This window comes from Camelus dromedarius, chromosome 11 (assembly GCF_036321535.1).
Source record: "Camelus dromedarius isolate mCamDro1 chromosome 11, mCamDro1.pat, whole genome shotgun sequence".
NCBI classification, from domain to species: Eukaryota; Metazoa; Chordata; class Mammalia; order Artiodactyla; family Camelidae; genus Camelus; species Camelus dromedarius.
In genome coordinates this window covers 55,474,552-55,537,957 of record NC_087446.1, presented here as the reverse complement: position 1 = coordinate 55,537,957, position 63,406 = coordinate 55,474,552, and the positions used below count along the sequence as shown (strand labels likewise).

At 51.2% G+C, this 63,406-nt stretch overlaps 4 protein-coding genes across 4 annotated transcripts in view; 2 read left to right on the top strand and 2 right to left on the bottom strand.

Moving 5' to 3' along the window:
- LOC105094594 (keratin, type II cuticular Hb5) overlaps positions 1–6,449 on the top strand; it is a 6,916-nt gene extending 467 nt beyond the window's left edge. The window contains exons 1-9 of the mRNA XM_010986662.3: positions 1–4; positions 1,652–1,860; positions 2,428–2,488; positions 2,631–2,726; positions 3,389–3,553; positions 3,818–3,943; positions 4,360–4,580; positions 5,334–5,365; positions 5,825–6,449. The exon at positions 1–4 is cut by the window's left edge and continues 467 nt beyond it. Of these exons, the coding sequence (XP_010984964.2) occupies positions 1–4; positions 1,652–1,860; positions 2,428–2,488; positions 2,631–2,726; positions 3,389–3,553; positions 3,818–3,943; positions 4,360–4,580; positions 5,334–5,365; positions 5,825–6,018 (1,108 nt within the window). The 3' untranslated portion in view covers positions 6,019–6,449. The remainder of the gene's footprint in view (positions 5–1,651; positions 1,861–2,427; positions 2,489–2,630; positions 2,727–3,388; positions 3,554–3,817; positions 3,944–4,359; positions 4,581–5,333; positions 5,366–5,824) is intronic.
- A 3,970-nt stretch (positions 6,450–10,419) lies between these two features.
- Positions 10,420–25,189, bottom strand: LOC105094597 (keratin, type II cuticular Hb5). The gene is made up of 9 exons (XM_031462506.2): positions 24,715–25,189; positions 21,727–21,935; positions 20,191–20,251; positions 19,210–19,305; positions 18,297–18,461; positions 17,932–18,057; positions 14,473–14,693; positions 11,925–11,956; positions 10,420–11,236 (listed from the first exon to the last, which is right to left on the bottom strand). The coding sequence occupies exons 1-9, from the start codon at positions 25,135–25,137 to the stop codon at positions 11,085–11,087; spliced, it is 1,485 nt and encodes a 494-aa protein (XP_031318366.2). The 5' UTR covers positions 25,138–25,189; the 3' UTR covers positions 10,420–11,084.
- Positions 25,190–37,344: 12,155 nt separating this feature from the next.
- LOC105094595 (keratin, type II microfibrillar, component 7C) lies at positions 37,345–44,082 on the top strand. Its single transcript, XM_031462508.2, has 9 exons — positions 37,345–37,799; positions 39,236–39,444; positions 40,508–40,568; positions 40,690–40,785; positions 41,321–41,485; positions 41,752–41,877; positions 42,153–42,373; positions 43,058–43,089; positions 43,563–44,082. Exons 1-9 carry the CDS (start codon positions 37,416–37,418, stop codon positions 43,748–43,750), a joined length of 1,482 nt encoding a protein of 493 aa, XP_031318368.1. The 5' UTR covers positions 37,345–37,415; the 3' UTR covers positions 43,751–44,082.
- Positions 44,083–49,820: 5,738 nt separating this feature from the next.
- LOC116156338 (keratin, type II cuticular Hb6) lies at positions 49,821–56,572 on the bottom strand. The gene is made up of 9 exons (XM_064491017.1): positions 56,146–56,572; positions 55,552–55,760; positions 54,684–54,744; positions 53,824–53,919; positions 53,432–53,596; positions 53,041–53,166; positions 52,568–52,788; positions 50,672–50,703; positions 49,821–50,534 (listed from the first exon to the last, which is right to left on the bottom strand). Exons 1-9 carry the CDS (start codon positions 56,512–56,514, stop codon positions 50,353–50,355), a joined length of 1,461 nt encoding a protein of 486 aa, XP_064347087.1. The 5' UTR covers positions 56,515–56,572; the 3' UTR covers positions 49,821–50,352.
- Positions 56,573–63,406: the final 6,834 nt, after the last annotated feature.

The window sequence follows — 63,406 nt, the reverse complement described above, 5'->3', positions numbered from 1 at the left end:
CAAGGTCAGTGAGGCCTGAGATGTCCAGAGTCTGCCCCAGTCCTGCTCTCTGGGGAGGGTCCCATTGGGTAGGAGAGCCAGCATGGCAGCCAGCAGCCGGAGAGAGATGCAGATCAATATGGGCCGAAGGATTCGTCTTCTTGTTTAATCCTGCAAAGTGCAGAGAAAATCCCGTGTGGTCCAGAAATTGAGCCTGTGGTTCAGTCTGTGTGTGCTTCCTGAGACAACATGAGAACAGCAGAGCTGTGGAACAGCTCTGGGTACTGGGAGAATGGGAGATGGTGGGGAGAGGGAAAGGCATGTGCTGGGCAGATGGCTGCTCAGAGCCGTCCTGCCTCCCCATCCCGGCTCTGCCCCTCAGCATTGCGAGACCGCAGGCCTGCTGCTTGTCTGCATGACAAAACCCACCTCGCATGTTAGGTGTGAGGATTAATGGGTACATAAGCGCACAGTGCTGGCATATAGTAAGTGCGTGACAAATGTTAGCTGTTAGCATTCTTTTCCAAAGACAGTAGTGGGAGAGGAGGTGACAGTTAACCAGGCTGGGCAGCCTCCTTCATGGATGCACAACTAGGAATGAGGAAGGGGATACTGCCAGGCTGGCGGAAGGAGACCCGCCCGCGCAGAGTGTGAGAAACCTCGCACTGCTGTGCGGCTGCCTCCCCAAAAGGCCACCTGTGCCCGTCCCTCCATGTCGGCCCCTCCTGTGTCCAGGAGGCCTCATCCCGGCAGAGGAGATAGGACTACGCTCTGTAGTCAGGGATCAGGGGAGACGGGGCGACCGGGGGACCTTCCTATTACCACTTCCTCTTTAGTGATCTCAGTTAATCCTCAAATGAGCCAATGGGTTAGGTATCATCATCTCCATTTTTTGAATAACAAATTGAAGCTGTGAGTTTAGTGTGCTGCTTAGATAGACTATGTTGGTGGGCGGGCAGGCAAAGGAGCCTCAAGGGACATCAGATCCTGACTCCATCACTTACTACTTACGAGATAACGAGCTAGTCATTTCACAGCTTGGGGTCTCCTGTTTCCCCATCTGTACCATGGGAGAAATATTAACTCCCTGCAGAAGGATGAAATTGATTGATAGCATAGACATAGACAAAGGGGTGTGTGTGTATGTGCGCGCACATGTGTGTGTCTTAGCACAAGCCCTGGCAGCACCCGGTAAATATTCAATAAATGTTTGTTGCATAAATGAATAAATGAAGAGCAACTGGTAATTAAAGTCACAGTTAAATTGGTTGAACACTTACTGTGTCAGAAACTGTTCTACGCACCTTACATGTAGTAACTTGTTCGATCTTTGCAACTTTAAGGAAGGTACTATTATCATCCCCGTTTTGGAAATTAGAAAACCAATTACCCAGAGGTCAGACAGTTTGCTGTTTACAGTGGTAGATCCGGGACTTGAATCAGAACTTTGACTTACAGCAGGGGCTGGGGGACACCTTCCCTCACACTTACACTGCCTCCCTGAGGGACTGAGAGCAAGGCCCCCTGAGTCACAGACACTCCGTGGCTCAGCCCTTGGCTGGCCCTGAGTATTCATGGCTGTTCAGGCAGCATCAGGGCAGAGAGAGCTCTGGGGAGCCCGGCACCTCCCCGGTCTCCTCCTGAGTTCTCTTCCTCCCGACCTGGGTGGCAGGTGCGCTTCCTGGAGCAGCAGAACAAGCTGCTGGAGACCAAGTGGCAGTTCTACCAAAATCAGCGCTGCTGTGAGAGCAACCTGGAGCCGCTGTTCAACGGCTACATCGAGACCCTGAGACGGGAGGCTGAGTGCGTAGAGGCTGACAGTGGGAGGCTGGCCTCAGAGCTCAACCATGTGCAGGAGGTGCTGGAGGGCTACAAGAAGAAGTGAGTGCGGCAAGACCCAGGGATAGCAGGGGAAGGTGGGAAGGCTCCACCCACATTCCTTCATTAAGATTCCTGCCTGTCAACTGAGAGCTGCCTGGGACCCAAGGGGATGTCCAGTAGGGGCCTCAGTTTCTTAAGATTCTTTGGCTCCACCTCTAACCCCTGGAGACCTGAGGGTCTTAGAGCTGTTTTGAGAGGAGTTAGGAAATCCAGTGGGGTTCTACAGCTCTCTTGTTCCTCCTCTTCCCAGCTCACCTTCATGACACGGGCTCCGCGTCCTCCCGGCCCGTGGCACTAGGTCTCTGGATCTAGGAGGCACAGATGACTTTAGACTTGGGGGATGGATTGTGGATTCCCTGATCTCATCCCAGAGGCAGCAGGACTAGGGTAGAATAAACCAGGATGGGGACAGGGCTGGCCATTGAACAAGTCACAGAATAGACCAAGAAACAGACAGGAGAACGTTTACAGAGTTAATTCCTTTTAACCCTGAAAGAGTTTGTCTCAGAGCTGGGATGGTGGCCAAGCCCTGAGCCCTCAGCTCCAGCCCCTCTCCCCTACAACCAGGTATGAAGAGGAGGTGGCTCTGAGGGCAACAGCAGAGAACGAGTTCGTGGTTCTAAAGAAGGTGAGGGGGCTGGTCTCGGGGCTGGGAGGGAGGGGTGCCCTCCGCACAACCTTCAGTGGGGCACAGTCACCCCCAGACCCAGAGGCACCTTCCCCGGGCCTCCTCCCACACGCACACCCCCTTCTCTCTGTTCCACCACCAGGACGTGGACTGTGCCTACTTGCGGAAGTCAGACCTGGAGGCCAACGTGGAGGCCCTGGTGGAGGAGTCCAGCTTCCTGAAGCGCCTCTATGATGAGGTCGGGGGCCCCTGCCAGCCAGCCAGGAAGGGGGGTAGGGGAGGCATGGAGATGGGGGGAGGGCAGACTGGGGTTGTGTGCATGTCTGCCCCCAGGTGATGTAAGCATGAAAAGAACATGCACACATATGCCAAAGGGGCGTGTTGTGTGGCTGTCACAGACACGTGTGCGTTAAGTGCCGAGGACTGTGGCGTGTGCGTGTGCGTGTGCCTGTGGCGGGGCTTCTCTGTGCCTGTGAGCCTCTGTGGGGCAGAGTGTGTGCCTGTGTGCTGGTCTTTGTGCACTCTGGTCTCTACATAGATGTGAAAGTGTATATGTCAGGGAGGGGGGGCCAGGGTGCATTTCCAGTTAGAAAAGGGTCTTAATTTAGGGACAGATCACTAGTCCCGGCATTCAGACCCCAGCTTCCCTGCTGAATGACTTTCAACCAGGCTTTCATCACATGCTGGGCCTCAGTTTCCCCATTTGTTGTCAGGGGCTGTCCCCAGCTGACCTCCAGGGCCCCTTCCAGCTTTATCGTAACTGTGTATCAATGAAGGGGAACAGGAGTCATGTACTGCGCATGAGCAGTGCCCCTCCAGGGAGTGGACACTGCCCTCAGGGTGGAGCACATGGCCCAGACCAGGCGCCAGAACCAAATGCATTGGCTGTTGGCCCCCCAGGAGCTCCAAGTCCTCCAAGCCCACATCTCAGACACCTCAGTCATTGTCAAGATGGACAACAGCCGGGACTTGAACATGGACTGTATCGTCGCCGAGATCAAGGCTCAGTATGATGATGTTGCCAGCCGCAGCCGGGCCGAGGCTGAGTCCTGGTACCGCAGCAAGGTGAGTAGCCCAGGACACCTGCCTCCTAGACTTGGCAGTGGGAAGGATGTGAGGTGTATATCGGAAAAGGTTTCTTTTGTTTGGGGATTGTGATCTTTAGGGATGGTGAGAAAAGAACAGACAGATTCAATTTGAGTGGCAGAGTGGGGCTGCCATGTATGGTTGCACAGGCTGAGCACTGCACAACCTGCAAATCATCTGAGATGTCCTGAAGGGGCAGGACGTCCCATTCTGAGCCTCAGAAGCATCTCTGCTTCCCCCTAGTGTGAGGAGATGAAGGCCACAGTGATCCGACATGGGGAGACCCTGCGCCGCACCAAGGAGGAGATCAATGAGCTGAACCGCATGATCCAGAGGCTGACGGCCGAGATTGAAAATGCCAAGTGCCAGGTAGGGGGTTCCAGGAGGGCCTGAATGCCTAGCACAGGCACACTCCAGCACCAGGTCTTTTGCCCCCAGGAGAGCAAAGGCCTGGCCTTAAACAAGCCGTACAGTTTCTCCGTGAGGAAGCAGGGGCCCAGGGAGAGGGCAGGGGCTGTGGCACCTCACACGGTCCTGGAGCTGGGGTGAGCCACATTACTGATGTCCCCCTCCCTGGCCACCCTGCAACCGCCATCAAGGAGAGATGATGAAAAGCACCCATCTCCTCCCTTCTGTTTATAGTCCCAGTAACTCCCTGGCCATAGGTGGTTAACCTGCCTTCTCTCTGGGATCCTCCTCTCCCTGCCCCAGCCCCATCAGCTTAGGTGGGCCAAGCTGTGCCTTCTCTCTCTCTAATCCTCATCCTCACATCTCCTTCTCCACAGCGGGCCAAGCTGGAGGCTGCCGTGGCCGAGGCAGAACAGCAAGGTGAGGCAGCCCTGAATGATGCCCGCTGCAAGCTGGCTGAGCTGGAGGGCGCCCTGCAAAAGGCCAAGCAGGACATGGCCTGCCTGCTCAAGGAGTACCAGGAGGTGATGAACTCCAAGCTGGGCCTGGACATCGAGATCGCCACCTACAGGCGCCTGCTGGAGGGCGAGGAACACAGGTGGGGCTAAGGAAGACTTTGAGGGACCTAGAAGGAGGCCCTGGTCCTCTGGGAGTGAATTTCCCTGAGCCCAAGTGTGAGCTGCATCTCTGCCCACTGCCAGTACAGCTCAAGCTTCATAATAATAATTTCCTGAATGCTTATTATGTGCTAGGGCTGTGCTAAGTGCTCGTTTTAAATCCTTACAATCCAGCAAGGTAGGTATCACTTTTCCCATCCAAAGATAAGGAAATAAAGCCCAGTGTTCAGTGACTTTCTTGTGGCCATTCAGTTAATAAGCACAAGAGCTGGGACCTGCACCCAAGACATGTACCTCTAAAATCCATTCTCTTCAAATAGCTTCCTACAGGAGGCTGCACCTTGGCCAGCCCGCAGAGGCACATGCATTATAAGGACAATTCACTCCATGTGCATGGCGCTCTTCATTGGCACTAAGCCATTGCACACACACTGCTGCATTCATTTGACTCTCCTTTCTGGGATCCTGATTGCTCTGACCAAGGTGGGCTGGAACACTCAAACTGAGGCAGCAAGTGGAGTTCCTAATCTCATCCACCTCTATCATAAGGTATTGTCTCCATGGTCAGAAGGCTAAGAAAGTGAGCATCTAATGCAGACTCTGAGGGAGCATTTCCTGCCTCTTAGGGGTTAGATCTGTAGACCGCTGGTCTGTCTGCTCTGTGCCCAAGCAACCATCTCCCTCAAGGAATTCAGCTCAGTGCCCAGAATTAACAGAGGTTTCTTTCTCCCTAGGCTGTGCGAAGGTGTGGGCTCCGTGAATGTCTGTAAGTACCTGCTTGAAAACCCCCTAGAAAAATGACTTTGTTGATGGGAAAATCTGAACCTGACAGCCTAACCCACTGAAGCTGGAATGTTCCTGGTCTGGGAGAGGGCCTTCCATCCCCCTACCCTACTCCACCCCAACTCCTGCTCCTGGAAGCATTGAGAAGGCACGATTGAGCGCGCCCTCCACTGGTGGCGATGTGAACTGCAGGCCAGAAAAAATGGGGAAAGGCAGCTTCGCCCCCCCCTGGATGGGCGGACAGGGGGTTCCTTGCTTCCTTCTCGCCCCAGTTGTTTAGAGGGGTTGAGATGCTGAGAGGAACAGGGCCTGAGTTATGAACTACTAAACCCCTTGGAGGAGGAGGAAGCTCCTGCAGTGCAGAAGCCCCTTAGGGCCTGTCCCGGGGTTGGGGACATCACGGCAGGCCACTCAGCTCTCTCTGTCCCCTCTCTTCCCACAGGTGTCAGCAGCTCCCGCGGCGGAGTCACCTGTGGGGGCCTCACGTATAGCACCACCCCGGGCCGCCAGATTGCCTCTGGCCCGGTGGCCACAGGGGGCAGCGTCACAGTGATGGCGCCCGACTCCTGCGCCCCCTGTCAGCCCCGCGTCTCCAGCTTCAGCTGTGGGAGCAGCAGGTCCGTCCGCTTTGCGTAGAGTCTGGGTGCCACCTGCGTCCCCCCCCCCCCCCCCCAGCATGAAATGCTGTGTGAATGGAAAATGTGTGCTTGCTTCCAGAATCTTCCACGGGTTCCCACAGAGGGAAAGACCCTCAGCCGATCTCCGCCACCTTCTCATTTTAGGGAGTTGTTTTTCTGGTTCTCCTCTGGGCTTCAGTTAGAGAGTCATTCCCAGCCCTTTCACATTTCAAATAAAACTGCATGGTTGCTCCAGATGGCCCCCTGCCGGTGCAGAAGGGATTTGTCCGATGCAGAGCTGCTGGGTTGGAGGTTAGGCCACTCCCTGGGTCTCCCTCTTGTTATGGCTGTCTGTGGGTGTCTCGCCTTCTGGGTTGTCTCAATCTGTGTTTCAGTAAATGCTGCTGCAATGCAAAGATATGTGGTCTTGTGAACGATGGTGTCTCCTCCCTTCCAACGTGTCTGACACTGAGCACCCCCTTACAGTGTTTCCCCAACCCTCCAATGATTCCACCTCTTCCCATCCACTTCCATAACCTGATTCCAGCTCAGTCTCCCAAAGTCCACTCAAGCCTGGACCACAGCTCCAGATCCCCACATGACCTCTTTCTCCTCATCCCCACCCCACACACCCTTAGCAGCCAGAATCTCAAGCTCATCACTCCCATCCCCTGCCGCCTGATTCAAGCCAGTTCCCAGCATAATGCGTGTGCTCCTTATGCCAAATGCAGGCTCCTCTTTCCCCACCTGCTCTTTAGCCCTGTGCAACCCCTCCACCCGGTGTTGATCTTCCCAGATGCAGGCTCCACCCCATGGAGCCAAGTCCGTCCTCTGAGACTGCCCAGCATCATCCCACATGGACACACAGGCCATCCCACACCCCTCCTCCAATTTGCCTGGGCTCAGTGCTCCCTCTGCTCCCCGCTCCCTACCTTCCCTCCCACATGCACACATCCCCCTCTCCCTGCCCCATGGTGTCTCAAACCCTGAGGATCCTTGATTCTATCTTTGTAGCTTGGAGCCAGGGATGTGGTTGGGTGTGTATGGAGCCTGGATCAAACTGGAAGTTCCTAGAGGGCAGGAAGTGTCTCCTGGCTCTGACCCTCAACTAAGTCCCAGGTTGGGGCTCCAGAACTTGTCAGGCCTGGGATGGTTGGATGAACTCAGGCAGCTGGTGGAGCAGGAGGTATAGACATCAGCTCCCTTGGATGCACCTCCATTTCCCCATTAGGAGAACAGGTAGGCTGTGAGGATTCCAGGCAGATGGCCCCCTGACAGCCTCCTCTGCTGCCCCATCCCCTGGAGAAGTTAAGGTCTTAGTGCATTCTGATGAATCCTCACTTCAGGCCCAAAGGGCTGTAACTCCACTGGAGGCTGCCAGCCTCTCCTGAGTACTCAGGCTGCTGGCTGACACCAGACAGACCTTCTTCAAGTGTCTTGCCCCTCCCCTTCTCCTCCCACCTCTCAGGGCCTTGAGCGCATAGTCATGATCACAATAGGCAAGCGTTCAGTTTAGGGTGCATCATTCAGACACGGGAAAGGCTAACTCTCAGGGACTGAGAAGGCAGGAGATCAAAATTTGAGCATCAACTCTGCCATGTCTCAGTGAGACGTTGGGCAAGTGACCTTCGTGCTCTGGGCATCAGCCTGGGGACCTGTGAGACGAGACTTCCAGCCCTGCCACCTCCCATGGTACTAGGTTGCTAGAATGAGTCTGTGCTTGGTGAAAACACCTTGATGTTACCAAGGGTCTGGGCCAAGTGTAACTAAAATGCCAAATCGGATACCAGAAAACACAACACCATGCGTTGAAAAGTCAAACCACCAGGAGCTGGAAGGCATCAAGAAACTTTTTAATAAGTAATAATTCATGATTTGTATGCAAAAAGCAGTCAACCAACTCAGCCAGCTCGAGGCGCCATCAGCTTGTCAACATGAAACTATTCCCCCAGCCCTCCTTGCAGCCAACAGCAAAAATGCAGAGCAATTTTTGGTTCAAAGGATTTTGGGACTCCCATGGTCTTCTGCCGAAAAAAGAGCTATGCTCTGCGGAAAGCAAAGGGTACACTCCAAGATATCTGGGGATTAAAGTTTTTATTAGAAAAAAAATTTTTTTAAGGAGAAGTCAAGTGATCTGAAATCGGGAGGTCAGGAACAAGCCAAAAGAGCAAGAGTCTCAAATAATAAATGAGGCCCATGTGGGTGGGTCCAGAGCTCTTTCCCGGGCGCCCTTTACCTTTGAAATTCCACAAACTCAGCTAAGACCTCCATCAGAGAAAATCAGACCTTCTTCCATATTCTAGTCTTATGCAGACATTCAATGTTCCTCCCCAAATACACAGGATCTCCAAAGGATGAAAACAGATAGATTATAGTCCTTTCAAAAAATCAGGCATGCTTGGGCTTTGGAGTCTTCTCTGTTCCTCTCCAAGGCCACAAGCCCTCCTCCATCACGTCTCAAATCCCCTCTGTTTTGGAGCATCCGCACAAATACTCACTCCCAGGCCACTCCCTCTCCCAGTGCTGTTGTTGCCAACTGTCCCCTGCTTCAGTCTTTGAGATCTCAGGAAATACAAACTGAAGCCGTTACCCACCCAAGCTGAGCATAGTGAGAAATGCAGATTTACCACATGATCAAGGAAATCACCAACTGCATCCTTTTTTGAAATGGACATGGACATGGGGGAACCACCCCTTGTCTGCATACTCTGCTGTTACTCCCTTGGTGCTAGGGGACAGCACAGTGGTAGCCAGGGAAAGGAGTGGGAGGAGGCAGGACTCAGAGGATGAGCCTTTGAGTTAAAAATGGAGGAAACGCCCCCCAAGGCACAAATGTGCATTTCACACCCTCCCACCACCACCATCAGAAAGGAAAGGCAGACCCTCCCCCATTTTCACACCCCCTGACCCCATCCCGGGGTAGCAGGTGCCTGGTGGGACTCCTTCCCCTCTCAGAGCAGATCTGATGCCCTTGGAACCTGATTTTCTCCCTGCTCAAACTTGGCGGTATCCAGACTGAGATGTGCCCAGGATACAGCCCCTGTGGGACCCTTAATGACCAGAAGGCAGAGAAAGACTAGGAGGGCACTATACTCAGAAAGATCTCTGGCCTCCCAGAGTCCCAGGGGGACACATTTTGAAGGCATCAGAAGGCCTGCATTACCAAAGAGAACTACTCAAAGTGTTTTTTTGTCTTGAGATCAAATATGTATTCTTGTGGCAAAATATCTTCTACCCAATTTTTAAAGATTTTTAAAAATTTTTTAAATTTTAAAAAAGATTTTTCAACTTCTTTTTAATTCCAAATAACATAAGGTGGGAAGAGTAGAGCTCTTCTTGTAAAATAAGTGAAAGAAAGTTGTCCACCAGAAACCCCTCGCTCCCCCTCATCACATCTGGGCAAGGGGGGGGCGCCCTTGCATCTGAGGGGACTTTGAACTGACTTCCCTGGTGGGACTTCTCGGGGACTGTCAGTTCAGAAATAGGCCGGAGATAGAGTTCCACGGTCAACTGCCCCTGTCCAAGCCATCAGAGGAAGTGCCCTCCAACCAGAAGTCTCAGCTTTAATTCTGGATTCCCAGAATGTGTTAACTGCCCCATAATAAGATCTGTCCAAGGTTCCTGGAGAGCAGAGGCCATGGGGGAGATGTTTCTACAAATGCTTTCAGCAGGTTTGTTTATGTCACATTCCACCTCTTATCTCTGTCAGGCTAGTAAAGTAGGATCTGTTAGAACCCCTCGTCCAGGAGCATTCTGATGAGGCAAGATGCTTATTCTGAAGGAACAACTGAGACAAGGCAGCGGAAAGTATATGAACATTGGCATTCTCTAGACCTCAGTTTGGATCTTGGATTGGCTGTGTGATCTTAGGAAAGTGAATTAACGTCTCTGGGCCTTGATTGCCTTATCTGTAAAATGAAGATACTAATACAATAGCTGTGAGCAATGAATGAAACGTCAGACACTTAGCTGGTGCTTGTGAACACAGGCTTCCTTCTCCTCCTCTTCTCTGCCTTTGTCCCCACCCACTAGGCATGGGTGGCCCAGACTGGCCCTGACCTCTTGACAAAGTCAGAGGAGAAATGCAAAGAGATGAATCTGATCCTGTGAGAACAGGAGGGAAAGTCACCTCCACGGCCAGAATTACCTGACCTGCACACAAAAACCAGTGACTCTCAAACTTCAGTTCTTAGAGGAATCACCTGGGAGCTTGTTTCAACTCAGATTCATGGGCTCAACCCCTGAATTTTTGATTCAGTAGTTCTGGATGGAGCCCAGCATCTGCATATTTAACAAGCCGCCACCTCAACCCACCCCTCAGGGATCACGATGTAGGTGGTGGTCCACGGACCACACTCAGAGACACTTTGGGTGGGCTGGGAACATAAGGAGGGCGCGGGCATTAACTTGGTTACTAGAAGAGAACCTTTTGCCATGGACATTAAATCACGCACATCATAAGAGAAAAAGAATCCTACAGGAATCACCCAAATACAATAAAATTCCAAACCACCACCACCAAAAACCCAGGAACATTAGCCTCAGCCAATCCTGACATGTGCATAGTTGGGGGGTGCTCTGGGAACATCCAATCTCTTAGATCAAGTGAGGGATCTCCCAGAGTCCCAGTTCCACGTCCCCCGCTGCCCCCTCCACACTAAGGGGACATGCACAGCCCCTTGTCTGAGGCCAAGCGGAGGGTGTACCCACGCACTGCCATCCCCTACCTGGGTCCCCACCCACGGGGCCTAGCACATGGTCGGTACCTAGCAAATGTCTGCTAACCTGAAGTTAGTTGGGGAAAGAAAATAGCTAAGCAGTTTATATCATAAAGCCTTTATATCCTTTCCCCGACAACCAGAGGAGAGAAATCAACAGAGCTGGCAAGCATGCCAAATCCAGGGTTTGCACTCAAAGGGTAAATCGTAACTCCAATGAGAAGGAAACTGGAGAGTTATTTCTGGGTTCCCAGGAAGGGGCAATCCCTACACTGACATTTGAGCCTGAGAGAGAAAAGCTTTCCCCACACCCTACTTTCCACCCTCACCCCCGGCAGACCCCATCCGTCCAGAGTCCCACCCCCCACTATGCAAACCGCACAGATCTCGCACTGGAACAGGCCCCCACTACGGAGGGGGAGCAGAGGGCACTGCTGCTGGTGGCCACGCCACCCAGGCCACGAGGGACGATGGAACCGAGGTCCCCACAGACCACGCCACCTTGGGAACGGCTCACACCTGTAACAAGACACCGGGTCAGAATTCTCTTCCATGCCAGACGTGGTGTGACACAGAATTTTCTTGGCACCAATGATGAACTCTTCTCATGTGCTTAGGGACCCAGCGACATGATTTTCAACTACAGGAAAATCTAAACCCATTGCCGTCTTCCCCTTGAAGGAATGTGGTTAGCAAGTCAGACCTAACTCTACTTGACTAACCTTGAAATGTTGAAATCTTTAGGCAAAAACTGACTGATCACAGGAGAGGAATCATCTAGAAATATGGTTGCTAGAAAGGTGAAGGGAACAGGTAGACACCGAGGGCAGGGGCTGTATACACACTGGATTATTAAAGATGTAGGTTTAAGTGTTGCCTTCCATGGCCCCAGCTGATCAGAATATACATCTCGTGTTTTTTTCTTACAAAATATGCTACCACTTGAGAAGTATTCTGTGTCTTCTGACTTGGGCTACTTTTTACTCTTGCAGAACCGATCAGTGGGTCAGAATTTGTCACGGGCATAAGCTTAGGCTTCATGGATGTTCCAGAGGGGCCCAAATATTTGGGACCATCCGTTTCTCTCAGCTCCTAGCTCCCTCATTCAGTGCCCTGTGGACAGAGGCTCAGTCACAAATTAGATGCCACCTGATAGTAAGGCCACCGACACCCAGAGAACCACGCCCACACACCCCGCCAAACTTACAGATATTGACAGAGCCCACGCCTTCACACAACCTGTAAGGGAGAGGAGAGTAAGCAGTTAGAACCCAGTTCCTCTGCTCTCCAGGGAGTCCTGTTCTCCTCTGTCCTGGGAGAGGGGGTGGGGAAGAGGAGGGGTGGAGGCTGGTTGCAGAGGGCATCCGTGCTGGCACTGCTCCCTGGGACCCCCAAAGGACAGGGGGATGTTAGGTGGCAGGATCTAAAAGGCCACTTTATGCTCTGTTTGCTTCTCAGCCATGGAAACTTGGGGTACTGAAATGTAGGCGTGGAGTGGGGATGGGGTTACCCTCCCGGTCCCTCTGCTAAAAATTCCAGCAAAGCCAAAGAATAAGTGATGGGAGCAGCTACTGTCTAACTGGGTAGCACCTCTGGGTAGAAAACGGCTTGCCTAGCATCCAAACTGATCCATTTTTAATTGCATGATTTTAAATGCTACCCTAGACATACACTGGGCTTGGTACATTCAGAAGAAGGCTGGAGGATGTGGTGGTTAAGAACCTCGACCTGAGAGCCAGGCCAACCTGGGCTCAGATCCAGCTGAGCCACTTACTAAGTGGGGACCTTGAGCAAGTCACCTAACCTTGCCATGCCTCAGTTTCCTCAGCTAGAAAATGGGGACGATAATGTGGTTTCATAGGATTGTCATAAGCTCTGTGTGTAAAGGGCCTGCAAACAGAGCCTGACCCGCAGTAAATCCAGTGTAAGGGTTGCTGTTAACACTATAAACATCTCATTAGAATGAGACATTTATACCAGAACTTGCGCTCTTCATAAACTCCCTTTCTGTTCTATGTCTCCCCTTGTTAACTTCCAGCTTCAGTATTTTTCCTCCAGGCAAGCTTTACTCTCATTCATTCTGCCCAACTCAGAGCCCTTCCCCCCTCACACTTCTCAGGGGAAATACGCTTCCTGCTCACCTTGCTGCCACGTGAACCTGGCTTTGCCACAGCCTTGGTACTGTGCCCTTCTGGCAGATGCTAGCTGGTGCCCATCATGGTGCCTGTTAAGCCACAATGCTGGCAGCAGCTGCCTCTGAGTTGAGTGATTATGCCTGCTTTGGTTTTCTTATTTCTGTATTTTCTGCAATAAGCATGACTTGTGTAATCCAATTACACATGTTATATGCAAGAGGACAAGGTCTATTAAAAGGACAATGGCCACCATATGCAAAGCACAAAATGCTAAACCACTTTTTAAAATCTCATATGTCGGGGACAATGCATCATTCATTATATGGTGGAGATATTAACATCCTAATGATTATGATTGTAATGAAAGTTAAGTTTCACGGTGCAAATGCCAAGTGCCTCACTGAATGTTGGTGAGCAGGTTAGGGGCTTATGAGTGCAAAGGGGGAGACAGCTCTGGTGGCTTCACCCAAAGGCCTGCAGAAATGGACAAAGCAAAGTTCACCTGCTTTGGTCAGGCACGGTCAGCTGCCTCGGGAACTGCTCTTGACAGATTTCTATCACTAACCAGGTTAATAGGGAGCCTCTCCATGAGCGTAGTGCTGCCTGGCCATCCTGGGTAGAGATATTCTTATTCTGATAATAACCTGTTCCTCCTTGCACTTACTATGTTCCATTAACTCATTAAATCCTTGCAACAGCCTGAAGTGGTGAATTTTAGGATTATCTGTTTTACAGATTAGGATACTGAGGCATAGAGGTTCGAAGCTACTAAGTGTCCAGCTGGGGTTTGAACCCAGGTGCTCTGGCTCACAGCCCGTGACCTTAACCTCTATAGTCTACTCCCCGTCTAGTCTGCTCCCCCTCCCCTGTGGGACCCAGCTCAGAGGCAACAATGAGCAGCCACCTCAAGGCCAGACAGAGGCCCATGTACCGTGCGCATTGCTCCCTCCCATGCCAACTTCACCTGGCCCCGATTCTTGGCTCAAACTCTCAGTGCAGTCTGAAATGTCCTGTCCTTTTCCCGCCCCCTCAACTCTTCCACCTCTTCCCCTGAGAAGCCTCTGACAGCCTTCCTGGGACACTACGCCCAGTCACCTGGAGGATGGATTTGTGTCTGCCCCTGTCTTCCCTGCTGGGCAAGGATGCTGTGCTGTTCCTTTCTGTTCGCTGGTCCTGAACATCAGGCTATCCAGGTTGATAGGATCCCTCGTCTGTGTATCCCAAATCAAATGGCTTTAATGAATTTTCTGAATGATTCCAGCTTTCACAACCCACCGAGATGGGAATGTAGAAATACCCCCTCAGCCACCAGGTAAAGTAGCTGCCTTGGAATGAACTTCAGGTGCCGCTGGAGGGGCAGTGCAGGAGGAGAGAGATCACTGGAGTGCTAGCCAGCAGGCTGGCGTCATTCTAGCTTACCCACCAAATAGATGCGATTTTGGATAAGCTCTTCCCCTCTCTGAGCCTCAGTTTTCCTATCTGAGAAGTGGGGAAAGGCTGGACTCCAAGACCTCTAGAGTCTTTCCCAGTTTGAACGCTCTCTGCCTGGAGATGAGAGTCAGGGAGGCGCTATTCTAGCCCCGAGTGGAGATGTGAAGTGACTCTAAGCCCCGTCCTCACCGGCTCTCCTCGCCCTCCAGCAGCTTGCGGTAGGTGGCGATCTCCACGTCCAGGCCCAGCTTGGAGTTCATCACCTCCTGGTACTCCCTGAGCAGGCAGGCCATGTCCTGCTTGGCCTTCTGCAGGGCTTCCTCCAGCCCCGCCAGCTTGCAGTGGGCATCATTCAGGGCCGCCTTGCCCTGCTGCTCAGCCTGGGCCACGGCGGCCTCCAGCTTGCAGCGCTGCGGGGCAGAGAGGAGGGAAGGAGCTTGAGAAGGGCGCAGGCTATGGGAACCCTCAGGGGTCTCCCGTGGCCTTGGTCATCCTAGTTCACCTCTGTTCAAAATGGTCAACTTCTAAAATAACAAGAAGGGGAACTCACAGCCATCCTGGAGCGTTCTTCCTTCCTTTTTGTAACCAATTTTATTGCAAAACTCAAGTCCATGGTGAGCCATAAGAGGAAGGGAATGTTAGCACTAGAACAGGACTAATGCTAATATAATTTATGATATTATCACATATTTTTATACTGTTGTTAGTTTACAAGGCACTTTCACAGGTGTTGTCTTGTTTGACCTTGAAGTTACTCTTGAGTGCATCAGAACAGACATTGTTATTCCTATTATGCAGATGAAGAAATTGTGACTCAGAGAGGCTGTGACTTGCCCTGAGCTACCCGGTCAATTAATGCCAAGCCTAGTGGTTTTCAGAGGCCTTTGTACGGGGCCTCATTCTTTGGCCTGCAGGGGTCAGCATGCTGAGGGATGTTGCCTTTACAGCACCCACACACTAACACGGCTCCTCCTCTCTTCCCAACCTAAGAAAGTGTAAGGGACTCCTACGACTAAATAGAAAAATTAATAAAAATAAATTAACCCAATTTTTAAAAAGGGTTAAGGACTTCAATAGACATTTCTCCAGAGAAGACATATAAGTGACTAACAGGTATGTGAAAAAAATGTTCAACACCGCTAATCATAAGGAAATGCAAATTAAAACCACAATGAAAATCACCGCACATCTGTCAGGTTGGCTAAAATTTAAAGAAAAAAAAAAAAAACAGAGAGAGAGAGAGAGACAACATGCATTATCAAAGCTGTGAGAAATTGAGCCCCTGGCACACTGTTGGCGGGAATGCAAAATGGTGCAGCTGCTATGGAAAACCAGCGTGAAGATTCCTAAAAAACTTAAAAAATTGAACTACCATATGATCCTGCAATCCCACTTCTGAGTATTTATCCAAAAGAATTGAAAGCAGGATCTCAAAGAGATACAGCACTCACATATTCGTTGTAGCACTATTCACAATAGCCAAGATATGGAAACAACTTAAATGTCCATCAACGGATGGATAAAGAAATCGTAGCATATGTATACAACGGAATACTATTCAGCCTTAAAAAAGAAGGAAATTTTGCAATATGTGACAACATGGATGAACCTTGAGGATATTATGCTAAATGTAATAAGCCAGACACAGAAAGACAAACACTGCATGACTCTGCTTATATGACGTATATAAAATAGTCAAATTCATAGAATCAAAGAGTGGAATGGTGATTGCCAGGGGCTGGGAGGAGGAAATAGGGGATTACTAATCAATGGGCATAACATTTCGGCTAAACAGGATGAATAAGCTCAGAGAGTCACCGTGAAACACTGTGCCTAGAGTCAACAATAACGTATAGTACAGTTAAAACTTTGTTAAAAGGGTAGATCTCATGTTAAGTGTTCTCACTACAATGAAATAAGTATTTTTAAGAAGCATATCAGTATGCAAGGATAACTTCTAATTTTCTCCAATTTTACTTCTAGAAAATAAACCATTCTCATGTTCCATTACTTCAGCTCTTCGTAATAACAAATTACTTGTAACACATCTCGCAAAGTAGCTGAGAACAGCTACACAGAGAGGAGAGGACAGAATTTGAGCCAGGGGGATGTGGTAACTCAGTGTTATGATAGAGGTTGTACCACAAACCAGTGGGTAAAGGATGGATTATATAATACATTTTCTTATTATATGGAGACAATTTAATTAAACCCTACTCCCTGTATATACAAAAAAATAAAGCTCAGATGAGTTTAAAGACCTAAATGTGAAATGTAAAACTACAAAACTAGTAGAAGACAAAAATGTACGAGGAGACCTCTATGGCCTCAAACGTTCATAAGTCTTAGCCATTAAGGTAAGAACTGATGGATTTGGCCACATGCAGGTTAAAGATTTCTGTTCAATAAATGAAACCAGAGCAAAGCAAACAGACAAGTGACAGACTGAGAGAAGATTAATTGCAACATGTATTATTGATTAAAAAGTTATAATCTAGATAGAACGGACAAGGGAATACTGCAAATCACCAAGAAAAAAACAGAAATTACAGTAGCAAAATTGGCAGATAATATGAACAGGCAATTTTTAGAAAGGGAAATGCAAATGAGTAGTAAGTGAATGAGAAGACATTTGTTATAGTTAAGCCGGAAATGAAAATTAAAGTAACAGTTAGATGCTGCTGGCACCTATTAGATCCACAAGGGCTCAAAAGTCTGATAATAAATTAGCAAGTGCGGGAGCAGAAGCCCTCAGTTGCCGATAATGGGAGCACACACTGGCACGGTACTCCGAGGGTACTTACGGAAAGTAAATAAGTGACTATCTTACAACTCAACAGTTCCATTTCTTGCTTTATACTTCAAAACGTCTCTCATGCAGGTGCACGTGGAAATATACATAAAAATATATTAAAATGTTCATGCGACAACTGTTGTAGTAGCAAAGTCTTGGAGGCAACCTCAGTAAATATCCATCAATAGGGGAACGGATAGGAAACCATGCTTTATGAGTTTACAGAAGTCAATACAACAGAAATCATGAAACAGACCATCCATAGTGATACGAATGGATTTTAAAGACTTCCAGCTGGCAAAGGAAAGAATCAGAATGAGATGAGATTTATGGCATAATATCATTATGTAAACTTAAGACACTAAAAAGTTTATGCGAAGTTTATACATACGAAGTGTGTGTGTGTGTGTGTGTATGAAAGAGGGACTATATTAAGTACATGAGAATGAGTGCTGGGATGGAGGGGAATGGAATTGAAGACAAAAGACAGTTTTAAATGAGGGACGTGCAGATGTTGTTAGTGTGCCCTTGAACAGAGTGGCGTGTGACTAGTTCAGGTCTGTGCACCTCAAGTCCAACAAGAGAGGTGGGGAAAGAGAGAGAAAGCAGGACACAAACAGAACATCAGACCATAAGGTCTAAAGTGTGTTTAGAGGAGAAAAAGGGTGAAGGGATACAGAGGGAATGAGAGCAGTATTCAGAGAAGGTAGACAGACCAATTTGCTCCCTAAATGTCTTGAGCACTTTAACTACCTAGATGCAAGTAGTTAAAATACAAGCCTCTCCAAAGACAGCAGGAGCCCCTCAAGGCAGGAGGAAAGCAGAAAGAGGACCAGAAGCAGCAGCCAGCCGACCTGCTGCTTGGCGTTCTCCACCTCAGCCGTCAGCCTCTGGATCATTCGGTTCAGCTCGTTGATCTCCTCCTTGGTTCTGCGGAGGCTCTCGCCCTGCTGCGTCACTGTGGCCCTCATCTCCTCGCACTGCGGGGTGGTAGACAGACATGCAGAAACCGCCCATGATAGCGAGGTGGCTGGAGAGGGTGCTGGGATGTCGCTAAGGAGAGCCAGCCCCCTGTTCTTTTGGGATAGTCCCACCTCCTGCCCCTGCTCTGCTCGGACCTCCACCGTAGCCCCTCTGAGCACAGGGGTGCATTGCCGGGGGAAGCTCCAGGTTCCGGAGATCCTCCCTGCCCAGTGGGCAACCCGGCCCTCCAGCTCACCTTGGTTTGGTACCAGGACTCGGCTTCGGCCCGGCTGCGGCTGGCCACGTCATCATACTGAGCCTTGATCTCGGCCACAACCGAGTCCATGTTGAGCTCCCGGCTATTGTCCATCTTGACCACCACCGAGGTGTCAGAGATTTGTGACTGAAGGAGGCAGATTTCCTGTAGGAGACAACACCCAGTGTTCTCAGCTCCAAACCCCCTCCAATTCCCATCTCTGCGGGGATACCAAAAATCAGTCCTAACTCTGACTTCAGGAAGTAAATTACCAAAACTACAGGCAAGGCAGGAAATTTTTTTAAAGTGTCACTTTAAGAAGAAGAGTCTAGAATTTGAACCATGATCTGAAGGCAATAAATACGGTAGAATTCCAGTAGTGCCTGGATCAACAGAGATAGATTTCTATGGACAGAGACAAACTGGGTCACTCCACTTGGGGTCTGAACCATCCAGATCAGATGTGACTATTTATAAATCCAATCCACCAAATAACAGATAGGTTTAGAGTCTTGGGTTTTCTAATTGGGTTTTCACCTGAATTAATAAGCTATGATTTATATATAGATATAGATATATATTAGGCTATTTACTACTGCAGGATCCCTAATTCTGGAGGAATCAGAATATATCATATATACACCTATATCTGTACTGTCAAATCTCCACTTTCTATTAATAGGCAATGAATCAGAGTCAAATCATTATAAAGGAAGAGCATCACCCATTTCCATTTTAAAAGGATATCTGAACAAGAGAAAAATCTCCTCTGGTCACAAAAGGAAAAGATGTGGGGGCCCTCAAAGACTAAGAAATGCACAACGCTTCCTAGAACCAAGGAACCAGAGCTGAAAACCAAGGACACCCTCCTCTGCCCCTTCCCCCACCTGCTGTGAGATGGGGAGAGACTCACCTCATTGTAGAGGGACTGCAAGAAGCCCGTCTCCTCCTTCAGGGTCTCCACATTGGCCTCCAGATCGGCCTTGCGCAGGTAGGCACAGTCAATGTCCTAGTGGAGACACACAGGAGAGTGGGGCACAGGGGCGACTGGCGTCCCCGGACCTCTGCATTCTGTCGGGCGCCCTGAGGCCATCTCCTGGCCCACCCCTCTCCCACCACATAAGCATCAGTGGGACCACCTGGGATAGGAAGTGGAGAGAAGTCTGACCCCTACAGACTTCTTTCCGATTCCTCCAGAATTAGGGATCCTACAAAATTAAGTAGCCTAATAAGACAGTCCAAAATGTCAGGTTGCTGTTGCTAAGCCAAACTGGCCCACAGAGTGTGACCGTGTGGTGGCCACAGAGCCGGCGGAGGGAGTGGGGGGGCACCTCCCCAGCAGGTGGTCCTTGGTGCCCAGGTCAGGCACCACCCAACACCCAAGCAGCTGACTCTCCTGCCTGAGACCAAGGTCACACCTCTCCTGGCAGATTTTCTACCAGCCCTCTCTCCATTCCGTGATCACTAACAATTAAGGTGTCTGGTAAGCACAGTATTTTTTAAAGAGCATTAGCATGCACTTCAACACACCCATCTGAAACCAAAGGGAAATCATTAGCAGTTTTTTCCTCTGATTTTTTCATCGTCGGCACTTGCACTGAATGAGGGCCATAGTTCACAGTCACTAGCAAGTTGAGATCCAATACCACTCGATTCTGGGAGGTAACGTCCACAAGAGAGTGAAACTGATTGGAAGGTGACCATTTCAGCAAATTAGGGAGTTTACAAAAAGCCAAATAGCAGCATGATGAGGTCTCTTTTTAAGAAGCCTCCCTCTGCAAGGGGACTGGAGGGCCTGGCCACCACAACTGGACTGACACGAACTCGGTAAGATGCCCAGTCTCAGAGTACCCAGAAAGATTTACTTCCTCCCCGTGTGAAAAAAGCCACTCACCTTCTTCAGCACCACAAACTCACTCTCAGCCATGGCCTTGAGAGCCACCTCTTCTTCATACCTGAGGAGAGAGAGGATAGGTGGAGAGGCCCCCGGGAATGAGGGTCTTGGGCTGGCCAGCCAAGTCCTAAGTTTTCAAGGCTCCTGGGTCTTGCCCTCAAATTTCTGTGTGTCTTAAGAAAAGAGGCTTAGCCTCTCTGGACTTCTGTTTCTCAGCCACAAAGAACCCACCAAAACAACACTGATTATGGAGTCCAGGTTTCTGGTTTCTGATCCAAACTTAGGCTGAAGTCTCTGCAAAACTTCTTCATTTAATCTGGCTACATCCTGGGTTAACCTGCCTGGTGTGCGGTCAGGCACTCAGTAAATATATTTGTGAGGTGAATGAAAGACAGATACTCCAAGGGACCTTTCAACCCTAAAACTACAAAATGTAGAGCTCCGTGAGGCCACTCCATGACATTCCCTCCCCTCTCTCCCAACATCCAAAGCCTTGAAGTCATGGAAGCCACCCATCACGCCTGGACTGCTGGGGGCACTTCCACAGCCCTCCTCCACCAGCCGGGCCTGTTCTCTTGCTCTTGCCTGTGAGGTCTTGTCCCTGGAGCAGCCCCGCCCCAGCATGACAAGGAGGACTAGGGTTTCCAGAGCATGGTTTTCACAACTTTTTAATAACAAGGTAATTGGGGCTACTATAAACTCTGAGCTCTATAATTACCGGCCCTCACACCCCCAGAGTAGGAGACGGACCTTGACGCCTGCAAACAAAATTGTGTCTGTATTTGCATCCCCCCGGGGGAAGTGAAACCCCATTGTTGGGTCCATCTGGATGTTAAAATCTGCTTTTCCAAGACCAGAATACAATTTCTTCCAAGTAGAATTACCAGGACTGATTACGTCAAAATCACCCTTCATTCTGTGCACACCTACCAGGTAAAGGAGGAGTTACTAGTGAACCAGCGAGTTTAAACTAGGTAACAGCCAGGCTAAACAAGCCAAGTTAAAACAAAGATTTCCATGGGCCTTTGAATTACAGAGCCTTGCAGAACAAGAGCCCAGTGATTTATCTGCAGAGCAAATGAAAGAATTCTCGAAGTTGACCAGATACCTTGAATGGCATCAGCCAGATCATCTTCAAGATATCTCCCCAGGGACATCTCCTCGCCGCCCATCCTAGTGCTGACTGCTTTCAAGTTCTACTCTACAGCCCTGCTCATCTCCATCTTTCTGCTTCATTTGTTCCTCTCTCTTGATCCCTGGGTCAGTCAGTGCCCTAGTTGTGTGACCCGCCTCTCGCAGAATGTAAGTTCTTCGCTGCAAATCTTTCCCCAGTTCCCAGAATGAGGCTGCAAGAGCTGGGAGCTGAGACAAGATGAAGCAGGCTGATAAAGCTGAACCGTCTTGTAGGTAGCCTGGGATGACCCTGAATTTCAAAAAAGTCCATCTCCATCTCCATCTCCATCTCCAGGAAAGTTGTGTGAACCCAGCCAAGACCCACCCCACACCCATAACCACTCCTGGCCTGGCCACACTCACTTCTTTTTGTAGCCCTCCAGCACCTCCTGCACGTGGTTGAGCTCCGAGGCCAGCCTCCCGCTGTCGGCCTCCACGCACTCGGCCTCCCGCCGCAGCGTCTGGATGTAGCCGTCGAACAGCGGCTCCAGGTTGCTCTGGCAGCACTCGCGGTTCTGGTAGAACTGCAGCTTGGTCTCCAGCAGCTTGTTCTGCTGCTCCAGGAAGCGCACCTGCCACCCAGGGTAGGAGAAAGAGACTCAGGAGTAGCCCGGGGAGGTGCTCAGTCCCCCAGAGCTCTCGCTGCCCTTGGAGATGACTTTTGATCTTCAGCAGCCCGTGATCTTCCCCCAAGAAGCCAAATTATTTGGCCAAGTCAGAAAATTCAGGTCACAGTTGTTCTCCAAAGAACTTCCCCTCATCCCATCCCATTTCCCAGGAAGAGGACGCAATTTATTTGTGATTTATTTATTCTGCACAGAATGCTGTAACATCTGTTCCTGCAAAAAATATCCCAGACCATGTGTGATAGGCTGAAAATGGCCCTTCAAAGATGTCCATATCCCAATCCCTGAAACCTGTGAATATGTCACGGTACCTGGCAAAAAGGACCTTGCCGGTGGAATTAAGGTTATGGACCCAAAGATCAGGAGATTATCCTGAATTACCCAGGTGGCCCCACCATAGCCACGTGGGCCTTTTAAAGTGGAATAAGACAGAAGAGTGAAAGATGCTGGGAAGCAGGACTAGAGGAGGGATTTGAAACCTGAGACACGCTGAACCACTAGCACCTTTGAAGATGGAGGGAGAAGGGGCCGTGAGGCAAGGAATGCAGTGGCCTCCAGAAGCAGAGGCCAACCCCTGGCAGCCAGCCAGCAAGGAAACAGAGACACCAGTCCTCCAGTCACATGGAACTCAATTCTGTCCAAAGCCTTCATGCCCCTGCAAGTAGGTCTCCCCTAGGGCTTCCGAAGGAAATGCAGCCCTGCTGACACCTTAATTTCAGCCTCATGAGATAATATATTTGGGTTGTTTTAAACTGCCAAGTTTGGGAGCATTTTTATGGCAGTGATTTTAACATGCACCCGCCATGACTCTTCCTCACTCTCACCCTGGGGAGAGGAAGCCCTGGAGGGGGACTCTGGACCAGGAATTTGGAGATTTCTCATTGCCTAACTCTGCCACTCACCAGTCCACTGGGCCTCTATCTGTCTGAGCCTCACTGTAAACTGAGGCAGTGAGAATACGTCGGCAATGGAACGCTGGCAGCCCCCCAGGCCCTATCTGGCCCACCGGCATGTTTTATTTGGCCTGCACACTGTTTTATAAAAATTTGATTCATTGCCAATATTTAATAAGTGAGTGATTTCAGGCAAGAATCTGGATTTCCCTGACCCAGACAAACCAGCAGGTTGGGCAACATTGGGCGGTATGTGGAGGTGAGTCTCAGCAGCGCCACCTCTCGGCAGGCAGGCCTCTCCGCTTGGCTGCATTGGCAGCACGCAGTTGCCAGCCCGAAAGTAGTCAGTCTTCTCTCAAGCCCTAAATTTCTGGTATAGAACAGCTCTCAACTGCCTGTGCTTGTGGAAAAAGGAATCAAAACCCTTATTATTGAAAAGGCATTGTCCTTGGGCTTCCAAACCCTCTGGCTCACCTGCTCTGCACGCTTGAACCCACCACAGCAACGTGGTTTGCAACCTGGAGTTCATCCTAAAGGAAGGATGCTGGAACAAGGTGGGCGGCTGTCTGCACCCCTAGGGGAAGAAAAGCCAGCCGGTGCAGCGGTGTGAGTCTCTCTCCAGACTGGAAATGACTCCTCACAACAGAGGGGGCGGGCGGCATCCCTGGTGATGCCCAAAAGGCCACGTGCAACGACTCCTTCAAGTCTGCATGCTCAGGGCCCTCACCATGCTGTTGAGCAAATTAGAAACAGATGCCGCCTCCAAGTAGATGCAGCCCCCCTGCCAGGGCACACAGCCCAGTGAGCAGAGCATGGGCTGGATTTCAACCTCCCCCGTCCCTTGGTAGGTGTCCCTGTGTAATGAATGATGCACGTGATCCTAAGCCCAGCGTCATTTTGCCGATGGAAGGGAAGAGTGGATTGGACAGCAAGCAGCATGTTAGGAGGGATGTCCAGCGCCTTGGCTTGCCAGGTGTGCCTATTCCCACTGGTGATGTTTGTCTGGGAACAAAGCTTCCACCACCCCCACCCCCGTCACCCTGGTGTGTGCCTTATTATGAAGTTCCTGGGTGGGGATGTGCACACCGTTTAGCTCTGGGAGGTGAGCCCTTCCTCCAGTGGACCTCGGTGGCTGTCTTGCCCCAGAGATCAGACTGCGGGCTCTCAGGAGGGCCATCACTGGGTCAGAGGAAGCCAGGGCTAGGTACCCCACCAGAAGGCAGGCTCAGAGACTGCAACATCAGAAAAGTGCAGTTCGACAGCCCCTCCACGACGCTCTTCTTAAGTTTCTCATCTTGTGGTCTTTAATCCGTGTAAATGTTGAGTTGGGGGAGGGCATCTGGGCCAGAAGTCCTGGAAATTCTCAGCTTTCCCATGACATCCCCCAGCCAGGGAGGAACAGGACAGGAGCTTCTGGCTCCTCCTTATTCCAGCTACCCTGTCCACACAGGGGACACTGAGGGTGGCAGCATCTCCTCCAGGAGGGGTCAGACACCAGCCTAAGCAGAGATGCCCATCCTACCCACCCCCCTCACTGCGTGATGGCTGAGATCCAGGAGATGGGGCCATAGACACACACTGCACTCTTGCTGGGCTGGGTAAGCCTCAGCAATAAATCTTCCTGTTCTGTCTGGTGGTTTCACATCCAGCACTACTTTTGAGTCTCATGGCAACATTTGAAAACCATGCCCCTGATTCAGCCATGTTCCCAGGGCCACGTGCTAATTGGTAGCCAGGCGGGACTCCAAGAATCTGAACCCAGCTCATCACTGGGTTCCAAGTCCCTTGCCCCTTCCTAAGCCACAGCCCCAGGGAACAACCCAGAGACCCACCTTGTCGATGAAGACGGCGAACCTGTTGTTGAGGCTCTTGATCTGCTCCTTCTCCTCGTGCTTCACGCACTGCGCATTGGGGTCGATCTCCAGGTTGAGGGGCGCCAGGAGGCTCTCGTTGACCGACACGGTGGTGATGCAGGGTGGTCTGGGGCCACAGAGGCCCCCTGCCCGGTAGCCAAAGCTGCTCCCACTGAGGAGGGGCCGCACACAACTCACCGCGATTCGCGGGGACCCCGTCGCACACAGGCTCCGGCTGCCAAAGCCCCCGAGATGCCTGTAGCCTGGTCGCCCAGGACTGACCCTGAGGAAAGCCAGGCCACTGGCAAAGCTGTGACCCCCAGGCTTGGGCACAACGGCTGAGCAGGAGCTGAAGTTCTGGACCCCATAGCCGGAGCTGACACGGTAGGAACGGCTCGCCATGGCTCAGCTCAGCAGACCAGTGCCGGGAACGCAGATGTGGGAAGACCAAAGGACACCGGGGCCCACGTTGGAGATCGCTAACACGCCTGCCTTTTATCAGGCAGATGATAGGCCGCCCGACAACATAAAAGGCAGGAGAAAGTTATTAGTGCCATTTATGAGCGTGGGAATCTCCCGCAAGGCAGGCAGTGAGGAAAGCTGGAACTTGCCTCCTTTAATAGGCGTAATGAGGAGACCCCCACATCACAATAAACCTGCCCCTGCCCTCTCAACCCCACAGGCCTAGACACATCTGCGGAGCCCCTGATTCCCCCACAGCCCCGTGAGCAGACCTGAGAGCATCATCCCACAGAGGCAAGTGGAGGCTTGGGCCAGCACAGTCCTGAGACTCGAAGGGTCCGTGTCCCGCTAAGGTCTCCGGGCCCGTCCTTTTAGGCAGAGCATACCTTTCCCCCTAAGGCTGCAGGGGCGCCTGGCGCATCCCTCAGGGTGAGCATGCATGAATGGTCATCTTCAAGCCTTTCCCTGCTGTTGCTGAAGGTGCCGGACATCCCGCTGCTGGGATGCTGTTGGTTGTCCAACCGCTCTTCCCTTCCATCAGCGCAAGAAAGCTGACCGCGGAGTCACACAGGTCATTCACTGCAAAACTGCATTCCGTATTAAAATGGATTTATCAGAGCTACTACTGCCCCCTTGATTCAGAAATCACGCCTTATCTACTTCTCTACTCCTCGTGGCACCCAGCATGTATTAGGCCCTCAGGAAGCATTGCTTGAATTGAATATACTGACACAGGAGGGAACAGCCAGTAGGTGGAGAGGTTCTCCATCTCCTGCATGAACACTGATTGACTTCACTGTGGGCCAAGCCTGGGAGCCAGCCTGGAGGAGGTGCCTTCATTCTCGGGCAAGTGCTCAAGTCCCACCAGAGCAAGATCTTGATCTAGATGTTGAGGGAAATAAGGAGAGTGAACAGAGTTTGCCTTGAAGAACCTGGACCTCATGGGGAGGCCAGACAGAGGCAGGAAAGATCGGTGGCAAGAGAAAAAAAGATGATTGATCAGGCAACAGGAGTCCTCCTGGCTTTCCGAGGAGGGCCGCCTACTCAGGGCTGGCTGGGTTCACAAAGGAGGTACAAGCCAAGGCAGGTCCTAGAGGATGGTCAGATTTGGCAGAGAACAGAAGCGGGGATGCCAGGCAGAGCCACTATGCAAGCCTGACACCGAAAGAAATTGCCCAGTGCTTGAGCTCCCTCCAGAAACCAAGGCCCTTGGCCAGTGCTGCTCACCCCCTGCCTCCTACCCCACCTTCCAAGATGCCACACAGCCCAGAAGATGGGGACAGAAATGGGGAAAAGTGCCTGCCTTTTTGATAGAGTGCCGTTGGCAGCCCCAGCTACTGTGATGCCAAACCCCCAGGTCCCCAGGCCCTTAAGCAATGCTCTCATTATAGGAATCTGCACACAAAGCCGAGAACAATAAATAATCTTCCAGAGCATCCTCTTCAGGAAACAGGCTCGGGTAGGGAGCATTAGAAAAGAGCCAAAGTAAGGGGGGCTTTCTGCTCGCGCGCGCGCGCTCTCTCTCTCTCTCTCTCTCATACACACACACACACACACACACACACGCATACAGCTCATAGCAGGAAACACAGAGGACAGAATCCCACTCCACGTGGGGAGTTTAGGGATCAATCAGAGGGAACAGGACCCCCAAGAACACCGGTGTAAGACAAGGGCTTTGTCTCTGCATCTGGAAGACTGGGCTCCAAGGATGAACCAAGTCACGGGGTGGGATGAGGAGACCCCTGCGAACTGAATTCCTGCGGTTACTCCAGGCTTACTCCAGGCTTTTGCTCTCGTGGCCACAGAAACACAGCTCCACACTAATCCTAACTGGTGGGGAAAAGAGTTGCATGAGCCGGAAGGCGAGGCAGCTCCTCCGTGCAGATTCACTGAGCAAGGAAAGCGAAATAAAAACTGGAATTCAAAAACTGATGCTCTGGAAGGGGCCTGTCTCATGCTGGTCTCTTTCTTTCATTCAACAAGTTTTTACTGAAGAACTACTTTGTGCCGGGCACCATTCTCTGAGCTTGGGACACACATGTGAAAAAAACACACGAAGTTGTATACTTTTGTGGGTTTCCATTCCAGTGGGAGAGATCAACAATAGACATATAAATGAATAAATTATACATCAGATGGTGATACGTGTTATGGAAAGAAGAAATAGAACAGGACAAGGAGAATCAGGAGAGCTGGGAGAGAGCTGGGGTCCAATTCTAGCTGGGTGGTCAGAGTGGGCTGCGTCGAGAAGGTGACATGGAGCAAAGATGCTGAAGAGGGGAGGGGATGAGCCACGTGGACAGAGAAAAGAGCCAGAGTGGCTGCCTCAGGTGCAAACAGGTCTGGTGTGTTTTTAGCAACAAAAGTAAGTTCCCAGTGTGGACGAATCCGAGAGCTACATGGAGGGAGGGCTCCATGCCCATCATGGGGAACAGTAGGCATGTGAGGACTTCAGCTCCCATCGAGGGCAGGGCAAAGCTTGGGGGCTTGATGCAGAGAATGGACGTGAGCTGACGTGTTAAATGATGGGACGGCTGCCTGGAAAGCAGACTGCCAGGGAGGCAGTGGTGAAAGGAGGGAGAAGGGTCAGTGGGTCCTGCAGGAAGCGGGGGGAGATGGCAGAGGCTCGTGCCTAGGGAGTGTGGAAGTGGCCAGCTTTGGGTGGAATGTGAAGAAAGGACCAACCAGATTTCTTAATAGATTGGATTCAGGATGTAAAACAAGGTAAGGAGTCAAGGATGTCTCCGCATTTCGTGTTAGGTAAACAGCCCACTCAGGCAGGACCCTGGGTCTCCTAAGTCCCACACCAAGCTGGCTGACTGTCCCGAGGAAGCCTGACGTGACAGCCAGGGGCACGGGCAGAGACTGGGAGTCCTCAGCTGTCACTATTCCTGGTTTAATGACAAGCACTCAGCACGTCCCCCACATGCACAAGGGTGACAACTGGCACGTAACACCTCCGCAAAAAGCTTTCCAACTGAGCATCTGGTGTAAAGAAAACTCCGCTTCCCTGGAGGTCTTACGTAAAGCCATCTCGCCAAGCAAGGCAAGTTTTGCATCAGGAATGAGCAAAAAAGGCCATAGAGTGGCGGAGAGCGTGTCAGCTGCCCTTCCGTGAGCAGCATGACTCACTGAGCCCCAGTCCCAGTCCTGCCCGGGCTTGTCGAGGAAACACAGTGAGACAGCCATCAAGGGACTCAGCACAGCGAGCACCAAGCACTGCACACTCCAAAAACGATCGCCTTGCTGTTACCTCCCCCTGGGGTCCCACAGGCATCTCAAGCCAACGTGTACTAGGAGACAGCACAGGCAGTGGGTCCTTCAGCGCGGGGACGAGTTACTCCACGCGTCACGCTCCCTCTGGTGTGCTACACAAAGCTGGGGTTGGTGTGCAGGTCTCATTAAATGTGACTGTGAAACAGTGTCACGCTCAGGTGCTGTACCAAGGGACATGGTCCCTCTTCTGCTGGCTGATGTGAAACCAGGCAGCGCCACATCAGGGAGAGAGCGCTGGCCTCACAGCAGGAGCTGGTGTCTCTGGCTCCATCTCAGCCTTGAGCTGACCGTGGGCAGGAGGCCGGCCACTCACCCTCTCTCTGAGCCGTTCACTGCTCTGTGAGACGGACTACACAATGGCCTCTGTGACCCTGAGCTACTGGGTCAGCCTCACATCACATCTGATGCATGTCAGTGCCACAGAATCAGTAAGAGATTTTAGGAAAGTTTCCATACGTGCAGAAGTTTGGAGTCAAACTTAAGTATTTAAAGTTTTACTGTAACACCGCTTTTGCTTACCATTCCAGATCAACCTGCCTTCAGATTAGATCCCCGCTTCTAAGACAGTTTCAAGCTAAGTGAGACATTCTGAGACAGGGAGAGGACAGGCAGCCCCACGCAGAGTAAGAACCTGGGACCACGACAAGAAGGGCAGGGACACAGTTCCATCCCAGGCAGGTGGGAGGCAGGAGCAGAGCTTCTGGGGCGTGGGGTTATCAGAAGAGCATCACATTAGTGAGGAAGAAGGTGGGGGATCGGGACAACATTTCTGAGTCCTCTGCATCTGATGGGAAAGCGAGACACAGGCTTTTCTATGGTCAAGTAGCCACGAAAAAGCCATGAGGCAGACATACAATAAACCAAGGTAGCCATCATGGTGGTGAAGAGCTAGTGAGTTTTTCCTGTCATCCCAGAATGGCAGCCAGGTCCCAAGGCTGAGCACAAAAGGATGCCAGTCCCTTTCCAAGTTCCAAGAGAGCTACACATCAGACCCAGCCACCACTCCTCACAGTCACAGGCCCCAAAAATGGTCTGGAAGGACGGCTGACATGGAAGGGTCACAGTTTTGCCAGGGCGCAGCAGCGTGGAGGGCAAGATGTGGTGAAGTCTTGCAAGGCAGCACCAGTGTTGGGAGACCTCGTGGGATTCAACCTTCAGACAACAGCCTCGTGGGGCCACCACCCAATTTTAGAGGTGGCCACGGAGCCTGCCCCTCCCCCCACCAGCTGTCACCTAGGCAGAGCCCTGCTCTACGATGCTTCCCCCTGATGCAACACATGCTGAAAATCTCCAAAAAGAAGGTGGAGGTGGGTGATGAGAAGACCCAGCCCTACCTAGCCAAGCTGTTAGAGCCATAACCAGTTAACCAGTCTAGCCTGGCATCAGGAAGAGGTAGTTTAGGCTTGGGGAGAAAGAAGGGGTTTGAGCAGAACTTAAAACTGAAATTTTACAATGAATTTAAAATGTCTTAAATTCTGGAATAAGATGATTTTATTTTTTTAACATTTTTTATTGATTTATAATCATTTTACAATGTTGTGTCAAATTCCAGTGTAGAGCATAATTTTTTAATTATACATGAACATATATATATTCATTGTCACATTCCTTTCTCTGTGAGCTACCATAAGAATAAGATGATTTTAATAATCAAGAGTGGTTGCAGATTATGGAATCCAGTCAAGATGTCTGTTCCAGTAACTACGGCTGTGTAATAAACCACCCCAAAATTAACAGGTTTAAAAACCAATATTTGTTTTACTTGTGAATCTGTGAGTTGGGCAATGGTCAGCAGAGACAGCTCATTTTTCTGTCTCAAGGAGCTCCTGGATGCTCAGGCAGCATCCACAGACACAGGTGTCCAGAGCGGTGACCACCCTTGTTCTCTGCTACTCAGACCACATGGGAGGAAGGGTCCCCAGTCTCAGCCCCCTTGCTGCTTCCGGTGCTGGCCAAGACAGCACCTGCCTGGGTATCAAAGACTCCTGGGATCCTGACAGCCAGCCCTGGGAGGAGTCCTGAAGAAGAGGAGGTTTGGTGTCTGTCTTGCTGGGGGAGAGGGGAGGGGACGTGTCAGGCAGCTGTACCCTCATGCACTGAGTAAGGAGGATAGGGCTGATGCCGGGGGATGCTGAAAGAGGTGAGAACACCAGTGGGCTGAAGTGACAGGGGACTCAGCTCTGGGCTCCACCTAAGGGCCACTTCCAGGGCTGTCCAACCTGGTCCATGAGACTGGGAGGCAGTTAGCTGCCTGGAGGGTGCAGTGGGACGCAGTCGAGAGTTTCAATTCCAACAACTCAGAAGGCTGGCCAGAGAAGGAGAAATTTCAAGAGTCAAACAGGAAGAAAACTTGATCCAGAAACACTTATCATTACCCCTTTCCTGTCTAGTTCTAGGACCTCATCCCACTGCATCACACCTGCCTAACGTGCAACCCATTTCACAGACCAAAACCCTGAGCTCTGTGGCTCCAACAAGAACATGGGGCTGTGTGAGTCACTGCTCTGGGACAGATCCCTGGAAGAGAAGATGCTCCTGGACTGGCAGGCTCACCATGCTCCCTCACTAGAGGGCACACTAGCCTGGCTGCTGAAGGCACCCAGGGCCATGATGGGGAAAGCCCTTTTCTTCCAGGAAGCCTGCCCAGGTTGATGGACACAAAGTGTGGCTTCCCTGGCTCTTCCCAGGCTGGATTTGTCACTATCCCAGCAGCTTCCATTAGAGTGCTCAGCACCCCAACATGTTGACTTCCTAACAGGTCTTACATACCAGGCTTTCCTCCTCCCATCCTTCCTTTGCCTTGACAGTTTCAGCTCCCTAAAAGTCTGCTTCCGAGACACATCTATCCAGGCATCCACGGCTCAGCAGCAGATGTCTGAAGGCTCTTCAGCCCAGTCCTCCAGCTGACCCCAAGGAAGCGCTCTAACTCATCTCCTAGGTCCTTCCCACATTCTTTGCTTTATTTCTGGTTTTTCTTTTGGACTTCCTGGGCAGAGAGCTGAGTCCTTCACCCTCTCCAGTTCTTGGAACCTTGTCCTCAACAGCCCACTGAAGCCCCTTCTCTGTTTTATTGATCTGTTTCCCCCATTTCTCATCCATCCTCTCATTGTCCGCACCAAAGGCATCCACTGAAGTGCATGTGACATCATCCCCAGACACGTACTCATCCATGTAAAATAAGCAGCAGTGCTTTCGGGGGGGGCGTCTGTTTTATTTACGTAAACAGTATGGTTTTGACATTGTTTAATTCAACGCTATGTGGTCTGTAGGTACATCAACTTCTTGCTTTCAACTTCCATAATACACCTTTATCATCTTGTGTGCCACCTCGGCTGCTTCCCACTTCCTTCCGCTGCAGATAATGCCACCATGAGTCGTCTTGTCCTTGCATGAGAACCGCTCTCAGATATGGGGCTGGACTCCTCTCAGGAGTGGGGTTGCTGGGTCATATAGAGTTTACACATGCCTAAATCCACTGCAGAGTGCTACATTGCTTTCCGGAACGCCTGCACCGGCCCTCATTCCCACCTCCAGTACACCAGGGTCCCCGTCCTCTCAACTCTCCACCCATAGTTGGCAGCACCCACTTTCTAATCCTTGCCATTCTGATGGTAGAAAGCTGCCTCGTGGCTCTGGTCTGCATCTTCTCGGGACTGACGAGAGCATCCTCTCCTTACGCACGTGTTAGCTGCTCGTCTTTCCCATGGGGGGACTGTCCGTGCAGACATTGCCTAACATCGCACCAGGCTTCCTGTCTTTCACTTGTTGTTCTGTAGGAACTCCTTACGTGTTGTAGTTATTAAGCTTTTCCCAGGCTATCAAGTGTCTGTTAACTTTTTCTCCATAGTCTTTCATCGAACTGGAATTCTTAATTTTGATGTGATCATGTCAATCTTTTTTACCTTGTGGTTTTGATTTTTAAGGTTTGCTTAAGAAGCCTTTCCCCACCCCTAGGTTGCAATGATATTCTCTGACATAGTCTTCTGTTTGTTTTACACTCTCATTTTTCATGTCCAGGACTTGCATTCATCGAGGTCTCCCACGGCATATGGTACAAGCTGGAATCCAGCCCTACGTTTCCCATATAGTGAGTCTATTTTTACTCATCTCACCAGCTGAATAAATAGCCCTTTGCTTTTTGCCACCTTCATCAAATACCAAGTTTCCCTTACATTAAAGGGCCTGTTTTGAGCTCTCTCCTCTGTTCCAGTGGTCTGTCCACTTGCATCTGAACAGATACCCGACTTTTTTTTTATTACCATGGCTCTCAAATCCTCACACATCCTCTGTGCTTTCCTTGTCACAACTGACTTTACTGTAATTAGCCTTTATTCTTTTGTATAAATATTAGATTGATTTTATCCAGTCCCTCAAAAGAAACTCAGCTGGAATTTTTATTGGGTTTGCATTGTGCTTATAAATTAATTTAGAGGAAACTGATATCTTTAAACATTAGGTCAAATTATTTCTGAATATGATATGATTTTACTTAGATTTTCTTGTTATTTTTTTAACAGTAGAGTTTTACATAGTCTTCCAAAAAGATTGTATGACTATCTTGTTATATCGCAACTACTCCACTGTCTTTATCACTCTTAGGGATGGTAATTTTATTTTTCTATTTATTTTCTAATTGATTGTCACTGATATAGAAAAACACTTTCAATTTTTGTAAGCTGACCTTGTAACTAGCAGCACTGCTCAACTCATCCTATTATTTCTAGAGTTTATTGATTGATTTTTGTTGGGTTTTCTATGTAGCTAATCCCATTGTCTACAAATAATGCCCATCCTATCTCTTTTAATACTTGCACATATTTATTTCCTTAGCCAGGAATTCCAGTATGTCAAGCATGGCATTGAGAACAGGCGTCCTTGACCTGTTCCCAGTCTTCACTGGGATGTGCCTGAAGTTCACCCTTCAGGTGTGACACCCTCTAAGAGCCACCAGCGCTCATCCGCTGCCCTTTGAATATTTCTGTGTTTTCCTGCCATCCTCCACCTGGCAGTGCCTCCACCCTTCCAACTTTCTCAGGCCCTTCCTGTCCTTCAAAGCCCAGCTTAATTCCAACTTTCCCCACATAGCCTTCCTGATTACACCAGCCCGCAGTAAGCTCCTCCCTCAACCCCTGAAACAGACAAGACGCACTCCATCAGGTAACTGACAGTCAATCATGAACTGCCTTAAAAAACTATTGTATCTACTCCCCGTTTAACTTGTGCCTATTTACAAATCTACCCGTCTAAGCATACAGCTCCTGGAGGACAGAGATGTGTGCTAAACTCCTCCTCAGCCCCTGCAACACATAGTACCTGTTGAATAGACAAGTTGTGGAGTATGTGAAGGTGCCACGTTTTATCAGTTCCAGCCCGTTGGCCTCAGTGTGTTGCAAGTTCAAGACCAGCTGGTGCAACTGGAGGCGGCAAAGTTGCAGAGGAAAGCAGGCAAAGGCACGGCAGTCCCCGTCCTGGGCAGCAGGCAGTGCGGGCTCAGCCTCGGGGCGCTTTCACACAGACCACTTCGTTTCATCCTCACGGAGGCCCAGGAGGCCAACATTCTCGTCTTCAAATTACACATGAAGAAACAAAGGCACAGAGATGGACTAACTTGTCATGCAGCTAGCCAGAATCAGAAATGGGATTTGCATCCACATTTCCTGACTCTCAAATCCTCTGCTTCACCACAGCAGCTTCCTTGATTCCATGGCCAGACAGGCAGCAGACAGGCACACCACAGGCCAGGACAGTCCTCTTGAACCCAGTGATTCTACCTCCAGTCACTTATTTTAAAGAAATTTGTAGAGATGTGCACAGAGATATATTTAGGGGTGTCCATTGCAGAGTTGTTTATCAGAAATCCATGAAGAAGGGACAAAATTTTAAAAGACCCGTAGATATTAAGGCAAGAAGAAGTGACAAAAAGTCAGAGTATCCGCAGGTCAGAAGCCAGGCAGACAGGCAGGTGATCACCAGAAAACACAGTTATGAGCAAGGCCTGGTGGTGCTGGCAAGCCCAGGGAGGAGGGCAGGAGTGAAAGGACCAGAGCTACAGGGCTGTCTCTGCAGGCAGCAGGGGCGGGCCAGCCCCGAGGCCGCCCCAGCCGGGCCAGCTGTGTGAAGGGCAGGCCCAGGGCCCAGGCCTTGTCGACTGAACCAGCCTGGGGCTTGATCCCAGCCTTTATAGCCTGTGGTGAGGGCAGGAACGAGTCTAGCCCGAAACCCAGGTGGAAGGAAGCAGCCTGGCAGGTGGCTACTGTCCCTTTGTCAACCTCCTGTCTGTGTCTGTTTTCATGGGACTCACTTGGTCTCATATTTCTTTGTTCTGGGCCATTGATAAATAGGTGCTCTAATTAAAGCTTTTTTTTTTGAGGTGGCCACAATTGCCTTGTAAAGGTGCTGGGCTGTTTCCTGCTCATGCAAGGATGACACTTCACAGCCTGTGCTCACTGTCCCTTTGCAAAGTCCTGCAGCGTAAAACAGACCAGTCACCTAGTCGGTATGCAGTGGGTGGGGGTGGCCCCTCCCGCCTCCAGGCACTCACTTAATCCTCTCAGCTACAGTAAGGGACCTGGGGAAACGTAATTTGTCTCAGGTCACAAAGCTAATAAGTGGCCATTTAATCTCCAGAGTCCTCGCTATCATCATCTCCCATCAAGACAGGAGTCTGCGGGCACTAGTGGCGCCTCCAATCCAAAGAGGCTGGTGTGACCACACAGAGACCCTCAGTGGAGGGTCCAACTTGATACCAAGCCCGCTGGGTTGAGACAGATGAGCGATCAAAGGACAGAGATGCCAATCATCATCATGGTCACAGAGAAATGCTTCGTGGAAGACCCGCCACCTTGCCTCCCTCAGCATTTGATCAAGAATTCATCTCACATAACCATTGGATATGCAATGAGAACCTTCCTGAGGCCCACCAGTTCCAGCTGAGACAAGAGGAGAGAAACATCTGGTTCTCTCTTGGCAGATGTTGGACCCAGCCAAAGCTGAGCTTGAAAGTACCAACCAGCCACACCTTCCACAGAAGCGCTCCAAAATCCTGCAGGCCATTCAGCTGGAATCAGCCAACTTTGAGCCCCCAGGCCTCGCCTCTCTGTGTGTCTCTCACACCAGAAGCCCCTATCCCATAGCCCACCCCAGACGCAAGAGTCTGTGGAAATCTATCCACAGGGCTCAGGAGGAGGGGCTGGTAAGGTCCTTTCTTTAGGATGCACGTGGGCATTGCCCAGTCCCCTGACATCTCCACAGCCCTCTCATCCCCTGACCTTCTGGAAAAGATGGGCCCTCCCTCCCCCTGGGACATAATTGGCCCACTCGCCCCAAGAGGCAGTGGGAAGGGCAAAAGGTGAGGCTCTGGGAGGATGCGTGAAGGGCTATTTTTAGCCCAGCCTGAGTCAGCATTTGGTTGCAGCCAGTCAGGAAACAGGTTGAACAGAGGAGTCATCTTCAAGTACAAGGGCGGTTAAGAGACATGTGCTTGGAAAGGTTTATGGGCTCAAATCTTGGGGTTAGGGGAGCCTCCTGGCTTGGTCCCACTGTCCATCTATCAAAGCCATCAGTGGTCCAAGCCCAAAGTGGGGAGGGGCAAACTAAGGGAGCTTGGCTCTCGGGACACCCACATGAGCCCCCACCTCTGCTCACCCCACGGGTCCTCTGCCAGGAGGAAGTGACACCATTTCAGGACCCTGGTGGCCTCCCCCACCTCCAGCACTGATCATCCTTCTCTGGGGGTGTGTACACACCAGTGGTCATCACTCATCTTCCCTGCTGGGAGCCCACAGGACTCCCATCCCCCACATCAGGCCCCGACTCAGTCCGAGCATCGAGGGCCCATCTGTGGCTTCTCCCCTTTCTCCCACTGGGCAAGTACCCGGGGACCTGCCATCCTCACCTATCTCCAAATACCTCAGGTCTCTGCTGGATTCCCAGGACCAAGGAATTGTCTAGAGCAGAGTTGGCACCTGACTAGAGTGTACTGAATAACTGAGGGGATGAGTGATGACATAGCCTAGTGTCCAAATCAGAGCGGGACTCTTTACTCATCTCCCACCAACCTGTCCGCACCCTACCCCAGCCCTCCTTAAACCCACCTCCAAGAAGCCTTCCCCGATTAATCCCTGCAGCCCTGGGGTCTTCCACATCCACTCCTGTTCCCTAGCGCATCAGCAGTGATGCCTATAACTCTGAAGAATGGCCCTGGTTCTCTCCTGAACTCTCTGACTCGTTTCTCTCATGTTCCAGTGGGTGCCCCATGGCTCCTGTCTTCTGAAGAATACCCAAAATGCAGGGGCCATGCTCCCTCCCAAATCTCTCCTCCTACCCCCATCTCTGACTAAGCTCTGCATAGGAACAGGTCAGGGGAAGCTTATATGGACAGTGAAGAAAGGGACATGCTTTGAGAGCTAGAGAAAAAGGTAAAGAAGCCCAGAACAAGAGATTGTTTGGGACACAGCCCCCTCGTTGGGACAGGCCAGCCACTCTACCCTTGAGGCCAAGTCATAGTTTCAGGGCCCATAGCCCACCCATCACCTATGCCCCTTCCAGAAAAGGATTTGGAGAGCAAGCTGCACCCAGGTCCCTGTGCCCATTCCCTGAACTTGTAGCATGGAGTCCAGCTAGATGCTTCCAGGAGGTCTGCACTTCCAGGAGCAATGGGAGGGGGAGAGGCAATAAGGAAGCTCGTAAAGGGCTTTGAAGATGAAACAGGTCGTTGGCCAGGATTGTTGACACAGCTCCACTGGATAGGCAAGTGGTTTGGCTCTTAAGAGGCCGGGGTGATGCCAAGCCAATAAAATGCAGCTATTGTCTCTTTGCTGCCCCTTTTACTGCCAGCTGCCCTGGTGCATAAAAGGGCCTGCCACAGCCCAGGGAGCACAAGCCTTTGGCTCCATCCTCTGCCAGCTTCTCCACTGCTCAGACATCTCCCTGCCTCCAGCATGACCTGTGGCTTCAGCTCCGTGGGCTGTGGATTCAGCGGCCGTGCCTTCAGCTCCATCTCCGCCTGCGGGCCCCGGCCCGGCCGCTGCTGCATCACGGCCGCCCCCTACCGCGGCATCTCCTGCTACCGCGGCCTCACCGGGGGCTTCGGCAGCCGCAGCGTCTGCGGGGGCTTCCGCGCCGGCTCCTGTGACCGCAGCTTTGGGTACCGCTCCGGTGGCGTGTGTGGCCCCAGCCCGCCCTGCATCACCACCGTGTCGGTCAACGAGAGCCTCCTAGCGCCCCTCAACCTGGAGATCGACCCCAATGCACAGTGCGTGAAGCAGGAGGAGAAGGAGCAGATCAAGTGCCTCAACAGCAGGTTCGCTGCCTTCATTGACAAGGTAGGTGTCCTTGATCTCACCTTTCCTGAACTCCACTCAGACAAATTGAAAACACAGAAACAGAACTAAGAGCAGACAGACCCTCTAGTGAGGATACAGAACATCTTGTGAGCAAAGGGCTGCTGCGTGAGTATTCAATGCATTTGAAGCCAAACAGCTGCTCAACATGGCAAGGAGGTGCTCCCTGTGTCCAGGCAGGTCAGCTGAGTGTGATACAGGAAGACTGCCCCCTGGGGGAGCCTCCTAGACTGCACTGAGTGATTTCTATACCAGTGGTCACTTGGTCACTGAGCAGGGACCAGAGTGGTTTGTCCAAGCCACTACGCCTGGGGCTCCAGATACAGAGTTGAGCAACAGACATAAGGCCCTCTCTTGGGCCTTATGGGGAGGAAGGCGGTTTGTCGTCTGGACGTGGTTGAAACCACCTGCAGATGTCAGTGTGCAGCTCAAGTCTGCAGCTGTCTTCACTGAATTCAGGCTTCTACCTACCATGTGACAGTGGTTTGAGGGGCCAGGGGAGAAGGATTCATTGAGGAAGCAGTTCTGGGATGAGGGGGGACTCTCCTAAACCAACCTGGACAGAAGTCATCTAGAAAGATACCCACCAGGAAAGACCAAAAAAATCTGGAACTCCTAACAGCATGAGAGACCAAGGATAGCATAAGAAAGGACTTACCAGGGATGTGGCAAAGTTATTACACAAAGGGATCTGAATGGGGTAGTGGGCCAACCTCGTGACAGGAAGATGGATGTGAAATTTTCCTTGGGCACAAAAGTCAATAATTCTTATAGTAAGAGAAGTGCCCCCCTGAAGGGCAGAAGATCAAACTTGAGTTCTGCCATCGTGAGATCTCAGGCAGTCAGGGAACCTCCCCAGGCCTTTGATTCTTCATCTGTAAAATGAGGGGTTTGGAACACACAACATCCCTGCACTAATATTCCGGGTGACTATTGTTCTAATTGCATTGTCGTTGCAGGGTTTCCACAATTGGCACATACTGTATTTTTAACTTTTACAGTCTGCCTTTCTAAAAAGGTTGACCTGCTCCTTTGCAGGCTGACAATCACACCTGCAGGTGCCTTTCTGCACGAGAGCTCCTTAAACCCTCATAGCGAGGCGGGCACTCTGCACAGGGGCTAAGTGCTGTGCTCCAGGACACATTATTAACAAGCGGCAGCAGAGTCTGGCCTCAGCACGGCTTAGCACTTTCCATGACACTAGATACACTGCTTTAGAAGAGACTGAAATTAGCTCACAGGAAGGACTTTCAGGTGAGCTGATTACACTCTAATGCGGTTTTGAGGGAGATGATATAACCCCATCCTGGGAAGACTCAGGGTTGGAGATTTGGGGGACTGTGGGTCCCAGTGCTGGGACCCCCTCTTGCCCTCTGGGCCTGCAAGAAGAGGTTCTCAGGCTCTGCCTCTGGCGGCAGGTGCGCTTCCTGGAGCAGCAGAACAAGCTGCTGGAGACCAAGCTGCAGTTCTACCAGAACCGCGAGTGCTGCCAGAGCAACCTGGAGCCGCTGTTCGACGGCTACATCCAGACACTGCGGCGGGAGGCCGAGTGCGTGGAGGCCGACAGCGGGAGGCTGGCCTCGGAGCTCAACCACGTGCAGGAGGTGCTGGAGGGCTACAGGAAGAAGTGAGTGCAGGAAGAGGCCGGCTCCAGAAAGAGCTGGAAGGAGGCCCCCAGTACCAGGGAGTGTCTGGACCTGTGGCGAGGGCTCTGCCTGAGGACAGGGAAGAGCCTGCACCCCATGGCCTTCCTCGAGGCACATGGGTCCCATGGTTGGGTCCTGGGCCCCTGGGGATGGAGCTCACCTTAACTTCCACCTGGCATATCACAGCAATGATGTTCTCTCTTTCTCCATCCACCAGACCCTTCTCTTAGGACCCCAGAAAAATTGACATTCCTAGTTCCTTTGAGTCTGGCCTTCAAAGTCCTGGACGTTCTTAAGTTTACCTCTTTACTCAACTAACATTTTCCAAGCAGCTACCAGCCAGATACTGGGCTGGGTGCTAGCAACCCAGGGACAGGCAGTAGACACAGTCTCTGTCCTTGTGAGACTTACAGTCCGCTGGGAGGCAGGCATGGCCGATCACAGACATAGCCCTCCAGTTACAACGTGTGACACATGATCTGAAGCAGCACACTGGGCAGTCTAAAGGAATCTGGTTTTGAGGGCTGGCCAGCTTCCTTCAGGTCCGCTCTCAGCCATGGACTTCCCAAGCCACCATGCTCCCTGCCTCTGGCTCTCCACTGACCTGCCCACAGAGCGGGAGGAAGTGGCAGGCTTGATTCCTCTTGGCTGAGCCAGAAGGGGAATGACAGAGGGAAGACCTCACTACCTGTAGCCAAACCAGGGGCAAGAGGAGGGGTCAGAGGAAAGGAAAATGGAGACCTGGGTGAGAAAAGCAGGCACCTCCCATGCACATGCGCTCACGTACACAGAAAGCTTCCAGATCCTGCCCCCCACCCCCAATGAAAATCCCAGAGGTGGCATGAGAGTGGCTGTTTTAGTTCTCGCTTGTATCCCAGGAAGCCTGGACTGGCAGCCTGATTTCTTCCTGGTCCTGCCCTATTTCTTTTGGAGGCGAGGAAACGAGCAGGGGAAGGGTCTAGGGATCAGGCTTGTTGACTTGTGTGCTTCATGGCCGAGTTGAGAGCTGCTCAGATGTGGTCCTGTTTTCCCTGCCACCCTCAGGTATGAAGAAGAAGTTGCACTTCGGGCGACGGCAGAGAACGAGTTTGTGGCTCTAAAGAAGGTGAGTGCCTAAAACCAAGACCCTTCCTGCGGCCCTGGCGACCCCATCCTGTCTGCCCTGCCACCCTACCACCAAGCCCACAGAGCGCCCTTGAACCTCACGGCCCTTTGAACCCACACAGGACGTGGACTGCGCCTACGTCCGCAAATCAGACCTGGAGGCCAACGCAGAGGCCCTGACCCAGGAGATTGATTTCCTGAGGCAACTATATGATGAGGTGAGGGGGCTCTCAGCCACCCTGGGCATCTCTGACCTGAGGGCTGGAGGGAGCAAGGAGAGGGAAATAGGGAGGCAGAGAGATGGAGAACCAACAAGGGACAGAATTAGTATGGGGCAGGAGAGGGCCATCTCTAGGCTGCCTGTGACTTGGAAACCAAAGCACAGGCACACAGCCTCAACCCTGTGTTCTCTGGCCCAGGTTTTCTCTGGCAGCCAATAACCTTCCTTTCTGTGATTGGTCCAGGAGATCTGGACCCCGAGGAAACATTCGCAGCACGCTGGCCGCAGGGACACTGCCAAAGTTCACAGGGCCTGAAAACCCCCCAAAGCAAGCATTGAGGAAGTAGTTGTATTCTCTTCTCAAAGGGGTTTCTTACCTGTGTAGAAAGTTGGACAATTTCATCAGGGGATTTTCTGCTCCAAACAGGAGCCTTTGGCTCCAGAGGGATCAAAGAGATTACAGACATCAGCAGGTGAGAAAGAGCCCAGATAACTTGCTCATTCTTCCTCTTCCCCAACTCCCGCTTCCACAGGAGATCCAAGTTCTCCAAGCCAACATCTCAGACACCTCGGTCATCGTCAAGATGGACAACAGCCGGGACCTGAACTTGGACTGCATCGTCGCTGAGATCAAGGAGCAGTACGATGACATCGCCAGACGCAGCCGGGCTGAGGCTGAGTCCTGGTACCGCAGCAAAGTGAGTGGCCCAGGACCCCTGCCTCCTATACATGGTGATGGGAGGGATTTGAGGTGTATAATAGAAAAGGCTTCTTTTGTCAGAGGATTCTGTTCCCTAGAGGTGGTAACAAAAGTCAGACAGCTCTCAAGTTCTAGTGGCAGGACAGGGCTGCCATGTACGGTTGCACAGGCTGAGTACTGCACAACCAGCACATCATCTGATGTGTCCTGAATAGGCAGGACATCCCATTCTGAGCCTCCCTGAGCCTCTTTGCTTCCCTTCAGTGTGAGGAGATCAAGGCCACGGTGATCCGGCAAGGGGAGACCCTGCGCCGCACCAAGGAGGAGATCAACGAGCTGAACCGCATGATCCAGAGGCTGACGGCCGAGGTGGAGAACGCCAAGTGCCAGGTAGGGGTCATCTCTCCCCAAGACCAGGGGGGATGGGGGCTGGTCCAGGGTCCCATGGGCAGTGTGCACCCAAATGGATCTCACCATTCATTTTCCAACCTATTTGCATGACCAGAGTCCTTGGTTGTGGTCACTCAGGGAGATCCGGGTGATGAAGGGGAGAAGCCTTGTTCCTGGGGTGATCCCAGCTGGCTGGGAGAGACTGGACACATGCAGGAAATGAGCACAGAGACCCAGGGACCATAACCCACCTTGTTTTTTTCTGGGCCCCCTAGATCTCCAAGCTGGAGGCAGCAGTGACCCAGTCTGAGCAGCAGGGCGAGGCTGCCATTAATGATGCCCGCTGCAAGCTGGCTGAGCTGGAAGGCGCCCTGCAGAAGGCCAAGCAGGACATGGCCTGCCTGGTCAGGGAGTACCAGGAGGTGATGAACTCCAAGCTGGGCCTGGACATCGAGATCGCCACCTACCGGCGCCTGCTGGAGGGCGAGGAGCAGAGGTAGGACCCAATTCAACTATCCCAAGAATTCCACTTGTATGGATTTGCCCACCTTTGATTCTTCTATATCCCAAGAAATTGGCCCCCAGCTAGACTCTGGGGTGTTTGGAATCTACATCTCAAAGGACTTCAACTTGGTCATAGCATACAGAGGTAAACTGAAGGCCAGTGCCACTCTGATTTCTAGAGTCCCAGATTGCCCAGGGCCTTCCAAGGATTAGAACCCAGGCACCCTGCCTCTCAATTCAGAACATTCTCAAATTATTCCATCCTCAGCTCTTGCAGGATCCACTCCCTACCTGGTTTCCAGGTGATAAAACTACCCTAGGGTAGAGATGCTGGCCAAACTCTGATCCTGGCCTCAGGTAACTGTCCCAGAGAACCTTACCCCTTCCTAAAGCTGAACCCATCCAGGTATGCCAGGTATAGTTGTTCTGGCTGTGCACTGCACAAAGGCAGCCAGATGAGGGGCGAGTGAGAGCTGAAATCCAATCTATGCTCTGCTTGCCGAATAGTGTGCCCTGGCATTGCTGCAACTGCCAAAACTTATTTTTTAAAAGTTACACAAGGGCATAAATATAGGCCAGACATAGCCTGAGATGACCCATTCCAGCACCTAGGGGAAACTTGAAGATCTCATTCTGACCTATTTTCTCTTTCCTTTCTCACCTTTTCCCCACTCAGGCTGTGTGAAGGCATTGGAGCTGTGAATGTCTGTAAGTATCTTGGGCCCTGAAAAGGAAAATTCTAAACTGGGCAACAAGAATTTCCCTGCTATGAGGATACTGGAGGAGTGGTTCCAATAATTCCCCCAGTACATTGTAATGGATTGGTCACGCAGCAGGAGAGACTGAGGTTAGCTTAAAGAAAGAACCTCACAACCTCATGCATGGGGTTGAGGAGGGGAAAGAATAATATGTCACTGCAGGAAGGGACCTCAGATGTCACAGACACCTTGTCTGAGGCCCAGAGAAAGGAAGGGACTTGCCCAAGGTCACAAGGCAGAATCAGGGCCAGAACCCAGGGCTCCCGGGTCCCAGGCTAAGATTACTTGCACACCTTCAGAAGTAGAACTTTAAGCGTTTTGTGGCCTTCCCTGGAGGGTTGGACAGATCACAGAGGCCAAAGGAAGGTGGTGGGATGGGGTGGCCTCCGACCAGTCCTCCCGACCGACCCCTTGTTCCCGCAGGTGTCAGCAGCTCCCGGGGCGGGATTGTCTGCGGGGACCTCTGCGTGTCCGGCTCCAGGCCCGTGACGGGCAGCGTCTGCAGCGCCCCCTGCACCGGGAACGTGGCGGTGAGCACTGGCCTGTGCGCGCCCTGCGGCCAGCTCAACACCACCTGTGGAGGGGGTTCCTGCGGCCTGGGGAGGTGTTAGGCAGCCCCCAGGGAGAGCCAGAGAGGTCCCCTCTGCCTGCCAGACATGTCACTGTCCCACCACCAGCTGAGAACAGCAGCGCCTCAGTAGCTATCCCCCCGTGTTCTGAGAATACACCACGCAGCTTGTGTCCATCAGCCACTCCTCTTCTCGTCTTGTCCGACTGGAAGGGGGTGCTGTGCCTGGGAAGGGACCCCTCCATTCTGCTGTTTTGGCCTTTGGCCCCACCCAGGAAGAAGGGCTCTCCTTTCCTGGAGGGAGCACCACTGGACCCACTCCCCTAACTCTCTGGCCTCTTGTCCCCTGTTTTTCCAATAAATTGAGGGACCTGCTTTCTGTGTTTTGATGTTTTGCTTTCTTGGAGTGAGCCCTCGTCCACTGATTGATGAGCATCCCAGCCCAGAGAGATGGCCTGAGGATGAGGGTGGCTCTGGCCTGCTCTCAACCTGTGCACCTGCAGGACCTGTCCCCAGACAGTGCCAGCCTCCTCTGGCCAGGCAGGGCTGACCTCCCACCTTGGGTCACACCTTTGGGTCTGGGGTAGTTGGAGACTTATTCCTCTGACTGGTTTTGAAGGGAACCAAAGGAGGACATGGGATCTACTGGAAGGCTGTGTGTGTATGTGTTTGTGTGGTTTTAGCCCCCTTCCCCTAAATGCCCCTCTCTCGGCCCATCGCACACATGCACCACAGCAGCAACCATCACAGGTGCCAATAGCTACCTCAGGGGGCCGCCCCGTGTCAGTCTGGACCCCCCCCCACCCATTCCCACTGCTGTCCATCAAACAAGGGGAGATGAGACTCTTGGCATCACCCCTTCCCCTCATGCACACACCTCTTCAGCACCTGGGACAGCACCCCCAAAGCCCACTAGCTGATAAGAGAATAAATTTACTTGCTTTCTCGCCTGCCCCATTCACTGCCCTCTTCCCCAGATACCTCAGAGCTTCAACTCCAAGGGGAAGATAGCACCCCTGCCCCATGCATGGCCTGACCTCCCTTGTCTTCTGTTCAGGAAGAGTCTGGAAGCACTTGGGAGGAAGACCTTGAGAAGCCCCCTAATCCCTGGGCACCCAGCCCCACTCCTGTGAGGTCCATTTCCTCTCGCTTGCTCTCTTCTTGTCTCCCTTTGCCCTACCCTAGCCCCATGCTGGCACTTCCTCAAGTCCTGGCCTTCCTACCCATCTCGCCACGCTGTCCCAGGAGGACCTAGCACCTTCCCTCACTCCCTCTGGAATCTCTAGGGTTCCTTCAGCTCCTCACCCAAGCTCCCTCTGCTCCCTGTCACCCCCTCTCCCTCCCCTTCCTGAGCCCTGAGGCTTTGGTCTTTCACTTCCTTATTCTGCAGCCCAGGCTCTCAACTCTTCCGAGGTCATCCTGCTCCCCAGCTCACTTCCCACCCCCAGACAACCTTGCCCTCAAAATATTAAAGTGCCTCGGGCTTCTCTCACCACTCTGCACACACTCCCTGGGCTATTGCACCAGTCTTTCGCTTTAAGTTACCACCATGGTTAGCATCCTCCCTGGTGCAATTCTTCCAACTGGGCTTTGAGTCCTTTTGGCTCTCCTGCTGCCCTGACCTCACTCCTCACCTTCAGACTCATTTGCCCCAGTTCCTATAAGACTTCTCCACTTGGCAGTTCTGGAGACCCTTCCAACCCAACAGACCTCCAAGCTGAACTCACTATTTCTCATTCTCTCCCCTGGAGTCTCCTCCTGCCCTCCTCAACCCCCATCAATATCAACTACAGTTGCCCAAACCCGAACATATATGATCTATCCACACCTGCACCCTCGTCCTCAAAACCCCTTAACCCCCAAGTGCTTTCCTTTTCTGCCTCCTAAGTACCCCTCTAATCCAACTCTTTCCTCCTTCTCTGCTGCTACACCCACATTCCGGCCACCACCACCTTGGTTGGAGTCCTGGTCCTCTCCTCTTCCAATCCATGCTCCACAGCACCCAGACAGATCTTTACAAAGCACAGGTCTGACTTTTCAATGGATGGAGTCCAGACTCTTGAACATAGCATGCCAGTCCTACAACTCTGCTTGTGCCTCATCTCTCAGTGTTTCTCATCACTCTCCACTGCCCACTTCCTTCCTCCCCCACTCTGGGACCCCTCAAATGAGGGCTGGACCAGAGGCTCTGCAAGGGCCTTTTCAGTTCTTTATGGGTACATGACTCTGAGCTCTGCTCAAGGATTGTAACCCCCCTTCCCAGGGACTTAAGGAGGATTCGGTAAGGACTGCCAGCCTTGGTAGGTCATCCAGGTGCCACCTGGGGGAGCCCAGCGAGGCTCCATATCTCTAGAGGTGATGCACCTGGCTTCCACCTACCAGCTCAAGGGACCAGGTGGGACTGACACTGCATAGTCATCTTCTGTTAGAGCCTCCTGTCCCGAGTCCCTGAGCCCCAACTCCTCTGCCATCACCACCACCTCCCGATCAAGGAGAGGTGTGGCCACAAAGAGGCCTGGGCCTTGGCACTGGAAGGAAGGAGAGGCACAGCTGGAGGGTGATTAACCAGGGAAAGGAAATCCATTCAATGCCCTTTTCATCTTCCATGTTATCATGGGCAATAATCTTGCAAAACATTTCATCGCTGCATAATTTGGGTCACTATTCCCTAATGATAATAATTCTCTCACTGTCCATTCAGCCTTCATTAATGGTCACCTTGAGGACATTCAGACTCTGTCTGATGCCTGGTCCCAAAACCAGTATCACAGGCTTTAGGTTTTGTTACAGTAGCGCCCCACTGCCAGGTACCAATGTCTCCACTTATCTATTCCTATACAATATGAGAGGAAAATCCCCAAACTTTAGTGGCTTAAAAACAATAATATTTTGCATAATTGTGTCGATTGACTGGGTGATTCTTCTGCTTCATATTGTCAGCTGGGCTCTGGGACGTCCAAAATGCCTTCACTCATAAGGTTGAGATTTGGTATTAGCCACTGATTGAGGGTTCAGTTGAGGATGATGGCCAGGGGCCTCTGCTGTTCACGTGCTGCACAATTCAGAACTATGGAAGGCCTGGGACAGTCTTTCCAGTCATCAAAGTGTTCTCAAAGAAAGAAACAGCCTCAGGGCAAAGGTCCAATTCAAAGCACTGCTAGTAAACCACGCCCTGGGTGAAAATTCAGGTGACTACTGGCTGTTGGATCCTTTGCTGAGATCTCAGAGAGACTTAATTCAGAGCTCACAGACTCCCTCAGCTGACCAAAAAGACTATTGAGAATCTTAAACACAGCTTCATAGACCCTCTCAGCTAAGCCACAGGCCTTCTAAGACTCTCTGGTGTTGTCCCAAAGCATCCTGACACTCACCCCAAGGTTGAGAGGAACCTATCTCAGAAGTCTGTGGGTACAGCATTTGCCTCATGAAGTCCACTCTAACTTAATACATCAGAAATTTATGAAGTTTTTAGAAGAATTATAGCGGTTCTAACCAAAAGAAACAGAGACAGTTCAAAATGAAAACAAGCCTCTGGGCCCCTTACCTCCCACAGACAGGAAGCAGGATAAGGAAACATGGAGCCGTTTATCATGGGAAAGAAAGGATGATACAGAAGGTGGAGCCAAGATTCCAAAGGATAGCGCCAAGAGCAGAGGAGGACCACTTCCAGGGAGCAAAACTAGGCACTAATCAAATACACTCCCTGCCTCTTGTGGGAGGCAGGAGGAATTAGCAATGCATGCCTGACTATACATAGAATTGCTATGAACCAGGGACTTCTAAATGTTTTTCATTTTTCTACTTTCTAAATGGGCATGCTGATTGTGGCTATCCTATTCCATCTCACCATTGCATAATGGGTGTGGTGGACATAAAATTTGCCTTTTTTTAATTCACAGGTCTTCAGAGTGAGGTAGGCCACAATGGAGGAGCTGCAGCAAAAAGGACCACATCCCAAGAACATTATGTGTACCTGGATCTGATCCAAAGAATGAGGTCCTCAACTTCAAGCTGACATCACAATGGGGTGAAATTTGGGGGGATCTTGGAAGGGGAAGCATATATTGTTTGTGGGAGGGACACAAATTGTTGTGACCAGAGAAGGCACTGTGGGACCTAGTCTCCACAAGAGGCCCCAACAATTCCTTCCCTCTCTGTACACATCAGCCATCACGAGGTGGAGCCTGCTTCCCCTCCCCTTGAATCTGAGTTGCCCTGTGACTTCTTTGGTCAAAAGAATATGGGGGAAGTAAACTCCTGAGCTCAAGCCTATAGGAGGACTGGCAGTTTCTATTTCCTACCTTCCTTCTTGGAACCCAGCCACGAGGCTGTGAGGAAGCCCAAGGAGCCACATGAGAAAGGCTCATAAGGAGGACAACCAAGTCCCTGAATGCCAGTTATCAACTGATTGTCTCTGAGCTCCAGAGTCACCTGTCATCACCCAGTCTGTGAAAATGTAGAGGAGCCCTTTAAATATTTTCCTTTGTCTGCTGATACGATGTTGAGCTTTGTCAGCAGAGGACGCTGGAAAGATATCGCAGGAGGAAGGGCTTTTTCCCCCCTGGTTCCAGTGCATTCCTCCTGGCAGATTCCTGCGGCACCACAGTTTCTCCAGAACTGTTCCTGCAGTGTGATAGCTTCACTGCTGCAGCGCACGGGGGCAGCAGTATCCCAGGGCCGACAGCTTCCAGTACACTTCTCGGGTGGTTTTGAGGTGGAGACACATCTTCATGAGTAGGTTTTCCTACCTTTCCCTGGATCTGAGGTCCAGATCTCAGCTTCAGGGGGTCGACTTCCTTGGGTGCAATCTCTCAGGCCTAGGGGCAGGGGTTGCTCCTTGTATCTGCAGCTCCTCTACTCTGGATTTCTTGCTTCTTACCAGCCAATCTCCTATTACTCAATTCCCTGTTATAGTTAATAATTCTCTATATTAAACTTCATTTGTTCAAATTATTATCTCCTGATTAGACCCTGACTGGCAGATCTTGGCCAATAGCTCCAGCTGAACTCCTAACTGGTGGCCAGCACCAAACCCAGCCATGTGACATGAGGCCATTTTGGACCATCTAGACATCCTACCATCTGAAACAGCATCACATGAAGTAGAAGAACTGTTCAGTAAGCCCATCAAATCATGAGAAACAATAAAGCATTATTGCTTTAAGCCTCTAAATTTTGGAGTGATTTGTTTGGGCAATAGATACCTGAAACACCTCCCTACAGCACAGTAAGTATCATCATTCCATTTTACAGATGCAGACACTAAAAGTCAGTGAGGATCAATGACTTGCCCACAATTACAGAACTAGTACGTGGCTGAACCAGCCTTTAAACATAGGTTTGTATTAGCCAAACTCTTTTAAATACATAGTCTCACTTAGGGAGCCAGAGGGGACTTTAGGAATAGTGTCCAACATCCCTCATCCTATAGCCAAAGAAACTGAAGCTCAGAGGGTGAAAGCAATTTGCCCAAAGTCACACATTAAGGAAATGGTAGAGTCCGGACTCTGAATTAGATGGCTGATTCTCCTGACCTTCAACCCAACGCTCTTCCTCTCCTTCACACTGTTGTCTCACATGCCTTCCTTCCATTCTCACCCTCACCCATTTCCTTATGTACTTTCCCCCTCCAGGAATGCCCTTGCAGGGGTTGGGGCAGGGGAGGAGAGGATTATTCTGGTTGAAGAGCCCTAGGGCACATCTGGCCAAGTTTAGAGACATCTTTGGTTGTCACCATTGGGGTTGAGGAGTCCTGGTGGCATTAATGGCTGCACGCCAGTGATACTGCTAAAGATCGTTCAATGCACAGGACAGCCCCCCAACAAAGAAGTCTCCAGCTCAAAATGCCAATAGTATTGAGCTTGAGAAACCCTGGTCTAGAGAAATCCATGACCACACAGGCAGGGAGAGATTCCCTGCCTCCACGGGTCTTCCCTTGTTTTCCCAAGGCTCGGGTTGCTCAAGGCCAGATGGACAGCATCTACTGCAGTCATTTCCACCTACTGAAAAATAACTAAGTAAATGGAGAGGGCCTGAGGAAATCTCTCGCAGGGAGCACCTGTCACAGGAAGGCCCTGGTATTTGCAGGAATCAGGCACCAGGTTTAATCAGCTACAATTAGTTTATTGGAAACAAAGAGTGAAATGAAGGGAAAGAAACATGCAGGCAGTGGAGTCATTGGCTTTTTAGAGCTTCTGCAGGCATCCCTGGAATGTGATGTCCATCCCTTCCCACCGGTCACGTCCCTCACAGAGTCACAGGAAAACCTCCAACACTGTTCTCCATCTCCATTACACAGGTATGAGCACACTGGCAGATTCCGAGGATGTGGTCATGGGGAGGTTCTGGGGCCTGTCCTCTTCCTCCAAGCTTAGGTGAAGGGATCACACAAGACCAATGAATCCAGCAAAAATCAGAAAGTAGAAGAAAGGATGAATCCTCGGAACAACAAAACGACTACTAGGAAAGGCTACAGAAAGAGGCCAAGATGCACCCCGGCCTCCACAGGGCCCAGGTTCCTGGGGGATGGCACACCGAGGGAGCAGGTCTGGGGACTGGTTCTCAGGATGCCGGCCGCGGGCGGTGCAGAGGGCAGCGGGGAAGGCGTTCCGGTTGCGCAAAGTCCTGGCTGGGCGGACGGTGACCCTAGCACTTCTTACAGCTCACTCTGCTGCCACCTACCCCGGCGCAGGGGCTGCAGGCATTGGCGGTGCCCACCACCAGGTTACCGCTGCAGGGGGCGCTGCAGACGCTGGTGGTGACAGCAGGGGCAGCACCAGAGGCGCATAGATCGCCACAGACGACGCCACCGCGGGAGCTGCTGACGCCTGATGGGAGGGAGAGAACAGGCAGAGACGCGGATCAGGCGCTGCCACAGCCAGCGGCTTGGGTGCAGGGAAAACGCCACCTCCCCAAAGGCACTGGGACCACCCAGCTGGAGAAGGGGGCGGGGCGGGCTACTTACAGACATTCACAGCTCCCATGCCCTCGCACAGCCTGCAGGGAAAGGAAAAGACAAAGGTCAGTGCCGTGGAAAAGCCGCTGCGCCACGCAGCCAAGGTGAACGGTGAGGTCCTCCGCCCTCCTTCTGGGCACTTGTTCAGGAGAAGAGGCGATAAACCGCAGCCAGTTTACCAAATGGGTTCTGGAGACAGAACGCAGGTGAGTCTGGCTCTCCACCCCTTATTAGCAGAGCATCCTCAGATCTGCCTCCCCTCCTCCTCCTGGAGAAAATCTACTCCCTGATCTGTTGTGAGGATGAACTCAAATGATATAAGTGCTTGGTGCATGCCACCTGGTGAGAAATGGTAACTTCAGAAATGGTAGCTTCTATTTCTGTTGGTTCTGGTTGACTTCAAAACATATCTGAGGGGCAGCAGATTAACTTCCTAAACCTGGTCTGATTGGTGTCACTAGAATGTGGGCTTCAGGAGGACAAAGTGTTTGTCTCTTCTTTTTCCCATTGCAGAATCGACAGTGCTCCCAAAATAATGCCTGGATCCATAAATGGCATTTGCATGAATGAATGGAACATGAGAACCCATCGAGAGCAGGCTCACAGACTAGCTACACCAATTCCCTCACTTGATGGATGGAGAAACTGAGGCCCAGGCCCAGGAAATACCAGTGCTAGAGGCAGAGCTATCACCCTGGCCACCCAATTCCACCCAGCCCAGTTCCTTCCCATACCACAATCTCTCCTTAAGGAAAACACACAGAGTCCATCTGAGAGACCGTGGCAAAAGGTTGTCAAAATCAGCTGCAGAAATAAGGAGAATCTGCAGCCCACCGTCTGCCATCCCATGCCCAGGTTTCTTAGGGAACCCACACCAAAGTTTCTGAGTTCACCCTAAGAGCACTTTGTGGCAGAGGGGAGGGCCACTCCTTTCTTAATGCTATCTCCACATGCCTCTCCAATGTCCAAACAGAGTCTTGAAAAAACTTCCCCCCAGAATTCTTCACTAATGACACTCCCCAGTGCCTCTGAGCTCTCCAATGCAGTTACTTCAGTTTGTTGCGAGTCTCACCATGGGATCACCTTGATTCCGTCTCCCCAAAACACAGGATGCTCCCTCTGCATCCTCACCCTCCACTCTGCCCTGCCCAGGGCCAGGGGCCTGGTGTGCACGAGAAGAGGAAGACTCAGACTGTGAGCACCTGACTAACCTGGGGAAAGAGCCAATGGGCAACATTCTGGAACTGTTGTCCTCACAGGAGCTGTTCAGCTGCCCTCTAGCCACAGGAAGCCTGAATGACCAAGGGGCCTCCCCCTTCCCCCAAAACAAGCAACAAGCAACAATCAAAAATGCCCAGAGCAGGTCATAGCTGCCTCAAAGGACCAGTCACTGCTGTCTAGCCTTAGTCCTCCCTGCTGCAATGGAAGACCACTTTGGGGCACTCAGTGTAGTTAGAATATATATGTGTATATTGATAAAAAGCCCTTATTGAAGCTATCATTTGGGGATAAACCTAAACTCCAACAATTGGAGTCAGGGCCAGGCTTGAGAAGAGAGCTGAAATCCTGAGAGGGCTGTGCAATGAGGGCCCAAAGGGAAGAAATTCTTTTCAGGGAAGGTGGCCCTGAGCCCAGACCAGGCTTTCCACAGCAGCGATTACTATGGCCTTGATTCCATGCTCTGAGGAACACATCTGCTAAAGGGACCAATCCCAGATCAGCACCTAGATGAATGAGAGAGTCCCATGGGGATAGAAACATACCCAAAGCATGTACTCAAATTACCTGTCCAGTTACAGGATGGGGAGGTTTGGAAACAAAAGTCAAGTGATACCAGGAATGTGAGGGACACGGCACTCTGAGACCCAAGGAGGGATGGGATAGAAATTTGGCTACTGTACCCACCTCTGCTCCTCGCCCTCCAGCAGGCGCCTGTAGGTGGCGATCTCGATGTCCAGGCCCAGCTTGGAGTTCATCACCTCCTGGTACTCCCTGACCAGGCAGGCCATGTCCTGCTTGGCCTTCTGCAGGGCGCCTTCCAGCTCAGCCAGCTTGCAGCGGGCATCATTGACGGTGGCCTCACCCTGCTGCTCAGCCTGGGTCACTGCTGCCTCCAGCTTGGAGATCTAGGGGGCCCAGAAGAGAACAAGGTGGGTTATAGTCCACGGGTCTCTGTGTTCATTTCCTGCATGTGTCCAGTCTCTCCCAGCCAGCTGGGATCACCCCAAACAGGGCCTCTCCCCTTCATCACCTGTGTCTCCCTGACTGATCACAACCAAGACTCTGGTCATGCAAATAGACTGGAGAATGAATGGTGAGATCCATTTGGGCGCAAACTACCCCCAGCACCCCTGGTCTTGGGGAGAGATGACCCCTACCTGGCACTTGGCGTTCTCCACCTCGGCCGTCAGCCTCTGGATCATGCGGTTCAGCTCGTTGATCTCCTCCTTGGTGCGGCGCAGGGTCTCCCCTTGCCGGATCACCGTGGCCTTGATCTCCTCACACTGAGGGGAAGCAGAGAGTCTCAGGAAGCTCGGGATGGGACGTCCTGACCATTCAGGACACATCAGATGATGTGCCAGGTGTACAGTGCTCAGCTTGTGCCGCCATACATGGCAGCCCTGTCCTGCCTCTAGAACCTGAGAGCTGTCTGACTTTTGTTACCACCTCTAGGGAACAGAATCCTCTGACAAAAGAAGCCTTTTCTATTATACACCTCAAATCCCTCCCATCACCATGTATAGGAGGCAGGGGTCCTGGGCCACTCACTTTGCTGCGGTACCAGGACTCAGCCTCAGCCCGGCTGCGTCTGACGATGTCATCGTACTGCTCCTTGATCTCAGCGACGATGCAGTCCAAGTTCAGGTCCCGGCTGTTGTCCATCTTGACGATGACCGAGGTGTCTGAGATGTTGGCTTGGAGAACGCGGATCTCCTGCAGATGGTGGGGTGGCAGATGGAAGGATTTTGTTTACACCACTGCCTCACCAACCAAGTCTGTATCCAGCCTTCTAAGCCCTTCCCTCGTCTCTAGCCACTGCCCCATCTGACAGCCTCATGGACTGCAGCTCCTTGCCCAAATCCCCTTCAACTCCAATCCCGGAAAACTGCCCTGTCTTCCAGGCCAGCTGCTGGTTTTCTGCCTGGACCGCAACCCCTCACCTCCTCATAGAGTCGCCGCAGGAAGTCAATCTCCTGGATCAGGGCCTCTGAGTTGGCCTCCAGGTCTGACTTGCGGAGGTAGGCGCAGTCCACATCCTGGAAAGGTGGGGAGTCTTTGAGCTCAGAGAAGCCCTGGTAAACATCACCTGAAATCCTCTCTCATCACCCATTACATGGAGGCAAGGAGGAAAGGATCCCCAGTGTTCCTATTCCCATCCCATTTCCATACCCTTTCCCCAGAGGAACCTCACAATCTTCTCCCCTTCTGTGAGAAAATGCTTTGTGCCTTGGAGATGGACCACCACCCTTTCACCCCTCCCACCTGAGACATCTTAGCCTCCCAGCTCTCCTTTACACCCTCCCCGGGACCAGGAAGCCTGCCAGACTGACTCACTCACTCGGCCACCTTGATCCTTCCCTGTCCCCCAGCAGTCCTCCGAAGCTCCACCTGGCCTCTCCTGGTTCTGCCCCATCCTCCCCCAGGCCCTGGGACTGTGCCCCTCCTCTGAGCAGACTTCTCGCAACGCTGGACAGGACACCGTCCCTCAGCTGAGAGACTGAAGTTGCCACGTCTCCATGGGACCCCAGCCACAGAGCAGAACCTCTGAAGCAGCACAGAACATCCAGAGGGCAAGCCAGCCACCCTCCTGCCCCAGGGCGGGTGCTCGAGGAGACTCCAAAGTCCTTGTCCCTGTGAAAAGCCTGGATGTGCCTTGCATGACCTGGTCTCTGGGATATTCTCCTCCTGACCCGGCAAGGTCAGTGCAGCCACACTGAGGGGGAGACCACGGGTCTCCCCAACACGAGCCTGTCATTCTGAGCCACCACGCGTCTGTGCTTCCCGATCCCGTGTTCCTCACCTTCTTCAGAGCCACAAACTCATTCTCGGCTGTTGCTCTCAGAGAAACTTCCTCCTCGTACCTGAGGCAGAAGAGGCAGAGAGGGAGGTCAGGGGAGGACAGTTCTCCCCACAACTCCCTCCACTTCGTACCAGCAAAGGGGGGCAATTTTAGGGGCCTCCCAACACAGCCTGAGCCCTGGCGGCCCTGCTGGGTCCCCCCTGGCTGCATTTGGGGTGTGTCTAGGATTCTCTCTCTGCTTTGAATGAGGGGTCCAGGGGGCTACTCTTCTGGGACCTCACAGCCCTGCTCCCAAAGCTGCTCCGAGGTCACCTCTGGAGGAAAACGAGGACTCCGCACCAGCTCCACGCTAGGAGTGGACAGCAGCACCGGTGGGGCCGTGCAGCCCCAGCCTCCCCTCTCCTGGGGGTCCAACTCACTCAGCTGTGGGGGGCCCTATGTGTCCCAGAGGCTATCAGCGCTCAGCACCCGAGTGCGTGGGCCACCGGGAGTCCCAGGACCTGGCAGCCCTGAGTGACCCTGGAGCTCAAATCACATCCAGGTGCTCCAGGTGGGAGCCTGAGAGGCCAGGAGGAGAAGGTCTGGGAGACTGCAGAGGCCTCCTCCCCACAGAGCACAGGGCACAGCTGCCAGGTGATGGGGCTCAGAGAAGGCAAAGCCGAAGGAGAAGAGAGACATCTCCTGGGGAGTCACGGACCTCCTCCTAGGCATCTGGGCAACAAGTGCCCCATGGGAGGGTCCTGCTGCATGTAGCCCCCCAGGCCTGTGAGGTCACCTGACCTTCTGGGAAGTTATTCTCCAGTCCCATCCAATGGGCTTTAACCCAAGTCCATTTCCTGGGCCCAAGGTCACTCCCGGCCACACTCACTTCTTCCTGTAGCCCTCCAGCACCTCCTGCACGTGGTTGAGCTCCGAGGCCAGCCTCCCGCTGTCGGCCTCCACGCACTCGGCCTCCCGCCGCAGCGTCTGGATGTAGCCGTCGAACAGCGGCTCCAGGTTGCTCTGGCAGCACTCGCGGTTCTGGTAGAACTGCAGCTTGGTCTCCAGCAGCTTGTTCTGCTGCTCCAGGAAGCGCACCTGCCATTGGGGTGGGAGGAGGGGTCAGATGGCTCCTACTGCCCCCAAATCTTTCAGAGGGTTGGAGGGGTGCTGTTGTTTTAAGGTAAACTCCCAAACCAGGAGCTCAGCAGAGATTAGACAGAGGTGGGCAGTGGGAGACAAGGCAGCTTTTGGGTTTTGGAGATTGTGATCTATGTTTGGATTTTTCAACTTAGGGGTGAGAGCAAGGGTCTGGGAAAGATCAGTCCATCCTCAGGTGAACTGAGTTATCCCACCCTGCTAAATCCAGGTGGCATGTGGTCAGGAGCCAGGTAGAGGCCTTTTTGTCACTGACTTCTCCATCAGTGCTCAGTCTGAGTTGAGCACAGGTGGGTTCAGGAAAGGTGTGGTCAAGGACTCCCACCTTGTCAATGAAGGCAGCGAACCTACTGTTGAGGCTCTTGATCTGCTCCTTCTCCTCCTGCTTCACGCACTGAGCATTGGGGTCGATCTCCAAGTTGAGGGGCGTGAGGAGGCTCTCATTGACAGACACGGTGGTGATGCAGGGCGGGCTGGGTCCATACACGCCTCCTGAGCGGTACCCGAAGCTGCGGCCACAGGAGCCGGCGCCGAAGCCTCCACAGAAGCTGCGGCTGCCGAAGCCCCCGTTGAGGCCGCGGTAGCAGGAGATGCCGCGGTAGGGGGCGGCCGTGATGCAGCAGCGGCCAGGCAGGGGCCTGCAGGCAGAGATGCAGCTGAAGGCTCGGCCAGCAGAATAAGATCCACAAGTCATGGTGCTTTTTTGGGGCACAGGAGGCTCTGAGGAGGTAGACTGCCTAATGGAGGGCACAGTGTATGTGCTGTTTACCTGTGGGCCATCACTGGGCCTTTTATATATGTGTGGAACATGATGTGTCCACGGGTTAGGAACAATTAGGCGTATTTATGGGCTTGGGTTGTTTAGCTGCTGTTGCTCCTTTTTAATGTGCCATGCAGACCAAAGGCGACCAGATGTTTATGACCTTTTACCCTAAACTGCACAATTTTTGTCTTCAAAGAGCCAACTCACCCCCCACACACACACCCCAACTTCCCCATAGACAATTGGCGAAACTCAGGGTTTGGATGATGCTGGAGCAGTGACTCAGGTTGGAAGGGAGGGCGGGGAAAGGCGGGGCTACGGCTCCTCCTGTACCGCCCCATCTGATGCGGTCACGCCGCTGTCCGTGGTGCTGATCGCACCAGCCCTGGAACCCTGAGGGAGTGTGACGTAAACAGATGATGTGGAACCTGAGGTGTGTCGATGACTTCCCTCACACTGATATCTGCAGCACCAAATTCCCACACTTACACAATCTCTCACTTAATCACACGCACACACACCCAACACCACCACACCTGCTCCCAAATCCTTCACCTACACCCATCAACATATTCTCTCTCTTACAGACACACGCCTATATACACATACACTATGCACTCATATGCTGATCTTCTCATTCATAATCTCACACATACTCCCACATGATTATGTACACACTCACCTACCCCTACTTGCACACAGACCAGTCCCTAGGCCAACTTATTAGGCCTTCTTGGCCAACCTATGCTGAGGGGAGGCACTCTCTCCCTCAGAGTCTTCCGTGAAATCTAAGGGGACACACTGCTCAACGGCCTCAAGAATGCCCAACCATTTCCAAAAAGGTCCCAAGCAAGGGTAACATGTCTGGATTTCACCTCAAGGCTCCATGTTTCCTCCAGGGTCCAGAATGACTGGCTTGGACAACACTGTTATGAGCCTGTATAGCATTAGGCTCAGAATACCAAAGAGTAATTCTAGGTAGAGCCATATGAGGAGAGCATCCACCCCCTACCATCGCCCCCTTGAGTCCAAGCTGCTTTCCATGCTATACCAGCCCTGCAATCCCCTTCCCTTTACAGCAGTTTGTCAGTAGCCTTGCAAGATGTCAGAACAGATCCCTATCGGTGTGTGTGATCCATCCAGTGTGGATAGCATGGGTCATGAAACCTAAAGTGCTGGGAAGAAACAAAGGTGCTTCCATGACTAGCTCTGTGTGATCTATGGACAAGGCACTTCACTCTTCTGGGAAATGAATTAAGCCTTTTCTTCCCAGTACTGCCTTGGAGAATTACAGAGATGTGCACAGTCTCAGTAGACTCCAGCACAGAGTGCAGATGTGTTTTATTATAATCATTAAGAAGCAGGAGTCTCTGGATAGACTATAAAATATCAGAGTGCATCATGTGTAGTAAAAATAGTGTTCCATGACCTTTTGTTTCAATAGTGTGTGATATGTGTACTTACTCACTATGCAAAATTATGTCTTAATATAATTGTAACTAAAAGGTTTAAATACATGGCCTACCAGCTAAGAACATAGAGTCAGATTCAAAACTGCCCTGTTTCAAAGTCCAATTCTGCCACTTTCTAGCTGTGTAAATTCAGGCAATTATGTAATCTTTTCATACCTCACTTCATGATTTGTAAAATAGGGATAATAGTACCCAGCTCATAAAGTTCTGTAAGGATTAAAAGAATCAATCCATGTAAAGCACTCAGAACAGAACTTGACACACTCTAGGCATGTAATCATATTAGCATTTTATTAGTAAATAACATTAGTAATCGTATTAGTTGTTGTCACTGCTGTTGCCATCGCTATAGTGGCAGGTTTGATTGGGAGGTAAGGATATGTGGTATTGTTGTTGTTAATGCTGCTGCTGTAAATGTAGCAGCAGACTTGATGGAATATACCTACCCACATTCCTAAACCATCTATGTAAAATTCCCACTAATGGTGCCTATCTAAAAGGATGAATAGAAGGATTAAATTAAATAAGAAATGGACAAAGCTTAACATAAGCTTAACACAACCTTAACACAACCTGGCACATAGCAAGTACTCGATAAATATTACCAACTATTATTCTACCATGGGGGTCAGTCCAAGGGAAAGGGGGGACTAGAGACCTCTGATAATGTTACTTCCTTTATCCTGGAAAAGAATCCATAATCAAATGTTTGTCCTCTAGCCCAACTGCCCCAGGGAAGGTCCAATGAGAATCTCTCTTCGTAGGCAAAGGGAAAATGTCACCAATCCTTAGGCAACCACACTATTAGAAGAAAAGTAAAGTTTAGACAGTCCAAAAAGTTTGTTATCTGTAATAATTGACAAATTGGTATTTCTTATTTAGTCTTAATAGACCGTAGAAATTCTCAACCATAAATCCATTAACATGCTCATTCATCTTGCTTTTTGCTTGATTCTGAAAACTCCTGATTAGTCAGTAGCCCAGGGGTTGAGAGTAAGAGATATGCGGCTGATAATCCATCCTAGTGTAGTGGAACTCCAAAGAGAGCAAAAGAAGTTAGGTTTTCAATGCAGCTGGACAGACAGAAGTTGGGTTTGAGGAAGAGCTTGCCAGAAGGAGAGCAGGTAGCCCTGGTTTCCTAAGGAGCTTGCATTATGGCTGTCAGTTAGGGGAGCTTTACGTAAATGAGAAACACTCTTGATTCTGGAGTGGCCATCGTGTTTGTGGAGCCAGGGTGAACCAAAAGACCTTCAGATCTGGAGATCAGAGCCTCTTCTTTTAGCCCAAGTAGATCTTGTTTGAAAGGATGCCTGGAAAGAAGGTGTAAATCAAGTGATTTTAACATTAGGAAGTTCCTGTTCAAGGCTCCCTTCAGTCTGCCTTCCTCCTGTGGAGGATGTTATAAGGAAGATTTCCCCAAGATGGGTGATAGATTAGACAAGATAAAATCTTGTCTCATTGTAGGATCCAGGGATTCTGTGATTGATGTGACCCTGCAATATGCTGAACCCTGTCTTAATTTTGGAGGGAGGGAGGAAGACATTAAGAGGAGGAGGAGACATGGATTCCGGAGCTCCTGACCTGACAGGGAAGACAGATCCACATTCATGAGAAAGGCCAGAAACTTGAAGAGAGCAATACCATCAAAAATGCAATGCCTATTGGCAGCACCCATTCCGGGACAATGTGGAATGCAGCTAGTCTGATGGGAAAGTTCAGACAGGCTTCCTGGAAAGTGTGAGGACAGGTTTCAGTAAGGCAGCCAGAGGGACAGTGTTCGTGAAAAGATTTGCATGGAAGTATTTCAGAGAGTGGGCGGTAGGGACGCCTGAGGGTCCTTGCAGAAGAGGAAGGGATCCTGAGATGCTGTGATAGTGGAGATCCAGTTGAGACAGAGACCTCAGAAGCAGGGCCCATGTCATTCTGCTCCATGGCTATAGGCTGGGAATCAGCCTACGGACTCTATATCTGAAAGATACCAAAACTGCACTCTAGGCTTGCACTTTTGTGCCCTTTCTAACCTTGCAGCTCATGCTTTCTGTTCACAGAAAGCAGGTGCAGGCCAGGTTCCAGTGAGGGAAATTGAGGGATGAGAAGGTGGCTGTTTGCACAACACGCAGGCTGTTAGAGATGGAGTTGCCCTCTGGTCCAGGCACCAGGCAGCACCTTTGGGTTGGTGATTTGAGGAGAGGCCCCCGTCAGAGCCCCTGCCTCCTCAGCCAAGACAGTTTGGGACAGCAGCCAATTATCCATGAGAAAATTCACCAGAGGAGGGAGGCCCAAAGGCCCTCATGGAGAGACTGGCAGGGAGTGAAGCTTGACTCAGGAGCGCCACCCTTGATGAGATCTGTTCTGACTAACCAGGCTGAGCCTCGGCGCCTTCTCCAGCCCATATCCCTGCTCCGTGAGGGTGTACGTCCTTAGAGCTGGAGCCAAGGCTGCCCACCTCTTCGGGCACGTCTGCACCTTGTCCTCAGTGCTTTGCCCTTCCCCCATCAACCTCCTCCTCCTCTGCTCTTTCACCCCCAGAGCATCCCCCACCGTTCTCTCCTGAGGCTTCTCCCTCTTTTTCCTCCACTCTCCTCCACTCCCCTCCCCTCCCTTTCTGTCTCCCCTAATCTTCTCACCCCCCAAGCCAGTATCTAACCTTCTTCCAAGTGGCCCTGGAGAGTAATAATTTAAGACTAAGCATCTTCTCCTTCCTTTTCTCTAGAAATCTATCTTCTATCAACTTCTCTCTTCCCTTCTCCAATCCTTCCCCATCTCTACTCTGGCTCATGGCCTTCAGAATCCTTGCCCTTGTTGGCCACCTTTCCCTGCCACCCCCATCATTGCTCAGGTCAAGGACTTCGCTTTGGTAAGGGATGCATCTACTCGCTTCATCCTTCCTCAGGTCCCAGCAGGAACCTCTCCCCATCCTACCCCCACCCCCAGGAATGGCCGCCCTCTGGTCTGCTTCATCTGGTCCCCACCCCATCCTACTAAAAAGCTTTGCCAATTAACCATCAAGCTTTGATGGCTCCATTACTCAGCACTTAAAATGCAGCTGGTATTCACTTCATTCACTCAACAAATATTTATTGAGCACCTTCTATGTACCAAGCCCTTGGAACATATCCATGAACCAACCATTGGAACTCATTGGGATGCTGCAGGGTTTGCAGTTTTGCTTATGATCTGGGTACATGTCCAGCTTTTCTCTTAGACTGGAAGCTCACAACAAACAAGGGTGAGCTCTCCCCTATCCTCTGGTCCTGAACAATGACAACATGCTGAAGGGCCTTGAGGAGGTGCTGGAGGGAGGGGACTGGCGAGCGTGTGTGTGAATGTGTTATATACAAACACCATCTACCATGTGATACTTTTAGATGGTGGATGGATAGGCATGAAATGAGATAAACTCACCCCTTCCACTGAGATCAGTAACACCAGGCTCTGAGTGGCAGCTCTGCCTCTAACTACACCACCTGAGCCAGCCTCTTAACCCTCTGGGCCTCAGTGTCCTCATCTGTAAAGCTAGAATAATAACACCTGCCTCAGAGGGTGATTGTAAAGATTAAATGCATTAATGCATTTTGGCTATTAGTATAGTATCTAGTATGAAGTGAGATGTAAGTATCTAGTATCAAGAGATGTTATTATTTTACAAGTTTAGAAGAATATTCATGAAATATTCTCCACTAAGCATATACTACCTGTATAATTTTCTCTTAAGTAACCACATACCCTAGAAAAACTCCTGCGCAAATATACCAGAAGACAAGGAAAAGAATGCTCACGGCAGCTCTGTTCGTAACACAAACTCCAGAAACAACCACGACGCCAGGGAAAAGATAAATAAACTCTGACATGTTCATGCAATGAGTACGATCCACAGTGAAAATGAACGCAATACAGCTACAGGAAGCAACACTGAAGAAAGGAATGCACAGGATGATTCCATTTACATGAAGTTCAAAAACTGGAAATGGTTTAGGGATGCATTCCTTGGTCCTAAAATTGTAAAGAAAAGTAAAGGAATGATTCACTACAAAATCCTGCAGTGGGGCCATCCCTGGGCCACAAAAGAAAGGAGAGCAATGAGACTGAGGCTCAGAGGAAACTCCTAAGTTCCACTCTGTCCTGTTTCTTCCCGTAGGTGGTGATTCTGCCGGCCCTTTCCCTTCCCTCTCCCCTTCCCCCACCACAGCCTTTTTCACGCCAAGGAAACCTACAGCTTGAACATCACTTTAGGTCTTCAAAATGAGCAGCGATTGGTGATACCTGAAGTTTAAGGAAATAGTGTCACATTTTAATTTTTTTTATAACTTGTTTTAAATTGCTTCTTGCTTCTTTAAAATTGCTTAGCAAGGGCCAGCCATTAGTAATTAGCTCGTGTTTATTCATGTCATTTTTATAGGGAGTTACATGGGTAGAAAAGGTAAATCATGTGTGAGCTACACCCTGACTCACAGGGCTTCTCCTCGGGACACCCGGCCAGCTGGCCGCTCCATAGTGGGCAGTGCCCAGAGTGCCAGATGAGGGCATAAAGGACCTCAGAAGAGCTGGCCCAGCTCCCCAAACACATAAAGTGACATCAGGTGTCACACCCTCCTCTGAGATGACCAGACAGCTGATACAGTCCATGACCCCATGTCTATCTTGTCACAAGCCCTCACTCCTGAATTTTTGCAGTCATACTATTCCCTTCCTTCTCTTTTCCCTCCAGCCCTGCCCCCCCAAGCTGCTCTACCTGCCTGCACCCCTACGACACAGCAGCTACAGGGGTTGCCAGCCACAGCATTTCACTTCTCTTTTCTTCCCTTCTGTTTAATGCATACTCCTGTAGTTTATGAGATAATTTTTCTAGAGCTGCTCTGTTGGAATGAGGAGCTTCATGGGTACATAGAATACAGTACAATCTATCAAGGTACTTGCAACACACCATAGGTATACAAATAGCTAAAACTGCCATTTTCCATCCCTCCAGTCAATTCTCAGCCACAGAGTCCTGCAGATCTCTTGACCCCCAGGCTCTCCTCGCCCTTGTGACACGCTCATGCCCACTGGCCCTCCTTGTTCTAACCCTCCCAACCACCTCTGACTCTACCCATCTTCCTTGAACTGACTCTCCCCAACCTTACATCCACAAATATCCTCCCCTAAACAACATTCTTCATCCTCTTGAAAGTTTCCAGGGATTAAGAAATCCAGGGGTTGACGTTGCCTGTCAGTGAGAAGGCATTGCTTCTCCTGAGCTCCACTAGTTATTAGCTGGGAGATTTGGGGTGGATTATTTATCCTCTCTGAGCCTCAATTTCCTCATCTGTAAAATGGGAATAGCCATACACACTTCTTATGGTTGATGCAAG

Bases quoted from the DNA above. Each gene is read 5' to 3' on its own strand.
- LOC105094597 (XM_031462506.2), bottom strand. From the start codon at position 25,137: ATGGCGAGCCGTTCCTACCGTGTCAGCTCCGGCTATGGGGTCCAGAAC. The intron at 18,462-19,209 runs GTGAGTCTCTCC...TGTCTCCTACAG, and splicing joins TGCAGTCCCTCTACAATGAG to GAAATCTGCCTCCTTCAGTC. The intron at 18,058-18,296 runs GTGAGCTGGAGG...ACCACCCCGCAG, and splicing joins AGTCCTGGTACCAAACCAAG to TGCGAGGAGATGAGGGCCAC.
- LOC105094595 (XM_031462508.2), top strand. From the start codon at position 37,416: ATGACCTGTGGCTTCAGCTCCGTGGGCTGTGGATTCAGCGGCCGTGCC. The intron at 40,786-41,320 runs GTGAGGGGGCTC...CCGCTTCCACAG, and splicing joins TGAGGCAACTATATGATGAG to GAGATCCAAGTTCTCCAAGC. The intron at 41,878-42,152 runs GTAGGGGTCATC...TGGGCCCCCTAG, and splicing joins TGGAGAACGCCAAGTGCCAG to ATCTCCAAGCTGGAGGCAGC.
- LOC116156338 (XM_064491017.1), bottom strand. From the start codon at position 56,514: ATGACTTGTGGATCTTATTCTGCTGGCCGAGCCTTCAGCTGCATCTCT. The intron at 52,789-53,040 runs GTAGGGGTCATC...TGGGCCCCCTAG, and splicing joins TGGAGAACGCCAAGTGCCAG to ATCTCCAAGCTGGAGGCAGC. The intron at 50,704-52,567 runs GTGGGTACAGTA...CTTTCCCTGCAG, and splicing joins CTGGAGGGCGAGGAGCAGAG to GCTGTGCGAGGGCATGGGAG.